The sequence below is a fragment of the Spinacia oleracea genome, chromosome 5 (genome assembly GCF_020520425.1).
Source record: "Spinacia oleracea cultivar Varoflay chromosome 5, BTI_SOV_V1, whole genome shotgun sequence".
NCBI classification, from domain to species: domain Eukaryota; kingdom Viridiplantae; phylum Streptophyta; class Magnoliopsida; order Caryophyllales; family Amaranthaceae; genus Spinacia; species Spinacia oleracea.
In genome coordinates, this window is record NC_079491.1 from 119,474,327 (window position 1) to 119,546,415 (window position 72,089).

Consider the following 72,089-nt stretch of genomic DNA (forward strand, 5'->3'; position numbering starts at 1 on the left):
CTGGTTTATTCTCATTGGTGGCAGGCAGTTCTTCCTCATGCTTTCCCTTGCTTCTGGCTTCGGCCAAATCTTTCTTCCATGCTGACGGGTTGAGGGTTGTGAGGTAACAGTCTCTTGCTTGCTTTTGGTCTCCATGTATAGTCCCTATCGCCCCATCATCACATACAAACTTCAAGAGGATAAGATGGGTGACGACTACTGCTTTAATCTTGTTCAGGGTGGGTCGTCCCAAGATGACATTGTATGCTGTCAAGTCCTTGACAATTAAGAAGTTCACTTCCATCTTCCGTCCATCTTTTCTATCCCCAATCCGAACCGGCAAGGTGATGACGCCTACGGGGTGTATAATGCTTCCTCCAAAACCAATGATGGGATAGTGTATGCTCTCTATGGTTTTCGGGTCGTGTGCTAGGCGGCTAAGGCATTCCATGCTCATTATGTCAGACGAGCTCCCAGTGTCTATCAGGATGCGCTTCACCCTCATATTGGAGATTTTGAACTCGACCACAAGAGGATCATCATGCGGAGTGGCTACTCGTCCACCATCCGACTAACATATCTTGATCCGTGGGAATGGGTCCACAGGTGACTTCCTTGACAGCATTACTGAAGGATATAATGCCCTTGGTCCAAATATGCATTTAATGGTAAGTCTAATAAATGCGGTTCAGTATTAATTATACAAGTTAATAATTCAGTGAGATCAAGTGAACTGTATGCCTAGCTAGAGGCCGCTCAAGTTCAAGTGGATTAAAGGATATTAATCCAAAGCTTACTCTTGACTGAACCCGTAGGGTCACACAAATAGTACGTAAACGGATCAAGTATTTAATGGCATTAAATACTCTATCTAATGGATATTCGAAATCGACGGATCTTGGTTTCAATGGGAGCTGAGATCGTCAAAGGCAAATAGTGAATACTCCGGAAACGATGATATTGCCGGAAACGGAAATATGGATTGTATCGGAAATATAAATATTATCCAAGTCGTAGATGTTGTCGGAAACGGAAACATGGTACGTATCGGAAAATATTATAGGAAATGGAAATATTGCCGGAATCGAAAATATTGCCGGAAACGGAAATATTGTCAGAATCGGAAATATTATCGGAATCGGAAAATAATTCTGGAAACGGAAATATTAAATATTTGTTCGAGACGGAAATTAATTCCGGAATCGGAAATGTTAAATATTGTTCGTATCGGAAATGAATTCCGGAATCGGGAAATTAATCGGAAGCGCGTCGTACGAATTAGCATCGGACGAGCTTGCTAGACGAAGGCCCAGCACGAAGCCAGGCCCGCGTCCAGCAAGGTAATAGCGCGCCACACACGCCCAGCCCAAGGCTGCGCCAGGCCCACGGCAAGGCAGGCCCAGCGCGCGCCAAAGGTGCAAGCAGCCTCGTGGGCTTCGTGGCCGAGTGGGCTGCGTCGCTCGGGCTTCGCGCGCGCGCTCATGGTGCCCCTCGTGGGACGCTGTGCGTGCGTGTGTGTTTGTGTTCACATACGAAACCTAAAGCGTATAGGATTCGTTTGATGATTAAATTCCTAATCCTAAAAGATAAATTAATAAAATAAGAGTTCTGCTAGGATTCTAATTTAATTAATTCGTATCCTAGTAGGATTCGATTGCTTATTCCATGCCCTATAAATATGAGATCAAGGATCATAATTTATAACGAGTTTGAAGTATTCAAAGGTAAGAATTTGAGCAAAAATTCAGTCATACACTTGCCCATAATAGCCGAATATTTTAGTACCTTAAGGGCGATTCTAGTTGGTCAATCTTAAGGCGGATCCTGACGTGTTGTGGACTTTCTACGGAGGGACGACACTTGGAGTCCTAAAGACTTGTTCTTGTTCGGTTCGGGCGCAGCAAGGGAGGGCACGCTACAAAAAGTATGCATCCTAATTATGCTAATTTTTATGTGGCAATTAATTTGGAATCCTGGCGTTTATGGTTTTTCCGCATGATTTATATTCGTTTATATGCATCATAACCTAACAGTGGTATCACGAGCCTCTAATTAATTCCATAATAATTGCTTAACATGGTTAAATTTTACAAATTTGCAAAGAATTAAAAGGGGTGATTAATTTTCGTAACTGTTAATTAATTGCAAATTGCGTTTATTTAATTATATGTACGCAGTTTTTTCGGTAGTTTCTTCGTTACTCAACGAAATCGAGTGATTTTTGTGTCAATTCCGCATGTAAAAGGCATTCTAAAATTTTGACAAAATTACTATTTTTCGGCCGAACCCAGAATTCCCAAATTCGAAGCCTAACTATGACTTTTCGGAGGTTTTAGTTTTTCGAACGCAAAAGTTTGTAATTTTAAGATGTTAAATTAAATATTTGCGATTCTTGTTGTTAAATCTTGTATTTTTTATTGACCTACTGTATATGTTTAAAAAATTTGAATGCCTAACCTTGTTAATTATACAACCTAATTTGTAATTGTAATTAATTTGTTGAAATTCGAATAATTTTGAATTTGATTTGATTTTCTTAATTATTTGACGATTTAATTAGGTATCCATGAGTAAAAACCACCATAAAAATTGTTAATTTATGATAAATTTTGAATTTTTATGACCTAGATTTGAATCCATGATAATCGGAAATTAATTGATTAATAAATTTTTGATTTTTCGCCCTAAAATTATGAAATTAATATGATTTATTAATTTGTCATTAATTTTGAATTAAAAGTTTTAATTTTTATGAAATTCGCTCATGATTTTTGCACGCACAAAGCAAAGGACGCTACGTGTTTCCCTTAAGGGGTGTTGTATAGTACGGGCGCGCGACGACGAGCTCCCTCGTCGCCCGTGCGGTACGAATGCAGCGAGCAACAAGCAATGGCGCGCGCGCGAAGCAAGGTGTTGGGCGTGTGTGATGCGATGGGCGATGGGGCGATGGGCATTGGCGTGAGCCAGGCGAGCAGTCGCGTGTAGGCAGCGAGCGTGCTCCGCCACAGCGCGCGCTGCCTCGCCCAGCGAAGCAACCAGACGCGTCGAGTGAGGCAGGCTGAGCGCAGCGTGGCCTGGGCTGGCTGCGATGCGTGTGGCCTGCTCGTGTGATGTCGTGCGTTCATTCGATGGGGCGCGCATGCCTCATGACTCGATGGGGCTTGGGCGCAAGCCCAAGTGCCTCGTCTTGTTACGATTGATGCGCTTTGATTTTAATTTTGAATTTTCAGTTATGAAACAATTTTAATTAATTTTAAAATTCGTAATTTAAATTGTTTTCTCGGAATTTAATTTTGAATAATCTAATTATTATAAATTTTAATTTATACTAATTATTTTATTAAAATTAAAACCTTGAATTAAATTAAATTCATTTAATTCAACTGAAAGTAAATTAAAGGGATTCAATTATAAATTTATATGAGCTTTAAATTTTAATTAAATTTGTATGTTTCCGGTTAGACTAGGAAATACATTTTTATGTTTAAAATTGGTAAAGCATGTAGATTTATTGGTTTAAGTGGGAGCTTTTTAGTCATAAACTCTTGATTAGGTCTACATCCCTTTAAGGTTAAAACAACTTGATTAGAATTAATAAGGATTGAATAATTGGTAGATTATTGGAAGCCTTGATTAATTGCTGCAAATATTTATGTGATGCATAACATGTTCTACTAACCAGCTATGTGGGCCATTCATGATAATGAATGGGTGAATGGTATATATTGTATATGTACTGTTTTGCAGGTTATTGAAAAGTGACTAGTATAGCCCAAATAGGATAGAAATATGGTCTGCGTACCATTAATTTGAATGTAATATTGGTCTAAAGTACCAAATTTTATTGCTTTTAAATATGGTCTGCGTACCATCAAATAGTTGTAATTAGTTTAATTATAGCTTATCCTATTTGAAGAAAATGGCGCCTCCCATGGAGAATTCAAGACGAAGTTTCCAATCCATTTTCAAGACGGACTTTGAAGTTGAAGCTTCAAGATGAAGTCGGGCCATATTAGATCACATTTATATCTTATGCATGTTTTAAGTTGTTTATTGCTTTAAATATATCTTAATTATGAATGAGATTATGGCTTGATTATGTTGCATGATTAAGGATTTTAGTTCACTTAAAATCTAACCAACATAGTAAGACCCTTAAGTTCCAAACTTAAAAATTGAGTTAAAAGGTGCCATGCCAAAATAACACTTACTTAGTTAACCTTTACATCAATCATAGTAATAGTTTTCCGCCATAGAGAGGTGTTACTTATTGATTCTAAAGGGGTAAGGTACACAAATAATTGTGAGTACATGTTAGTTTTGGTGAAACTCAACGATATAAGTAAGGAGTCCTTTTATGTCGTGGCAAATGCGATAGGTTTACCTAATAAGTTCTTAGACGTACCTATCAACCAAAAGTAGTTTCTAGACTATTAGCAAAGGCTTTGCTTACCTTAAATATTTTAGAATTGAGTCTAAATACATAATGTGCTTAATTCTTCAATGATTTAAGGATCTTGGAATCATTTTATTCACACCTGCCGGAAAAATAAATTCGAATAAAATGCTAATAACTTGTTTAAATTGCATGATTGCTTTAATTTTCAAGTTATTACTCATGATAAATGTTTAGACTTTGCATGCTTCGATGTATGTTTTAATTATTGTCTATAATTAAATATCTTGCACTGCAGTAAATCCTTTTTGAAAGGTAACAGTAAATTTCCTCGATTGGTAATGAATCCAAGAACGATTCACGGAAATGAGAGAAAATGAGCAATTTAAATGTACGTTTCTTATAGCGACTTTTATGGTTGTTTTCGAGTATCAAAGTCGAATGGAAAACCAATTGGTGCTTGTGAATTCAAAATACAATGTAGTTTTGAGATCATAAAGCATTGAGTTTAAACGCTCAGCTTTACCAATGGTTAACAACCTAATATCTTTGTCCATTTAATTCTCGAATGAGTCTAGTCCCTAGACATTCGAATAGATCGATACTTAGAGAACTTTAGAAGCTTCTGGTAAGATCATCTAGTTGAAGCAAAATATTCAACATAAATAAAATGGTAAGAACTTTGTTGGAATGACATTGGACATGCCTAACAAAGTATAAAAGTCAACACTAGAGAATTCATTTCTTAAGACTATAAGAAAGGGTACAAGAAATAGGAAAACAAGGAACAAATGAAAGGAATTTAAGATTTTGTTTCTACCTATAAGTTTATGTTTAAAGAGAAGTGACCTAGCAATCAAACTTCCTTGTTATCATATACCGCTTGAGGTTCTTACTTCGGTAATAACTCAAACAATTGAAGTTAGGATACACTAATGGCCTACAAGTGGGAAATGAAGTACGGAAATGCTACATTAGTTGTAGGGTCATCTAGTTTGTTTTAAGTCCTTCCAAAGGCTGGAACTTAATGGCTATTTTGTTCCATAATCAGCATACCTAAATTTCTGTTTTCAAACACAGGAAGACTCACATTCAAGAAAGACAAAAACAATGTTTGTTTGTTATTTGAAATGGTCATTTACGGGTTGAGTCAATATGCTTGATTAAAAACAAACAACTCTTTAACAATAAAAACTTTACTAGGTTCAAATCAACCCCTTGATTTGAGTTCCACTAATCTTTGGCATTGTTGCTTAGACCATATCAACAAGTTAATATTCATAAGCTCTATTTTGATGGACTTTTGAAAGTTGATTGATTTCTAGATCAATTTAAGACAAGCTAGTCTAACTTGTTGAAAGTAACAAAAGATATGAATTATTGTTAGAACGCCTAGACAATAGAGTTCAAAGCTAAAGAAATATTTTATGACTTTATTATATCATCTGGATTTGAGTGAATATTGGTTTATTTACTCAATGTGATATAAGTTTGAATCTGTTTGGCTAGTTCAAAGATTCAGAAGTATAAAATCCACTTGGCAAGAAATCATAAAGATCTAGGATAGATCATGTTAAAGATTACTTGAGAGCAAAAATGATCATCAATAATTGTGTGTTGTAATTTCACGATCTAGCTCCATAAGATATGGCATATCTAAGTTGGAATGATCGAAGTCAATTAGTAATTGATTCGACCAATGATGAATCATGAAGACTTTTCCTATAATTTCTAAAACAAAATGATCAACTACCACCAAACTAAACCAAATTCGTCAAAGCTATTGAAAAGTAATTTCACAATATCTTTTCATAATATATCTAAAGAGTTCCTAAACTCAGTGGGAGCTTAGTGTTTGTTATTCAACAAACTAAGACCCAAGTATAGATATATGTTTCATTGTGATTTATTCAAATGAGACACGAGGGTATTGTTTCTACCACGAATTTTTGAGAACAGAATGTTTGTTTTCTCGAAATAATGTCCTTTTGGAGATTCGTTTCCAAAATGACAAGTGGGAGAAAATAGACCTCGAAAGTCTTCGAGGCGAACAACAAACATAAACGGACATTCCGGATGCTTTTCGAAGTTCTTCAGAAAATCCGAACACTTATTCCTTAAGGACTTTAGAAGTGGTTTTAAAGAATAGACATCTCTTAGAAGACTTTACAAGTGCTTCAAGGAGAACAGAATATTCAAAGAACTTTCAAGCGTCTGTTGATATTCTATTGTTTGATGTTCTATACCCAAGTAAGGTACTAAAACTATTAGATAGTGAAGAAACATGGAGTTCAGATCACGTAAGCTATGAGATTCTTCTATTAGATAGTGAAGAAACCTACAACTTGCAGTCAAGCTATTATCATGTAGATTAATGAGTTTGTGACTTGTAAGAAAGCTATGACGAAACCTAGATTCCCTAAAATGGTTAATGGCCATATATAGACTCAAATGTTTTAGACGGTTAAAGGCCATAAAGCATAACCAATGTTTGGATGACAAAATTGACATTTTCTTGATTTACAAGAATAGTTTCACACCTATTGGTTGCAAGTTTGTTTTAAAGGATAAAAACCATCAAACATGGAATTGTGTTCACACGCAAAGCTAGATTAGTTGCTAAAGGTTACAAGAAAATTCACGGTGTGGATTGTGTTGAAACCTCATGCATAATCGTAATGCTCAAGTCTATAAATCAAGCAATGATTACATATTGGTACATATGGCAATTGGATGACAAAACATCTTCCTCAATCAAATGTTGGAAGAAACTATGTACATGGTATGTCATAGGATTTGTGGATCCAAATAAATGCTTGAAAAGAAAGCTAGCTTATGAAATCTAAGTACAGATTTAAGCAAGCAATTGGGAATTAGAACTATATTTTAGTGAAGCTAATAAGTATTTTAGTTTCATAAAATGTACATGACTCTTATAGATATATAAGAAGTTTAGTGGGAGTATGTAAAACTTAATTTGTCCTATGTGTATCACACACATATCTCTCTATTATGAAATAACATTCAAATGCTAATGACTTAGATTTGAAATTCTTCATCAATGATGGATCATGGCGAAACTTAGTACATACTGGGTATTAAGATCTATTTACAAAGATCTTACAATATTGTTTTAGATTAAGTAATGGCATTTACTAAATCAAACACGAAAGACTCCATTGGAGATATTCGACCCATATGAGTAAATCTAAGTAAAGAATGTTTGAACTATGTATAAGCATTTACTAAGTTAAACATCAAAGGATACAAGTGAGATTCTTAAACCTATATTATATGTCAAAGAATTTAGCTAGATTCAGTATCTACTGAAATTGAATGAGCTAAAGTTACATGAATAGAATTCAATTGAGAATAATTCTACAAAAGAATTTATCATGTATGATATAATATGAGGATCACCAAAAATGTATCGTATGGCTTTAGGCATAACGAACATATACCAATCTCTATTGATCTAAGTGAAGATCAACTAGATTGAGATCAAGAAAAACTTATGGTACTTGAAAAGGTACATAAGAGTAGTTCTTGATTCAAGGAAATAAAGATATGCTAAATATTGATGCTACACGCATAAACACTGGCAAAGGATCAAGCAAGATTCCTTTGGAGTTAACCATTGACAAGGACGAGCTAAAGAGCATCGCGTTTTGAAATGGCAACATGGATCGGAGACCATGAGTTGTTGCGTGGGAAATTAAAATATTAATTTCTATGTTGTGAGATACAGATGGAAAGTCTTCCACATATCTGTGAACTTCTTGGATAAGTAAATCCAAACAAAGCATCACTAGCAACCTAAACAGTCGAAGTAAAAGTACTTATTGCCTAAGAAGCAATAAAACAAGGTTGTTTAAATTTCTTCACTGAACTCGAGTAGATCACCTATCTGCTGGCTTGATGGTTCTTCATTGCAAAATGCATAGAACCACTCTTGAAGCAAGAAAGACGTCTGCTGACTTGATGGGTCTTCATTGAGAAATGCGTAGAACCACTATTGTAGCAAAAAAGGCTAGATCACAAAATAAACATACTCAAAAGATCTTATCATCTATCTCAAAGAACATGCGATGAAAAGGATATCAAGATTGGCAAAGCATGATAACTAAACCTATGCAACAAGTGAGAAACAACACTCACATTGTGGCACTGGAAATCAAGCATAGTTTTGAATTCCACTAATTGTTTTAAAGATGGGTTCAAGACCCATGGTTGTAAAACATTGGGGTTGAACATTTATCATATATGAAATGTATTTTTCATATTCCATTTAATATTGGTTTAGTATTAAATGATGAGTCCCTTCAATTTGACAATATATTCAAGATAGACTGTCAAGACCAGTCCTGTGACTAAGAAATGTCTATCAAGTGAACTTGAATGTCAAAAGTTGAAAATGGTCCCTGGTCGGAGTTTTCTATAAAGATGGACGCATAGAAAACGTTAGGCGACTAGAATGCAAGATGACTAGTAGTTCTGTTTCTTGAACTATGTGGACATGGCAATGTCGTAATCATTTGCATAGATACTTACTTTGGGAAGACTAGTATCGGACAGACCTATGAAACTTTACTGTAAGAGATGAAAATCTGTCATAAGTAAATTTCATTAAAATTATTAGACACTAATCCTCAATACCTGAGTGATTTGAGATTACTTGTTTGAGAACTGCTTACTTTGACGTTGTCAACCGTCGCACCGTAAAAGGAGGCTATAAAGGCAACTCTCAGGTAATCACCTATCAAACAAAGTCTAATCTCAAGATCACAACATTGGGATTGTCCTCCCATAAATCGGGATGAGATGCTGAAAGTTGTACAAGGCCACTCGGAGAGCTAGAAACTGTAAAATGCATAGTCGTGCTCAGATGAATCATAGGCTATGATTATCTGTTTATTTGATCAGTTGAACTCTGAAACCGAGAAACACCTCTGGACATAATAAGGATAACAACTCTTACCTTATGTTCAAGAGCAAGCATCGAGCGACAAAGGAATTAGGAAATGCACACTTGTCCCTAAGGACAAGTGGGAGACTGAAGGAAATAATGCCCTTGGTCCAAATATGCATTTAATGGTAATTCTAATAAATGCGATTCAGTATTAATTATACAAGTTAATAATTCAGTGAGACGAACTGTATGCCTAGCTAGAGGCCGCTTCAGTTCAAGTGGATTAAATGATATTAATCCACAGCTTACTCTTGACTGAACCCGTAGGGTCACACAAATAGTACGTAAACGGATCAAGTATTTAATGGCATTAAATACTCTATCTAATGGATATTCGGAATCGACGGATCTTGGTTTCAGTGGGAGCTGAGATCGTCAAAGGCAAATAGTGAATACTCCGGAAACGATGATATTGCCGGAAACGGAAATATGGATCGTATCGGAAATATAAATATTATCCAAGTCGTAGATGTTGCCGGAAACGGAAACATGGTATGTATCGGAAAATATTATAGAAAATGGAAATATTGCTGGAATCGGAAATATTGCCGGAAACGGAAATATTGTCAGAATCGGAAATATTATCGGAATCGGAAAATAATTCCGGAAACGGAAATATGAAATATTTGTTCGAGACGGAAATTAATTCCGGAATCGGAAATGTTAAATATTGTTCGTATCGGAAATGAATTTCGGAATCGGGAAATTAATCGGAAGCGCGTCGTACGAATTAGCATCGGACGAGCTTGCTAGACGGAGGCCCAACATGAAGCCAGGCCCGCGTCCAGCAAGGTAATAGCGCGCCACACACGCCCAGCCCAAGGCTGCGCCAGGCCCACCGCAGGGCAGGCCCATCACGCGCCAAAGGGGCAGGCAGCCTCGTGGAATTCATGGCCTAGTGGGCTGCGTCGCTCAGGCTTCGCGCGCGCGCGCAAGGCGCCCCTCGTGGGCTGTTGTGCGTGCGTGTGTGTTTGTGTTCACATACGAAACCTAAAGCGTATAGAATTCGTTTGATGATTAAATTCCTAATCCTAAAAGATAAATTAATAAAATAAGAGTTCTGCTAGGATTCTAATTTAATTAATTCGTATCCTAGTAGGATTCGATTGCTTATTCCATGGCCTATAAATATGAGATCAAGGCTCATAATTTATAACAAGTTTGAAGTATTCAAAGGTAAGAATTTGAGCAAAAATTCAGTCATACACTTGCCCATAATAGCCGAATATTTTAGTACCTTAAGGGCGATTCTAGTTGGTCAATCTTAAGGCGGATCTGGACGTGTTGTGGACTTTCTACTGAGGGACGACACTTGGAGTCCTAAAGACTTGTTCTTGTTCGGTTCGGGCGCAGCAAGGGAGGGCATGCTACAAAGAGTATGCATCCTAATTATGCTAATTGTTATGTGGCAATTAATTTGGAATCCTGGCGTTTATGGTTTTTCCGCATGATTTATATTCGTTTATATGCATCATAACGTAACAATTACCTGCCCTAGGCAGCGAGCATATTCTTTCTGCCCCCTCATGGTGGGTCCTCCAGCAGCTGGTCCCCCAGATATGACGGCTACAAATCCCCCTTTGTTGTGGTTTCCCTCTGTAGGTGAGACGGGTGACTTGTTCTTTTTGTACTGGTTCTTTCCAGAGACGTAAGCATTTCTCTGTAAGTAGTTCTTGAGGTGTCCTTTGGAGGCTAAGACGTCTAGAGCTCTCTTCAAGCTTCTACAGTTCTTGGTGTCATGCTATACTTCATGGAACTGGCAATACACCTTAGGGTCTCGACTCTCAGCAGGAGACTTCATGGGAAAAGGTCGTTCAAGGTCAAACCTGGTTCCGACGTCTTTCAGTATCATGAGGAGATCTGTGTTGTACTCGAAATATTCTCTTTCTTGTGGACGTTCTCTCTTGTGTCCGGGAGAATTGGTATCATGCTCTTTCGAAAGAACCTAAGTACTATTTACTCGTGGGGCTTTTCGGTCTATTTTGTCTTTCTTCCCTGAGGAATCTGTTGCTTCTCCAGTCCTTCCATCTTTTGACGCGCTACATATTTCTGTTGCATGGATAAATGCTTCAGCCTCGTCCAAAACTTCGGCCATAGTCCGCACACTTTTCTTGACTAGGTCAAACTTGAAGGATCCTTTCTTCAATCCCCTGATAAAATTACCGAAGGAGACGACATCGGGTAAGTCTGGGATCTGTCCGGCCTCTAGGTTGAAATGTTTCACATAACTTCTTAGTGATTCATCTTTCCGTTGTTGAATTCGTCCCAAGTGCATACTTGTTTTCCTTTCTTCCTTGTGTGGCATAAACCTGGTGGAGAACAGGGTTTGCAGCTCGTTGAAAGAGGCAATTGACCCTGGGGGCAGTCGCTCAAACCATTTGGACGCTACCCCTTTAAGAGTGGAAGGGAAGTATTTGCACCAAGTGGCTTCATTGGTTCCTTGAACATACATGTGGTGACGGTGTGCAACTAGGTGCGTATCTGGATCGGTGATACCTTCATAGGCTTCAATGGTAGGAGTTTTTACCTTGGGCTCTTTCGGGGCGTTCATGATATCCTCAGAGAAAGGAGTACTCATATGCCTTAGCGTCAGATTATTAAACCATTGTTGGATGTGGTAAGTTGGTTCACGGCGGCTGGAGAGCAGGCGGGGACGCAGGCTTACCCTGTTAGGTGTCATCTGGGTCTGTCCTCGAGCAGAGGGGTAAAATGGCGGATCTTCCATTACGGGGGTGGACCCAGTGTCTGATAGTTCACATTCAGCTTCATAGTATTCTTGACGCCTCGAGGAGGGTCGTAAGATGGCCGGTGGGTTTCCCCTAGATGGTGGTCGCATGGCTTGGTCCCTCCGAGGCGGAAAGGCTTGAAGGCCGCGGTCAATCTCCGAGCGCTCAGGCACAGGACTGATTCCACGGCTGGCCTGTGGACGGGAGCTTTCTCCGGCTCTCCATACATTGGATCTAAGTGGAATTCTGTTTATCCGATTGACGCCTGGACTGAGGGGCCTCTGCTGGGCCGTCCTTTCAGTACTGTAGATTAGCACGTTTTTTCGAATTTCATCCTGCAATGTGGTACTCATCTGCTGTCGAAAGGTTTGATTCATTTGCTGTTGGAATCCTGCTAAGATCTCGCGCAGCGATCCCACTGAAACTGGCAAGTCCAAATTCTCATCCAGCACGGCATCTCGGACACTGGGGCTTAGGTGGCCACCCGGCGGAGATGCTTCTAGGATTGGTTCTTCCTCTACGACCACCTCAGCTTCCTGCACCCGACGTGGTGTGTTTCCTGCATTTGCGATTCGATTAGCTTCTTCTATATGACGCTGACTCCTTTCGCGAGGCCGTCTCTCTTCTTCCTCACCAGTATACTCTCTGTCAGAGTGCGGTTCGGCCATATGGCGCCAAATTTGTGGGATCTTTTACGGTGATGACGTGTCACGCGTTCCTCGGAGGTATCAAGTATGAGCTGGCACGAACCTCTGGCAACCTGCAAAACAAGAATATTCCCGTAGAAATATTCCCTCCGATGCTTAAGTAAGTATAAGCTAGAGAGAGAAGTAATTTGTAGAGAGAAGGCAAAGCAAAGATAGTTTTAGGTTGGTGGGAATGAATTGATTGCCCTTCTACCTAGGGATCTGCACTATTTATAGTGCTAGGGTTTCTTGGGAATTGGTCCCTCATAGCTGCACGATTGGATGTTTTGCAAGATCGGGACACGTGTCCGCTGTATTGGAGACTTGATTTAGACCTGGTGGTCCTCTTAAGCGTTTGGGCTTTTTAGAGTATAGCGGGTCAGGATCTTCCTGAGCAAATGGGTCTCATGACCTACTGATGGATCTTGGACCTGGATGTGTATGTGAGTTTATGACACGATTCGTGGTATGCCTTCGGTTGGGCCTTTGGGCCTTTTTTCTGGGTTTTAATAGTACAGCCAGGTGGCGCTTTCTAGGCCACATCACAAGGTATTTGATAAACATGCTCTAAGGTAAGCACGACGCGCCCGTGATATTTATTGGTGTTAGAGTTCAACTGGTCAAATAAACAGATGATCATAGCCCGTGATCCATCTGAGCACGGCCATGCATTTTACAGTTTCTAGCTATGTGAGTGGTCTTTGTACAACTTTTGGCACCTCATCCCAATTTGTGGGAGGACAATCTCAATCTTGCGATCTCGAGGTTAGAATTTGTTTGATAGGTGATTACCTGAGCGTTGATGTTATAGCCTCCTTTTATGGTGCGGCGGTTGACAACGTCAAAGTAAGCAGTTCTCGAACAAGTAATCTCAAATCATTCATGTATTGAGGATTAGTGTCTAATAACTTTATGAAATTTACTTATGACAAACTTTTTACATCTCTTACAGTAAAATTTTCATACGTGTGTCTGATACTAATATTTTAAAGTAAGTACCTATGCAAATTATTATGACATTGCCATGTCCATATAGTTTAAGAAACAGAACTACTAGTCATCTTGCATTCTAGTCGTCTACTGTTTTTTATGCGTTCATGGTCCACCTTTATAGAAAACTTCTGGCCATGGTCCATTTTCAACTTTTGACATTCAAGTTCTCTTAATATACGTTTCTTAGTCACAAGACTGGTCCTGACAGTGTATCATGAATATATTGTCAAATTGAAAGGACTCATTATTTTATAAACCACAAAATTAAATGGAAAAATGAACTTTATTAATTTCTATGAATGGTTAACCATAAATGTTTTACAAAGTATTTAAGCTCCAAAAACTTAAAAACATTTCAAAGGACATCAAGGTCATTCTCAAATATGCTTGATTCCCATAGCTATAGTATGCGAGTTGTTTTTCGCTTGCGACATGGGTTTTGTTAATGGATCTGCGATGTTATCATCATTTCCAATCTTGTTTATCTCGACTTCTTTTCTTTAACGAATTCTGGTAGAAGGTGAAATCTACGAAGTATATGCTTGACTTTCTGGTGGTGTCTATGCTCTTTGGCCTGGGCAATAGCTCTATTATTATCACAATAGAGAGCTATTGGTCCTTTAATGGAGGGAACTACACCAAGTTCACCAATGAACTTCCTTAGCCAAATTTCTTCTTTTACTGCTTCATATGCAGCAATGTACTCCCATTCAGTTGTAGAATCCGAAATAGTGTTTTTCTTAGTATCTTTCCAGCTTACTACTCCTCCATTGAGGCAGAAGACAAACCCAGACTGTGATATGAAATCATCTTTGTTGGTTTGGAAGCTTACGTTCGTATAGCCTTTTACAATCAATTCATCATCTCCACCATAGACGAGGAAATCTTCCTTATGCCTTTGCCGGTACTTAAGGATGTTTTTGGCAGCAAACCAATGTGCCTTTACTGGGTCTGACCGGTATCTACTCGTAGCACTGGGTGCATGCGAAACATCCGAGCGTGTACATATTATAGCATACATTATTGAACCAATCAATGATGTATATGGTATCTCACTCATTCTTCTTCGCTTATCAAGTGTCTTCGGACAATGAGTCTTGCTAAGAGTCATTCAATGAGACATGGGAAGATGATCTCTCTTGGAGTCATCCATCTTGAACCTATCAATCACCTTATTGATATAAGTGCTTTGACTTAGTCCAATTATCTTCTTAGATACTCCCTCCGTCCCATAATTATCTTCCTGTTTGACCAAAAACAAGGATTTTAAGAAAAGGGGAATATAGTACATGAAAAAGTGGAATAAAGTACAAATGATGATTGAGTTGTATGGAAAAGTAGAATAAAGTACATGTGAAAGAGAATATAGTACATGGGAAAAGTGGAATATAGTACATGGGTGGGGTTTTCAATTCAATTTTAATTAATATAGTACATGAGAAAGTGGGGACCTTAGTAGCCAAAATTAGAAACAGGAAGATAATTTTGGGACGCTCGTTTAGGAAAGCAGGAAGATAATTTTGGGACGGAGGAAGTATATCTCTATAGATCTTGATGCCTAGTATGTATTGTGCTTCTCCTAGATCCTTCATCGAAAAACACTTCCCAAGCCAAATCTTGACAGGGTTCAACATAGGAATGTCATTTCCGATAAGTTAATATATCATCGACATATAATACTAGGAAAGAAATCTTGCTCCTGTAGACACCTACATTTGACTCCTAGCTCAAAGCGAAAAGTTCGATGATGAAACCATAAACCACTTATCAACGCTCTCATGACTAAGCAACAAGCGTCCTACAGCTGACTGAAACGGTCATTGAAATGATATTTCCATTTATAGGTTACTACCGTAAATAGTAACTCCCATTCCATGTAGCTACTAATATAGAACCCGAATAAGCTAGATATTGACTGAAAGATATAATTGCATTCCAATTAGTCTTTTAGAAGAGTTAAAACCGTAAGAAAAGAGATATAATTCGGAATAAATCGGAAGAATCTAGACCGCACGCTATGTCTATAATCTACCAGCGCTAGATATTTCTAGCGTTGGCAGGCTAGTGCCAGTTATTTCTTGCTTTGCATCTCAACGCTAGTGTTTTCTCACGCTATAAGTTGTGTTTCACCCAATTACAACTATCCGATAAATTTCCAGTATATTCCAGATTTGATGTGGACTGCCATAGATCTGGCGCCAGCTTGCCAGCGCCATTAAGTTCCTGTGCTAGCCAGACAGGCGCTAGAATATACAAAGGAAGGTGGTCTATACGACAAAAGTGTGAGGAATTGAAGCAAAAGCTTATGGAGGAAGTTGTATAAGGATCTTAAGAAGGTGTATTGGTGGCCAAGAATGAAGAATGAAGTTGCTGAATTCGTTTCACGATGTTTGACTTGCCAGAAAGTCAAAATAGAACATAGAAGGCTTGAAGGAAAAGTTCAGCCACTAGAGATTCCAAGTTGAAAATGGGATTGTATTTATATGGATTTCGTCACGTGTTTTCCGCGATCGAAATCATGAAATGATACCAGGTAGAGATTTCTCTGTTCACCGTACAAAACTACAAATCATACGGTGTAATTCCTCTGTACACCGTACAAAACTACAAACAATCAAACCGACGGAAAAAGCCAAAAATCATACCTCCACCTCTTTTCTCTCTCCTCCATCTTTAAGATCATACCCCCACCTCCTTTCTCTCTTCTCCATATATAATGTCTCACAGCTCCTTAAACTCCAATTCTTAAAAATGGAGACGTCATCAATTCCAGATTCACAACAAAATATGCACAAAACCGATCTTAGCTTCATCAATGACATGCATCTCTTTTCTCAATCTAATGAATTTTCTCTTTCCTCTTCCTTTATATATTTCTCCGCATTTTCTAGTTTTCTTGGTCAAATGTTGTCATTTTTTCTGCATTTTCAGTCTAATGTAGTTATTTTAGTTGAGCTATGGTATTATTGTTAATGTTGGGTTGATGTTAAATGCGTAAATTTTTTGTTCTTGTTTGTTGTGTTTATCAATAGGAAAGGGAGAGGAGGGTGGAAATAATGTGCTCATTTCGTGTAAATGAGGAAAAATAAAAATGACCTAAAAAATTCAAAATGAGCAAAAATAAATTGTTCATTTGGTCTAATTGAGTAAATGAGCAATGTTTTGGAAACGATTTTTTCATGAAATGCCCCCGAGATTTCACGAAACGCACCTAATACACCTGTGTGTTTCGAAAAACATAATATACCCCTATTTAAACTTACTGTTCATAAAATGCATTTGGACTTAACGTCTGTTAGTCCTCCGTTAGCATGAGTTTACGTTTTTGCCCGTAAGTGTTCTCTCTCCTCCGACCCACCCAACCCTCATCGTTGAACCAACACCACTCCTTAACTCTGTCACCACCTTCGCCCCCACTACAGTCGCCAACCTCCGACCAGGGTTCGACTTCCTCGGTTGCACCGTCAATCGCATCGGTGACCCGGTCAACTTTCCATCTCCTCCACTTCTGTTAGCCGCTAACTAGCCTTGATTAATATATTCATTTTAATTTTCCTTTATTTTCTTTCCCCACTCCCATTATATTCTCTTTCCTTTGATAATATTTCTGGGAAATAGCTTGTCATGGAGCTTCCATGGTGGTCTTAGATATTATACCCCTGCCACCATCCATATATATACCAACCTGAAAGCATTGCAAGTTACATCTCCCTTCTCTCTCAAATCCAAATCACGAACCCATTGAAAATCCAGATTCATAAGAGAGAAAATGGTGACCAGATTAGACGAGACAAAATTGAAGAGATTAGAGTCGCAAGTTGAGCACGGTGGAGGAGGTGCATAGCAGTACCTTTGTGTGATCCGGAAGCTCAAATTCGACGCATTGATAAGGTGTTGAAGCATGGATTATTGATCTTAAATGATTCCAGTAAGAAATCTAGTATTGGGGATGAAGGAGTTTTCTTATAAAAAAAATTTGTTGGATTTTGGTATTGAATAACTTCACCGCTTCAATTCCAGAAATTGGCGGTTGTGAAAAAAAATTGATTGAGAATTAATTCCTTCCCTTCCTAAAAAATTAAATTTCTCCCATTTATCTATATATTTGCTGAATTTTGTCAAATTTAGAGTAAATTATGGTGCTGGATTTTTATTGATGGATATGCTCACAAGGTGTTCAATTATATGTCTGAAAGAGTTCTTCACTCATTTTGTTTCTTCTAACGTACCTTTGATTGAGAGTATTGTTTTTAGTGATTAATTGGACTTGTTGTTCAGTTTTTATGGGTTTATTTTTGTTGTTCAATCTTAGTGGTATAGTTGGTGAATCAAAGTAATTGATTTTTCAAATTTGATTGTTTGCACATTGATTCTTATGTTGGTGATTGTAGAACAATGGAGTGCATCGGAGAAGATGGGTCAAGAAAAGAGAAGGAAGGGAGGAGAGAAAAGAAAAAAAAATGGCACTTAGGGTATTTGGTGCAAATAAGTTTTAAAATAGGTGTATATTGTACAATAAGTTTATCAATAGGTGTATTTAGTGAATTATAAACATGACTTAAAGGAGGACTAACGGAATGTCAAAATCAGGGGTATTTTATAAACAGTAAGTTTAAATAGGGGTATATTATGATTTTTGAAACACGCAGGTGTATTTGGTGCGTTTCGTGAAACCTCTGGGGAATTTAAAAAAATATCGTTTTGGGAAAGATGGGAGACCCAGGTCACCTGCTTCTCTCATCGTTCCCTTCCAAATTTCAACGAGTAATTTATCTCTCCTCCATTACTCCATTTTTTACCATTGTTAAGAAGATAATCAAGAACACAAAAGATTTACAAATCGTCTCATATTCAAAGAAATCAAAATTTAATAATTACAGTAATTAAATGAGAAGGTTGTCAAACTAAGGCAAGAAAAGTATAGTACTTCAACTTTTTCTTTTTGTTTTTAAAGAAATAGTTCAATTTCGAGAAAGCTAAGATAAGAGAGAGAAAATATGGGGAAAGGAAAATAAATTGGAGAAATGAGAAAGAAATTTAATAAATTGGATCACGTGGAAAGTCCTAGAACAATTGGGACTACTTATTTGGTGGATAATGTAGAAAATTCTTCACGTGTACACTTTTGCGATGAATGAAACAATTGTATTACAAAAAAAAATTTGTGTGTCCCCGATCTACGGTATTTTGATGTACATCTAAATATAAAAGTGAATCCAAATAAAGTTACCTTACTCAAGGATAAATGTGACCCTAGCCATTGAAAAAATGTGACTCTAACAATAAACAATGAAGTGCCCTAATCAAGAGTGATATTTTTGTTGCAAGTTATAACTATGACCAATATAACACCAACAATGAAAACATACACCAATACACAAGTGTAATATAGGTAGTAGGCTACGTGGAGTTTGACCCCATGCCATGTACAATATTATACAGTGCTCTACCATTTGAGCTAATAGCTTTAAAAATAAGGTAACTTATAACTACAATAAAGAAAACTTATAACATCAATAAGGGTAATTAAAAGAACAGAACAGATGCGGATAACCTTCCTCTTTTAGGCCGCCACACAATATATTATCGTAGATCGGTCTTTCTGAAAAGTTTGTGATTGTATTAGTAGTTAGATCCGTTAGATCTTATCATATTAAAGGTACGGGATTTTTTCTCATTCTTTCCATTAATTTTAAGGTGTCTTCTCATTTGATAAGTATATTATATATACTTGTCATCTTATCTTTCAGTCATAATATATATCTAAATAATTACAATTGTAATAATTTTATAATATTGACTAATTGTACATCTAACTAATCTTAAATCGTGGAACACGGATCATGGATCTTTAAAAATGATCATAACTTATGTTACATTAAGGTTGATTGATGTTATGAGTGACATATGTTAATCTTACTCGTGCATCCGATGATTGAAGATCGTGGATCATGGATCTTTTGGAATAATCATAACTTATGTATAATGTTATGTTATATTGATTGATATATGTTAATTTCAGATAGAATGATTGTACACCGTGGATCGTGGATCTTTATAATTGATCATAACTTGTATTATATTGAGGTTCACTAAATGTTCTACCGGTATAGGCTAATATTACATTGATTATTCGGATTTTTCATGAAATATCCCTCAATTTTCACGAAATTCAACAAATGCCCCTCGACTTTCAGAAATTCACCAAATGCCCCTCACCTTTAATATACTACTCAAACTACCCTTATACTTAACGGACGTTAAGTCGTCGTTAGCTTCCGTTTACTATTTTACCCTTATTTTTCTTCTGCGCCCTTACCCCTCACCCAGCCACTTCCTTCTTCCTTACAGTTCCAAACCCACCTTCCAATGTTGATGATGATGAAGAAGACAAAGAGGAGAGAGAAAAAGAGGCAACGACAATTGGGTCAAGATGGTTATGTTAAATCCTTCCTTACAAGGATGCCTACACCGAAAAACTTCGGGCTCGGCGCACTGCCGCCTTCGCTGGGGTCGGGGCGTTGATCAATTGTCAAAACCGAGGGATCAACATCGCCCCCTGTGAACTCCGAGGTTAATAGGGTGGATAATGAATTGGGTTTTCGATCTGATGTTGGTAGTAATTAATCAGCAGAATTTGGTGGGGGAGTCTAAATATGAAGTGGATCAAATTCAAGGGTATGTTAATTAGATGCTTATGAAGGAAATTCAAGTGGGTATGAGGGTGATGATGGCAGCAATTGGTACAATGCTGCTTCATTTGGGGAAATGGCTTCGATGGCGGCGGTGAGAGGGGCGGAGGGCTTTGCTAGTTTGGGTGGGAGGAGGAGAAAGGATCAGCCACTAGATTCAAACTATCATCATCATCATCTTCATCATCATCATCATCATCATCATCATCTATTATTTCCACTCTTTCTCTCTCCATAATTACAACTCAGAAATGTTTGCAACATATCTCTCGGATATTTGCTTATTTCCAAATATAAACTCTCCATTTCTTTGCTCCTATTTCTGTACTATTACTATTACTACTGATTATACTACCACTAAGTCCTCTGCTAATACTCTTGCTTATTTTCACTGTTTCACCCACTCTTTTTGAGCTACTGCTTGAACATGGCTCAGATAACCTTCCATTCACCAATATCCCAAATTATTTTTGCTCATTCAACTTTTTGTTACTAAATTTTTCATCTTTGTCAACATTTTCTGGGTTGAGGAATACCCAGAATTTTGGAAGGAAATGAATGAGAAACTAATACTCCGTAGTCCGTACAAAGAAAAGAAGAAAACTTTTATTTGAAAATAGAAAAAAAATATGAGAAATGAAATACAGAAAACAGACGGTTTTGGAATTTAGCTTCAACACGTGGAGAACTCAACCCAGAAAACAACAACATGAAATGGTTTTATGGGATTTTGTATGAATGAAACTATCATTTTTTTTGACGGTTTTGGAATTTAGCTTCAACACGTGGAGAACTCAACCCAGAAAACAACAACATGAAATGGTTTTATGGGATTTTGTATGAATGAAACTATCATTTTTTTTTTGTTTTTTCATCTTTTTATGGAGATTTTGGTTATTTAATCTCAAAGGATTAAAGTTAAAATTAATATTAAGAGAAGCATCCCTTTTTCACTCCTTTTCTCTGTCTTGAATGATTGGGTATTTGATGAAATGAGTTACAATATAGGGGCATTGGGTAAATTAGAAAGTAGGTTAACGGAGAAATAACGGCGTGTCATTAGTAAGGGTAGTTTGGGTATTATATTAAAGGTGAGGGGCATTTGGTGAATTTCTGAAAGTCGAGTGGCATTTGATGAATTTCGTGAAAATTGAGGGGTATTTCATGAAAAATCCGTTGATTATTTGTATGTTGTGGATCATAATTCATAACTTAGGGCTAGTGTTTAGTGTTTAGGGTTATGGTTTAGGGTTAGGGTTTAGGGATTAGGGTTTAGGGTTCTAATGTTTGTTTTATACCATAGATCGATGATAATAACTTACGTATGATTGAGATTATTCTTAGCATATAGGTTAATATTACTCCCGATGATTATATGCCGTGAGATAAGAGAAGTAGAATGAATTTAGCTTTCACTATTTGAAGTTGATTGATTTTATGTTATAACGATATAGGTTAATCTCGAATTGAATGATTATGAATCACGTATCATATAATTCAACAATTTTTTAAAAAAAATATCATACGATTTTTTATTTAACTTTGTGTTCATCGTATTTATCTATAGAAATTTTAAACTATTAACAGTGAAAGTTGATGTGAATTTCATTATGAGAACTAAAAATATAAATTTAATTCATTTAATTCAAAAAAAAACAATTAAAAAATATACAGAGTGTTGATGTGAAATGTTCATTATAAGAATTAAAAATAAAAAAAATACCGTGAATCAATTTTGAAGCTACTTAATGATGTGAATGTTTAGGTTTTGTTGATGCAAAATTACCAATTAACATTTTTTATAAATTAATTAATTTTAGTGAAACTCAGTCACGTGTGACTTATTTAAAAATTCACAGTCCTCTAATAAAAAAAATAAAAAGTATCGTCTAAGTACTCTTAGTTGACAGATACATAATTACATAGTACTCTGTTGTCTGTATAATAGAAGAATTTTATTTGTATTATCCAGTACTCCGTAATCCGTAAAATAAAAGAATCTATTTTGTATTATTTTTTCTTTGATTAGTTGTTTTCACTTTTTTTTTTTTTTTTTTTAAATCAACATATATTTTCCTTCTCTATATATTATTTTCTTCCAATGCATTCTCTGTATCTATCCTTATATCTTCTCGCATTAATTTATAGACTTTACAATTTTCACCTCCAATAGAACCCGAATGAAAATAGGAAACGAAATTGAAATCATTCATAGGGGTCGAGAATCAAATATGGTTGCGGACATATTTGCAAAGCAAAGACTTCATAGGTGTGATGAATTTATTGCTTGGCTTTAAGTTGTGCTTGCTAGCTATGCTCTTTTTATCATGTATTATGGATTTCTATTAGGAGTAACTATCTACTGAAAATAGTTCTACTCATCCTAGACTTGTTTTCCCATCAAATCATTAATAAAAGTAACCCAAATGACCTGTTTAACATAAAATTTTCAATACACTTTGTTATTATGTATTTTAATGCACGAAATAGCTAAAAGACGTACGTAGTTACGATATTTTTTCTAATATTCTTGTAAATGTTAAGCAATGTGGTATTGATGTTTCAATTTTTTTTTTTACTTTTACAACTGACATTGCTAATATTTGAATCAAAATTATTTTATTCATTTGGAAAAGATTTTTTGGAGAAACTAATTTTAGAATTGTGCCCCGTATGCTCTTTAATAAAATGTCAACATTGGGAAAAGTGAGGTGGAGTATATGAATGTTTATAGCTTCCAAAATTAACTAGTTTGCAGTTTAAAAAAATACATCCGATGGAGCTAGGATTAACGTGTTGTTTCATAGGAGATTGTTAAAAAAAAAATAACAATACAACTATGAATTAGTAGAATGGAGAATGATTGCAATACATTTGTCTAGTGGTCCACATTCCTCTTAATGAAGATTAAAAACCAAAATGCCCACAAAAAATTGAAAAAAATGCCAGAAAATTAAAATTTCAACTCATCTTCTTCCCTCATTCGAGCTTCCAAGATCTATTATATGGCATCACCAGAGAAAAATGGCGAGTCCGTTTTTTCTCCCAAGAGTCCGGTCTGGATTCTAGAACAACACTCACGTCGTTTCGTGTGGACACCGGTACATCTGGGTGTAGGGTCGAGTCCGAGCATCTCATGTTGGCGATACCCTCGACATTGGAATTTTAGGTTGATATTGATGATCATTTGCATGTCTATATACAGAATATAACAACAACATAAAGTCATGTAGATATAAATAGATTGTGAGATTATTTTTAACTGATTTGAAGAAATTGTGAGATTAGTTTGGGAAAATAACATTTGAGTCAAACGGTTTAAAGCTAGAGATTTGATCAGTATTTAAAATATTTATATCTAGTATTTAAAAAGGAAAACCATAGATTATTTGAAGCCATGTGACATCTCATTATTAGAAGCCATGTGGCATCACTCCTTTCATCCATCATTTTGTTTTGTTTTTTTTTCAAATTTTCTTTATTGTTTCTATGTTTTACAACTTTTAATGTCTCTTCCACTCCATTTTCCTTTTTCAACATCAAGTTATTAATAGTGTATTATACTCATTACTCTCTTCCACTTCACCCATTAACATCCAATATTTATTCAACATTATACTTTGTTTTTTTTTATTTTTCCAACCTTAAAATCACGCATCTTTTTAATTCATCCGTTACCAAAAATCACAAGTACTCACTAATTAAAAATTCAAAAGACATCTGAGCAACCACTATACAACCGCCCGTTCTTTGAACGGGCTCAAAAGCTAGTTTACCTTTTAAATGGTTTCAGGCAACGAACTAGTTTTCTATACCCGAAAAAAATCTTTTGTAATTTGTTTCTTGTAAAAAATTTTCTCCGTTTTATGTATAAACAAAAAGTATAAAAATAAATGCTAATTAACACTAGTGATATAGTACCCCTTTTATTTTTTACTCCCTCCATTCCTTTTTGTTGTTCCCATTTCCTTTTTTGGCGTTTCTTTTTGTTGTTCCCATTCTGAATCTTTACTATTTTTGGCTATAGTTTTTTTACCAATTTACCCTAAGATTCCCCACTATTTACCAAAAAACCCTAAGATTCTACCCTTTTTCCACCCTCTTTTTCCCCACCAACCTTATTTAATTATTTAATCATTCCCCATAACCCAAACCCACTCCCCGTCCCTTTCACTCTCTCACCTCTTTCGGATGTCTCTCTCTCTCTTCATTTTCTTACTCTCTCTTCATTCTCTCTTCATTTTCTTAATCTCTCAGTCTCTCTCTTCATCCGTTTCTCTCCTCTCACGCTTTTCACTCTCTCTCCTCCAAAACAACTCGCCATTCTTCAGATCTAAAAACGAGATCGCCGCCACCACCGCAACCAAACCTCCGCCGCATGTATTATGGCTTTAGATGGTGAAATTCGACCCTAAAAACTCTAGATCTAGAGTTTTCATGGTCGAATTTGACCTCTAAATCCTCAAAATCGTGAGTGATACTAAGGATCAAGTGAGTATTAATTTATTTTTGTGCGTGTTTTTGTCGAATTTTTGGGTGATTTTTGTCGAAAATTTGGGTTGATTTTGGTCGTTATTTTGGCTGATTTTTTGGGTTAAATTTGGTCAAATTTGATGGTTGATTTTGGGTATAATTTTCCCGAATTTCAAGTTTTAATTTTCTGTTTTTTAGTCGAATTTCTGGGTTACTTTTTATTGAATTTTTGGGTTGATTTTGGTCGGGTTTTTTGGTTGATTTATGTCGAAATTTTTTTGGTTGCCTTTGGTCGAATTTTGTTGATTTTTTGGGTTGATTGTGGTCGGATTTTTGTCGAATTTTTTTGGTTGATTTTGGTCGAATTTTGTGGGTTGATTGTGGTCGGATTTTTGGGTTGATTTTGGTCGAATTTTTGGGTTGGTTGTTGTCGAATTTCTGGGTTAATTTTGGTTGAATTGCTTATCGAATGTCTGGGTTGATTAATTCGAATTTTTGGGTTGATTTGGGCGAAAATTTGGGTTGATTTTCTTGAATTTTTGGGTTGTTTTGGTCAAATTTCTGGGTTTAATTTTGGGTTGAATTAATCTGGAATTTCTGGGTTGAATTTTGGGATGAATTTTGGGTGTAATTTTCATCTGGGTTTATTTATGTTGAACTTCTGGGTTCATTGTACCGAAATTTTGGGTTTACTTATGTCAAATTTTCTTGATTGTTTGTTTTGTTTGTTGATTTCGAATCTGGTTTTTTTGTTCGAATTTAATTTGGTTTTTTTGTTCAAATTTAATCTTGGTTTTTTTGTTCGAAATCTTGATTGTTGATTTGGTCCAATTATTGATTGTTTGTTGAATGTTTTGGTTTGATTTTTCTTGATTTTTTGTGTTTGAATTAAACTGGTTTTTTTTGTTATTAATAATAAAATATCTCATATTTATCTTATTTTTTTTAATATTTTCTCTCTCCTTTCTTTATTTTAAATATATAATCTCTTACACATAATCATTATTCTTACACCCAATCATTACTCATATCCCAATACAAATAAAGATTCAGTTTTCTTAAAAACCCCCCAACATTCCTTATGGGAACAACATAAAGGAATGGAGGGAGTAGTAAATAATTTAATTAGTTTATACATTTTAAAAGCATAATTATATTCAAAATAATTTCGGAGGAAAACTCTTTTCAAATGAATTTGGGGAAGTATTATTTCAAAATTATTATGTTTTCTCATTATATAGTATGTGATTTTGTACGATATAACAATAAGTGACGTATTTTATATTATCTTAGGGTTTGGTGTGTGTGGGGTCTATAACTTACCCTTCTGTCTGATTTATTTGACTTGATCATGTGAAACATACATTTGAAAGAAGCGTCGTAAAAATTTATTGGCTTGATCATGTGAAACATGAATTTGAAATATGCTTCGTAATAATTTATGCAGTTTATAATGTCTGATGAAATATGTACACAAGATTCACAAAAGTACTTAAGGGATAATGTTGAAGATATAGAGTTAGCCATGACTGTTATTGTAGGTTTTATTGTAGTAGTAGTTGGGACATAGTATGGTCAAAAGTAAATGATAAAGGAGATAACATGGAATGAATGCAACCGTGCTCAAAGAAGAGTTATGTGGATGTACACTTTAAGGAACGATAAAATATGTCGAGAGCAATTGCGTCTAGACATACGTCATTTTGATCAGAAGTTGTGTCATGTTTGGCAAACTAGGGTAGTGACCACAAAGAATGTTACGGTGAAAGAAACATACTCTTGGGCATGATTTGAAGATTAGAACGCAAGCCTTCTTTGCTCGTTCTGCTGAGGCGGTGAGTCGCCAATTTCACGTAGTGTTATTGTATTCATATATACATATCTTATAATAGTAATTCTTGAAGTTAAAATTGTTGATTGAGAGTTTAATATATTCTATGGTGTTGTTGGAGCTCTCGATCAGTGGCGGGTCTTCAACATTTTTCTTCCGGGGGCCAGTGAAGTTTAAACAGTAAACTAGTTAGTGGCATGGGCGATGGCGACGGCCCTGAGTGTTGCATATAGTTCGATTTTTTTTTTTTCATTTCAAATGCACTTATAAATTTCTTTATATATTTATTTTGACAATAAAATGAATTTCATTACATAAATAACAAGTGTATAACTAAAATGAACACAAAATTTTGTAATATCATAAGAACTTTATTTCCAAATAGATTATAGGTATATTGTTATTAAAAATTGCCATAAATTGAAAAAAAGTAAAAAATAAATAAACAGAGTCACAATATCATGCTTAAGAAAAATAAGTACTAATAACCTTAAGTAACAGTACGCCTAAAAAAAATTAAAATATAAAAGATAAAGAAAAGAAAATAGCTTGGAATTGGGACCGCTTGAAATTTCAGAATTGCCAGCATTAAACAAGTCACAATCGGGAGTAGAATGTAGTAAAAGTTGGACTTTATATTTAAAGTTGTTGGGGAGCTTTGGGCTTTTTATTAACTTAGCCTTTTAGGCTTAAGGGGGGCCATGCCCCAAATGCCCCCCTGAAAAATCCGCCCCTGCTCTCGATGGGACACACATTAAATGACGGTCCATGTCAAGGATCACCCTCTTTATCGAGAGAGGAAAAGAGATCCTAACACCAATGTTTTAGCCACTTGTGATCTAATTAACCCTTCGTTTCACATGTGTACTAACTGGTTGGGAAGGATCCGAGTCAGGTTCGCGTGTCCTTCGAGATGCTCTTCGGATGCTTAATGGTCTAAAAGAAAGTAGATGTAAGATTTTATTTTATTTTTTTATTTTAAGTAATAACTAATAGGTAACGTAAGTTCAAATCACTAGTTAAAAACTTTTATGATTGCATATAAATATTTTCTTGTGGATTTAGGCTTTTCTAATACTCGTTAGAATTTGTGGCGAGGGAACACTCCTACAAATTACAGATAGCTTTTAAACTTACGACACTCATCAGCTCGAAATACCGTTGAAAAGCATTTTGGTCGTTGAAGAAGCGTTGGTGTATACTTAGAGATGCTAGTCTCTTCCCAAAAAAATTCAAATTAGAATCATTAATGCTTGTTTCATTCTCTATAATTTTTTAAAGGAGGAAAACATGGAAAAAGCAAGTCTTACGCAAGAGGTAGAACAAGACCTATTAATTATGGAAGCAATAGACATAGACGATGATTATATTTCAACCACTCACTCAACTGATGAATGGAATGAGTTTAGTGATGCCCTTGCTAAGAATATGTTTGATGAATATCTAGCGCGAAGGGCTCAACTTATTTGAATTGGAAATATGTTTTATGTAATGATGAAATATTTTCATTGGTTGCACTCGATCTTATTTAGTGCTACTGTAGTTACTTGTTATGTTGGTAAATGGTACTCCAATGGTGTTTGGTGGTTGTTGGTTGCACTCACTAACTTCATAACGGCTTATTATACTGCCACTGACTTGTACTATTAACTGCTTGTTCTACTGACTTGTACTTCTGCTTGTTCTAAAGTATTAGAAAACAAGGGAAAGAGCCGGCTTTACCACCCTCTCAGAAAAGGGGATACGTCTCATGGAACTCTCAAATGAACGTCATTCTCACTTCAACACTCTTAACAGAACTCAACAACAAAAGTTATCATTCAGAATTCATGAAAGTATACACAAATTCGAAGCTAAATAAAGCCGAGTGCTGGTAGTGTGGCTGAGATTTATTAGCCTCATAGTTTGTTCAATTGCCAACAATTTACAAAATGAGAAGCTGATGCTATAAAATCAAATGTACAGCCTTGTAATAGGCCAAATACAGAATAACCAAAAAGAAGTGTAAAGTTGATCACATCTTTTTTTACTCGTAAAGTTTGCACTCCTCATCAGCAGGGTTGTCCTTGCAGAAATCTTCCAATGGATCTCCGCTTGCAACTGATCCCTCCAATCCCGGCCACTTGTTTGCTACCAAGTCTGCCAAGTCCACCACCCGTTGGCTACACAAAACCATCAAAAATTAAAATCAATTCCATACACAAATAAGATAGACTTGTAATAATGAAAAATAAAAAGTTTTGTCAGAAAATCTCACCTGTAACCCCACTCATTGTCGTACCAAGCAACGACCTTAACCATATCACCACCCATTACCATAGTGAGTGATGAATCGATTGTAGATGAGAAATCAGAACACCTGAAATCAACTGACACGAGGGGGATGTCGCACACATCCAACACACCCTTCAATGGACCTGCTGCTGCTTTCCTGAAGGCATTGTTTACGTCCTCAGCTGTGACACCTACCTTCTCAATGTTGACAACAAGATCAACAACAGACACGTTAGGTGTTGGGACACGAAGGGCAATTCCATTGAGCTTTCCCTTAAGTTGGGGTAAGACTAGAGATACAGCCTTGGCTGCACCAGTACTGGTTGGGACTATGTTCAATGCCGCAGCCCTGGCTCTTCTCAAGTCCCTGTGAGAAGCATCCAACAGCCTCTGTACCAACCAACAAAAACAGATTTAGGATCAAACCGTTGTATTTGAAAAGAACATTTGATATTGTTATGAGTTGTGAGTTATCACCTGGTCACCAGTGTAGGAGTGAGTGGTGGTCATTGTCCCCTTCACAATTCCTGCAACCAAATCCCAACGTACAAAATTCATATTCTAGTGATCGCTAAATGCAAAAAAGGGAAGATCAGCAATTATGTGACAGAAACAGGTGGTGTATGTGTCATTTGCTTTGATTTTGTCAACTATAGTACAGAATCTAGATTGATGCATCGAGATAGTTAAATTGCATACCTAATTCTTCATCCAAGACCTTCACAAATGGAGCCAGACAGTTGGTGGTGCAAGAAGCATTGCTGCAGATTACCAAGAATTTCCAATTAAATTCACATTTTAGAATGTCTAGGACAAGAACAAAGATCAGTTTACAGAAAAGGTAGTCAATGATTCATACAAGGTTTTGGGGTATAGTTAAAAGAAGAAGAAAAAACTATAGGGTGACAAACCTTATGATGTTTGCAACATCGTGACCATAGTCTTTCTCGTTTACCCCAACAACATAGGTCGGGATATCAGAACCCTTTGCCGGAGCAGTGATGATTACTTTCTTGGCACCAGCTTGAATGTGTTTTCCAGCTCCAGGGCCATCAACAAAGACTCCTGTTCCCTATGTATCACCCAATACGACCATCATATTAGGATTTGATTATATGTAATGAACCACAACGCTTCATATTCAGGTAATCAGGTGAAACCGACAATTTCACATAGTAAAATTATACAAAGTAATACTGGTTATAAAACCATTTATCTGACAGTACATTAACATATTTTCAATGACTATACGAACATTAATTATTGGAATTTAATTACAGTACATAGTTTCACAAAATTAGAATGATGTGAAACAGAATATTACCTCAATAACAATATCAATGCCTAGTTCAGCCCAAGGAAGTTTAAGAGGGTCCCTGTTAGAGACAACCTTGATAGGCTTGCCATCGATGGAAAAGGTCTCGTTGTCAATAATTTTCACATCGGCTTTGAAGGTTCCTAGTATGGAGTCATACTTGAGCAAGTGTGTTGCCTGATATAATAAACAAATACACATATTTGTATCCAATATTTATAGTATAGTCAAATAAAAACCAATTATAACCCTAGGTTGTCTGAATTATATATGAAAACTTAGGGTCTGTTCGAATTGGAGGAAAACAAACTTACACTCTTGACACCTCCACTGTCGTTGACAACAACAACATCAAGGGGTGAGTCTTTGCGGCCGTGCCAGCATCTAAGGAAATTCCTACCAATGCGTCCAAATCCATTGATTGCCACCTTAAGTTTGGCCACTGTTTCACCCCTAACAGGTGCTGCTCCTGTAGGCTACATTTTCAAAACAGACACATATTGATCAGGAAATAATTAATAAGATTAAACAAAATCCATTTGCATACTACATAGTACATATATACCTTGGTGGTTAGCTGTGCAGCTATGACATCATGAAATGAAGCCTCCCTTGTGAATGTCACGCTGTTGCTGGATCGTAATCCAGAAAAGTCAGCTACGTCGAGTCTCTGCATTTAGCATAACAATGAATCTGATCACGTATCACCCACACAACCAAATAAGAGAAAATAAAGAAAATGAACGAAACAATAAATAGGAGACCTTAAAGGAGCATTGAGTAGGAAAGGAGTACTGCTGAGAAGCCTTAGACGCGAGCCTTGTACTTGCAGGGATTCTAGAAGGAGCTAGAGCTGCATGAGAAGCCATTGTTGGTTCTTTTCAACTGTATCCTGCAACTAGAGAAGAGGTTACCTTATACTTTCGGGCTAATATATAAAGCATAGTCATGTGTGTACTAAAAAAGTTGAATATTATGGCTCCAAATGCACTGAAGAAATGAGTGGTAGGGAACTTGGGATGGTATATCAAGAAAAAATGAAGAGATAAGATGATATATGGTGCCTCAGCTTCACAATCTGAGCCAATTATGGGTTTTGCATCTGTTCCACTCCCACAGTATCTAGATATACCCACAGCCCATAAATCACTTTCTTGGCACCTGCTCGGACCCGGTTTGGACTGCTGTAAAAGATCCGTCTCAATAATCCAACTCGGATACAAACCGGCCAGCTTAAATCCCCGCCATTTTATTAAAGATAAAACAATAGGCGTGGCTGAACTACGTGAATTAAGACCCGAGACTAGACTGGTCAGAGTGCTTGAATTGATGCAGACATGCTTTAAAGTAATAGAACTCAATTTGGTTAACAAAGTATATGTAAACCAACTAACAGATTAAAAAAAGGGGGAAAACTTAAGAGAGAGAAGTAATGTATCTGTTTTGGGCTCTGTTTGACTGACCTTCAGAAACCACAAGTTAAGAGGAGCCAAAATATTACCAGTGTACGTGGCCGAGATGCAAAAGACTAACAATACTGTCGTTAAGCCTCGACTTAATCACATACTTGACCAGCAGAAAGCAATAGATTTCAGTCAACCGTCAGATATTACAAAGAAGCTCAAGTTCGGCAACCTAATATCATACAACAGGAAACAACAGCATCTTTATCTAATATGCTCCTATATTCTTTCATAGAATAATCGCCTCTCCGAAGAATAACGGTTCTAGATCGCCTGTAAATGCATTATAAGAAGCATTACAATAAGCATTACGTATAGAATAATGAAGAAATATGTCTAGTATGAAATTTGTTCCTTAGAAGAGCTTCTGATATGATGTGGTTTTGTGGTAAACTTGTGCTAGTAGTCATGTTCTCAGGCTAGCTTACAGTACAGTTCTTCTGTACGAGCAAATCACAGAGCTGGAATCCTAACAGATTATAAACATCCAAAATACACAAATAATGCTACTTCTGTAATAGAATACTTGGGCACTTATATCCCATATTAGCTGAATGGAAAATCCTGACAATACATTTATAACCAAGCCTGGAACATGCTTCAACATCAAATTTGGCAAGTACACTAATCTTCTGAAAATGTATCTTTGCTGATATGGGAGAGCACGTGAATGATTTGATATCTCATATGGCAGCTTCAAGATCATCAGAGGTCACGGCTGCTCCATTTGGGGTATCTTCAGACCGCAGCTGAGATGACACATCATCAATAGCGGAGTTCAACTGATCAATCTTCTCAGTCAGGATTTTCCTTGTTCTCTGCAAATCAGCAATAAACACGATATGGTTCAGCCATGACCAGAGATATTAGTGACAGAATTGAAAGTTTCAAATTCACTCATTGAGAACAGAAGAATGACAATCCACAGTCCAAAAATAACTTTCACAATAAATATTGGGACGTTCTTTCATGCCATTCTCCTTCGATAGCATTTTATGCTTTTCAACAAGTTCAACAGCTAGCTAGTTTTACCATACAAGTTGATATATACAACTAACTTAAAAACTTTCAGCTTTTAACTAGAAATTTCTCAATTACCAACTAGCTTCACACCTTCATTTACCTTTTCGCCTAATTTCAACAAACAAAACCTAAAAATGTACTTCTCCACTATGAAGCACGGGGACGGCTGGGACGGGTACGCCCCGGATACGTCCCCAAAACGAATCCTGGATCTGGGTACGTGGGCTGAAAATGGGTACGGGTGGGTACGGGGTGGGTACGCGGGTGGGTACGTATTTTGACAAAACCCAAGTACCCATCAGCCATTAATACCCAAATTCGAATTTTAGGGTTTTTTTCCAAATCCCTAATTTCTCTCTCACCTGTTTGAGTCTTCGACTCTTCTTCGAATCTTCGAGTCTTTCCCTCGCCGCCGGTGTTCTTCCTTCCCACCGGCTAGGCGGCGCCGGCCACTGCTTCCTGCTGGAGTGCTGGTGCAGTGGTGCGAACTGCGAAGCTGCGAGTCTTCTTCTTGCAGCTGCTTCGAACACTTGAGCACTCGAACACTGCGAATTCGAACAGCGACGACGACGAGGGACCATCCACCGCCGCCGTCTCTCCTTGTCTCCCTCGGCCCCGGTGACTTGATGAGACACTTCTCTTTTTCTTTTCTTTTTTCCTTTTTGTTTCTCTGTTTTGTGTTTGAATAATTGAATGAGAATGAATGACTGATTTTTGTTTTTGTTTCTCTATTTGTTTTGTTTCTATATTTGTTTTGTTTATTTTTTTGATTTTTTTTATTATTATTAATTTTTTTTTTGGACGTTTTTATTTTTATAATTAATAACTATTTATGTATGGATGTTTAATTTAGCTTTTTTTTTTTTTTTTTTTTTTTTTTTGCCAAATCCATGCCGTACCCGTTTTTGACATTTTTGATTTTGCCGTTTTCCGTCCCCGTATCCGTCCCCGTACCCGTATCCGTGCAACTTAGCTTCTCCATATCCTAAAAAACTATGAAACTTTCAATTTTTGGCTTTCCTAAAACACGTTTAAAGTTCCACAAAAAATACACAAAACAAGATAATACATGAGGGGAAAGCATGTTGAACATTTTATGACTGATTCTGAAACACATATACAAAACCTGCTACAGCACTACAGTACAACTTAGGGCTCCAAAATAATTACTACACTACAGCACTACAGCAGCATTTAGAATTTTATTTAGAATAGGAACAAACACTATTCTGAAACACATACAAACCTGCTAATGATTGGAAACACTACCCAAAAGTACATAAATTGGAATATGATCATCAATGGCATGGCACAGAAAGGTATGACAGCAATAGTTTAATGAAAATCAGAACATGACCAACAAAAGTCCAACACAATAGGTACTGCCACTCACAAGGTCTACTGAAATCTAGCAGCTAACCCCTTAGACACTAACCGTACACAAAATTAGCAAGAGACTTCTTTCAAGAGACCCATACAGAAAAATACCATTTCGTAACAGGGATAAGAAATGTAGTAGAAAAAGAAAGGGAAAAAAGAGCCACGTGAAGAAAGGATTAGTTTGAAACTTGAGAGTTTGAGACACTTGCTAATTTATGAAAATGATTCCTCGTTTCGTAATAGAAAGTCAAGTTGACAACAGATATTTGGCGACTTGGCGTGAGGATAAGTGCAGCAGGGGCTTGCAAGTTGGGTGCAGAAGAGACAAAATATGTGAGGAAAAGTAACAGTATGAAGAAAAAAAAGGTCAAGGTCTTGATGTCAGAATCCCAATACAAAAATTGGGGTTAGATTTTCTGAACATACCTCTTTGGCATCATTATGATACCAAATTCCTCACTCCTAATTGAATTAAATACCAGCCTAAAAGCTACGAAAGAGGGGGTATTTTCTGGCAATCAGAGCACAGCATACCTCAAGATTTGGACCGCAAACCTCAGGCTGAATTTGAAACTTCAATGTAGAGCCACAGCATGAGAAATTAGCTCACTTATGATGGTTAACTTTGAGCTTATGTGACAATCTCTATCCTTCATGCTACCTGGAAGTTCTACTTTAAATGGTCGGTTTAAGGTCTTTAAGCCCTTTGAATTAGTTCACAATAGAACTCAAGTATGAAGAGTCAAAACTTCCTATTAGAAGAACAGTATAGAAGCCAAGGGTCCTGAAAACATTAGGGTTTTCTGTCGTACCCTTTTGAGCTAGCCTTTATTCCATTATAAGTGACAAGGTTAAACAACTGCTAATGAAAGATGGGCCTAAGTTAGAAAGAGATTAGTAGTATCAATCACTTGATACCTGGAAGCTGCTTCTAAATCCAGAGAACTTAGACCTAACAATAAATCCCTCATGATTCAAATTCTTAAAAATAAAAAAGAATATCTCAGAACCCATTAAAAAAGTTGGCGGAGTTTTAGTGATTTAGTTTCAGACCAGAAATAATAAGGCAAAAATGTGAAGTTTTATTTAGGCAGATCACCTCATACAACTAGCACTCTTTCATGACTTTGTGGATACAAAATAGGGTTGCTGATCTTCTGGTTTTTCGGTTTCCATCATCAATGATCGTAAAAGTCATAACCAAAGATCCATGCATTCAGTTAAATATTCATGGTTGTAGTTTCTGCCTTCCTAAACATGTGGCCTGGTAGGAGTAACTTAGCATTTTAGCAACTACAGAGATTAATTTACTAGAGCAGCTTTTAATTTTGAGGACAAGTTTCAAACGAAATTGAAACTGCGTAGTACAGTGACTGGAGTGCCTACGCCCACCAGAGGACAAAATCTCAAAGACCCAACTCATGCATACTGCAAATCTACGACCTCTTCCCACTCAACCAACACCCCCATGAAAAGTAGGAGACAAAATTTTAAAATAAAAATAAAAAGAGTACTCCACTAAATTTAGTGCTATCATTTTCTAATGAAGGAAAAGGAAATACTTCAATTTTACAGAACAAAGAAACCTGGTAGACAAATACTAAGCACAGAACATAAAGCATACTCCTAAATGTCTAACCAGCTTCAGGCCATTCTTAAACTTTCTCCAACGAAAGGACAAATGCTAAGTTGTGTCATGCTTGAGGGAAGTCGGAAATACAAAGATGCAAATAACTACATTTGGCAACACAGAAACCAGAATGTATTCAGCCACTGGCAATAAAGCATTTACTTATGTGAAAAAAAATTACCTCCAAAGCTTTCTCCTCGTCATAGATAAATTTGGGCAGTTTCCGCATCAAATCCTTTTTGTCAGCTCCGGCAAGAGCCTTGCTTATCTGTCGACAAAAAAAAGGAGTAAAAGCATGAGCATAACTTTTCTTTTATAATACACCGACTGTCAAAGAAAGCCACACCCCCCCCCCCCCCCCTCCTCAACAAATACACAATGAGAATATTGGGCATATACCTGAGAAGCAAATGCATTTATGTCAAATTTAAATACTTACTGAAAAGAGCACAATAGCTTTAAGGACTTACTAAATACTGATATGAGAATTTGATAGGGAAACTAGCAGACTTAATCCTTTTAGCCCAGAAATACATCCAAGGATTATAGGTGTAAGTTATTTGGACTCAAATTTTAAGAAATTAATATCGTCAAATGAGATACACCTTGTAGTTCAAGTTTCAAAATTAGAATTTTAACCCTTGAAAATCTAGTCTAAATCCAATCCAAAGTTTTAAATGCCCAATTTGAGAAGTCTTCTGTTTTACTCCAGTATTTAGCTTGCTTTTTGGTACTGTAAAAATCCTTAAACCATGATCTTGAAATAGTAATTTGATTGTGTTTGGACAGCTACAACCACAAGCTCCTTGTGTTTGAATTAATGCTTTAATTGAAATCAAGTTACCTAAAAAGAATAAGTGACTTAAGATGATATGGACATAGTTAAAAAATAATTCAGATTGAACTGTGTTCTTCAGAAGTTTGGATAAGAGTTGCAAGCAAAATTCCATGTGTAGAGCATTTTTAGATAGGGTTTGGGTTTGAAAAGCTTATTTAAGTCCATTCACTTCACACCCCTACTCAAGTCTTTCCTTTAATAAGTAACAAAGGATTATATTATTACATTTATTACAAAGACACCAAAGGGGTGACATCCAAGTACAGAGGAAGGGGTAAGGGGTGTGACAAAGTCCTACATGAGAACACAATATTTGACAAGAAGCATCACTCTACTGCCACCCCCATAACCACCCCCTATAGCCACCCTATGCCTGCAACAATGGAAAAACTCCATCCTCAGCACAATAATATTGACTTATGTTTATTGCTCATTTGAATGCATTAATTATGTAGTTGTAATAGTAACTGAATTAAGGCTATAAATAGTCATGGATGTAATCGGCAGAACACAAGCCTTTTTATGAGAAATATATCAAACACTTTGAGTGTTCTTTAGGTTGAGTATAACCTCCCTTCCCCTTGGTGGTGTTACTGTATCCAAGGTTCCCTCATCTACTACTTCCTAGTGGTGTTTCTGTATCTAGGAATTAGAGAGCTGTATCGCCGGAGTAGTCGATCGGCGTGGTGATTAGGCTAATTCTACCCGACCCCTACCCAGTACGGTGTCAAATTGGTACCAGAGCCAAGGTTTAGCTTACCTTTCGACCACCCTCCATTGTTGCCGTTTTGCCGAGATTCACTTCAATCAAACACCCATACACCATACATTGTTGCCGTTTTGCCGAGATTCACTTCAATCAAACACCCATACACCACCACCACCCTTCTTTCACCGTAATTTGCCTAAACAAATAACCCAAAAAAAAAAAAAGTTAACAATTAACTTACCTCCACCGTGAACACCGACCAACCTCCACCGCCTCACCGATCGCCACCATCACCAGTCCGAAGTTCAGTCCGAAGTCAAGATTACTTTCAAGGTCCGCCATATCTCTCCCGTGAGCTGCTCACTAAATTCGGGTACTCCGTTCTTGCTTTCTCTCTCATGGTTTATTGAGTTTGCTCTGTTCTTGCTCTCTGTTTAAACCCCACTTATGACTCCTTGTTTCCAATTTCTGTCTTTTAGTCTAAAAGGAGTGTGAACTATTGGGTAATTTATTTAAAAAGAATTAAAAGAAAAAAAAAGGGAAATAGAAAAAGGATAAAGATTTGACTTGAGGGCATGTTGTACTTACACGTTTCTTGGAGTAACCCACTTGTTAACATTGAGAATTAATTAGTTGTGTATTAGAAGTTGTCATATTTTTGTACATCTTTTTGTTCTTTTGGTTACGTATGCCACATTTAGTCATATCTAGTATTTGTTTTATGTAACAAATTTAAAAAAAAAAAAAAAAAGTTTTATTGTTTGATTTATAAAATGCCGCCGAGAACACGTCGTGGTGGAAATCATCAACCACGTCCTGTTTATGATACAATAATAGCAGATATGCAACGAGAAATTCAAAGACTCCAACAACGTCTTACCCGTTATGAAGCTGCCGCTGGTCCATCCCGTCAGTCAGATGACGAACAAACAATCAGACGGTGAAGATGAAGAAGTCAATCCATTTCACCAACCCGATGGTGAATCATCAAGTGGAGAAACATCCAATACCAGGCGAACCCGTCACCCCCAACACCGAGAAAAAGATTTGGGAATAAAAGTTGATATTCCTGATTTTGAAGGAGGTGTTCATCCCGACGAGTTTATTGAATGGCTCCATACCGTTGAACGTGTCTTTGATTTCAAGGATATTCCAGATGATCGCAAGGTCAAGATAGTTGCAATCAAGTTCAAGAAGCATGCCTCCATTTGGTGGGAGAATCTCAAGAGACAACGAGAACGAGAAGGTCTTAGTAAAATTCGCACATGGGACAAAATGAAGCGTGAACTCAAGCGCAAATTTTTGCCAAGTCATTATCGCCAAGATATATTCCTTAAGTTCCATCACCTGGAACAAGGAAGCAAATCTGTGGCAGAGTATATTGCTGAATTTGAAGATTTGTCAATGAAGTGTGACAATGCCGAGCCTGAAGAGCAGACCATTGCAAGATTCTTGACGGGCGTGGACCCGAAGATCTCTAAAGTTGTACAACTCCAACAATATTGGTCGTTCAACGATGTCACCAAGCTAGCCTTAAAAGTTGAAAGCCAACAAGCAAAAGAGAAGACCGGATTCAAAACTGTCACGAAAGAGACACCTTATCGTGGTAACCCTTCAACAAGGTTTCCACCAAAAGCTAACTCCAGCATCACAATGAAAAAGGTCGAGAATCCAGCTGCAACCAGCAAGCCTTTCAGGCAAGTAAGTAATCCTACTTCGAGGAGATGTTTTAAGTGTCAAGGATTTGGACACATTGCTTCAGAATGTCCAAATTCTAGAATAATCTCTTTTGTCGAAGAAGAATTATTTGAAGACGACCAAGCTGAGGAAAGCTAAGAAGATGAAGCTGATCAAGAGGTCCTACATGCAGACGAAGGTGAATCACTCGTTATTCGACGTATCCTCAATGCAGCTCCTGTTGAAGAAGATGAATGGTTGCGCCACAACATCTTCCACACTCGGTGTACATCTCATGGGAAGATATGCAATGTCATCATCGATAGTGGCAGTTGTGAAAATGTTGTTGCCGCGACAATGGTCGAGAAATTGAAGTTGCCTACAAAGGATCACCCTTATCCTTACAAGCTCACATGGTTGAAGAAGGGGAATGATGTCAAGGTCACTAAACGATGCCTAATCGATTTCTCCATTGGTAAGAAATATCAAGATAAGGTATGGTGTGATGTCATTCCTATGGATGCTTGTCATTTACTTTTGGGTCGTCCATGGCAATATGATCGTCATGCAATTCATGATGGCTTTAAAAACACTTATTCCTTTGAAAAAGATGGTGTTAAAATTGTTTTAGCTCCATTTAAAAGGGAAATGTTAGCAAAGCCAAGCCAAGAGAAGAGTCTCACAGTGTCTGAATCAATGTTTACTATGGCGTTTGAAGAATCCAGAGTTGCTTGTGTCCTTGTCATGCTCGAAGAAAATAAAGAAGATCAAGGGATTCCAGATGAGATCAAGCCTCTACTTCGTGAATTCAATGACATTGTGCCTGAAGAAATCCCAGCTGGTCTACCTCCAATGCGTGACATTCAACATTGTATTGATTTTGTTCCTGGCGCAGTGATCCCAAACAAAGCCGCATATCGAATGAGTCCAAAAGAGCATGAAGAACTTCAGAGACAAGTCACCGAGCTTATGCAAAAAGGTTTGGTACGTGAAAGTGTGAGTCCTTGCGCAGTTCCAGCACTCCTTGTGCCAAAGAAAGACGGATCATGGCGTATGTGCATCAACAGTCGTGCTGTCAATCGGATCACAATCAAATACAGATTTCCTATTCCTCGCCTTGATGACCTACTAGATCAATTGCATAATGCTTTTTTATTTTCCAAAATTGATCTACGAAGTGGGTACCATCAGATTCGAATGCGACCTGAAGATGAGTGGAAGACTGCCTTCAAGACCAGAGATGGATTATACGAGTGGATGGTCATGCCATTTGGTCTTTCAAATGCACCGAGCACTTTTATGCGATTGATGAATCAGGTATTCCGCCCTTTCATTGGAAAATTCGTGGTCGTTTATTTTGATGACATCCTTGTGTATAGTCGAAATTCTGAAGAACACTTGGAGCATTTGCGACAAAATTTTCAAGTTCTTCGTGAACAGAAGTTGTATGCCAATCTGAAGAAATGTCACTTCTTGACTGACAAAGTGGTATTTCTTAGGTACGTTGTATCAAGCAATGGGATTGAGATGGATCCTAGCAAAATTGAGGCAATTATTAGCTGGCCAATTCCTTAATCAATACATGATGTTCGCAGTTTACATGGCCTAGCATCTTTCTATCGCCGCTTCATCAAAAATTTCAGCACTATTGCCGCCCCACTCACAGAAGTATTGAAGAAAGAGAAGTTTGAGTGGACCCGAGCTTCCCAACAAAGCTTTGAAGAACTCAAGGAAATGATAACAAGAGCACCAACTCTAGCCTTGCCGGATTTTGATAAGCTTTTTGAAGTAGATTGTGACGCTTCAGGAGTTGGTATAGGTGCAGTTCTCAATCAAGAGGGTCGACCAATTGCCTTCTTTAGTGAGAAACTCAATGAATCAAGGCGTAAGTACTCAACGTACGAGAAGGAATTTTATGCAATTGTACGAGCCTTAGATCACTGGAGCCACTATTTGCTAGTTAAGGAATTCGTGCTATATTCTGATCATGAGTCACTCAAGTATCTTCACAGCCAACAAAAGCTCCAGCGTCGTCATGCAAAATGGAGTGAGTTTTTATCTCCTTTTCACTTTGTCCTTAAGCACAAGTCTGGAACTCAAAATAAAGTTGCTGATGCTTTAAGTAGACGACATGCTTTGCTCTCCACTCTTCAAGTCAAAGTCATTGGTTTTGAAGTTCTCAAGGATTTGTATGAAGATGATGAAGACCTTGGAGAATTCTGGAAGAAATGTGTTGAAGGCCTTCATCGTCAAGATGGTTACTTATTTAAGGGAAATCAGTTGTGCGTACCAAGATGTTCCTTGCGTGATATGATACTATATGAGTGTCATGCCGGTGGTCTTGCTGGACATTTTGGTAGAGATAAGACATTGAGCATTGTTGCAGAGAACTTCTATTGGCCACACATGGTTCGTGATGTTGATCGATATGTCAAAAGATGTCGAGCATGTCATATTGCAAAAGCTCGTGGTCAAAACACAGGTCTTTACACTCCATTGCCTGTTCCTGATGCTCCTTGGGAAGATGTGAGTATGGATTTTGTTGTTGGGTTACCTCGTACCCAGCGCAACAAAGATTCCATCATGGTTGTTGTTGATCGATTCTCAAAGATGGCACACTTTCTTCCATGCAACAAAACTAATGATGCCACACAAGTTGCTGATCTTTACTTTCGAGAAATTGTGCGTCTACATGGAATTCCAAAGACAATCACTTCTGATCGAGATGTCAAATTCATGAGTCACTTTTGGCGTACTCTATGGCGCAAATTAGGTACACGGTTGCAATTTAGCTCTGCGGCGCATCCTCAAACTGATGGTCAAACCGAAGTTGTCAACAGGACTCTTGGAAACATGTTGAGAAGTCTTGTGGATAAAAACCTTCGCCAATGGGATTTGATGATAGCTCAAGCAGAATTTGCCTATAATTGTTCTCCGAGTCAAACTACTGGTGAAAGCCCGTTCAAGATCGTTTATGGTAAAAATCCGACCACACCGGTTGATCTTGCTCCACTACCTTCTCCTAACAACTTTAGTGGTGATGCTGATGAACGAGCTAGAGAAATCAAGAAGCTTCATGAGAAAGTCCGAGCTCAGATCACACGAAAAAATCAACGTTACCAAGAGCAAGCGAATAAATTTCGCAAACCGGCCACTTTTAAAGAAGGAGATTTGGTTTGGATTCACTTATGGAAAGAAAGGTTCCCACGAGGGACACATGGTAAGCTGAAGCCAAGGGCCGATGGACCTTTCAAAGTTCTAGAGAGGATTGGAGAAAATGCATACAAGATTGAGCTTCCAGGGGAATACAATGTTTCTGCTACTTTCAATGTTGCTGATTTGTCCCCATATTATGAGGATCAGGAAGAGCAAAGACTCGAGGTCGAGTCTTCTCCAACAGGGGGAGTTTGACAAAGTCCTACATGAGAACACAATATTTGACAAGAAGCATCACTCTACTGCCACCCCCTATAACCACCCCCTATAGCCACCCTATGCCTGCAACGATGGAAAAACTCCATCCTCAGCACAATAATATTGACTTATGTTTATTGCTCATTTGAATGCATTAATTATGTAGTTGTAATAGTAACTGAATTAAGGCTATAAATAGTCATGGATGTAATCGGCAGAACACAAGCCTTTTTATGAGAAATATATCAAACACTTTGAGTGTTCTTTAGGTTGAGTATAACCTCCCTTCCCCTTGGTGGTGTTACTGTATCCAAGGTTCCCTCATCTACTACTTCCTAGTGGTGTTTCTGTATCTAGGAATTAGAGAGCTGTATCGCCGGAGTAGCCGATCGGCGTGGTGATTAGGCTAATTCTACCCGACCCCTACCAAGTACGGTGTCAGGGTGTCTAAGTAGTTTATGAGTTTTTCTACAAAATTAAGAAGATTCAAACAGTGCTCACAATCTAAAACGTGACTCCTGGTCTCCAGCAATACAATAGCCTTAAACAATTTAATTTAAAACCTTGCTCGAGGGATAGCAATACCCTCCTAACCCCATTGGTGTCTTTCTTTCCAAGTCCACCACCAAATTGCCAATGGAACCATTTTCTACACTTCAGCAAACCAACCTTTTTACATCCTTCTTTTCAAGGCAACAGACACATATTGGAGAACAAGGTTGAACCCAGATTAAAGAAAAGTGCCAAAGAAATGAACCCATAGACAGGAGTAAAAGATAATAGATACTTCCTCAAGGCACAAACTGCAATGACTTGAAATCAAAATATTCCTTCAATCAAGAACACGCTCCAGTTCGGAACTTTTCTTTAACAACGGTCCAAGTAAAAAAAATGCATCTTTGGGAAGAGCTTTCGCAAATATCAACATGGAAACTCAACTGCAAATTTCTTTCAAGCAAGTTCAGAAGATCTTCAAAGGAGAAGAAAAAAAATGGCCACACTTACCATGCTGCCAAATCATCTCATTGCACCCCCCCCCCCCCCTCCCCAAACACACAAAAAAAAGATCCAGGACTCAATTATTACCAAACTCAAGAATTTCAAAAGGATTATTATGTTCGCTTAATTGCGCCCAAAAATTGCTTCCCTCGAGGAGAGAAGCCAACTTATACAAAGGAGACTACCAAATCCAAATTTAATATCTAACCTAACCCAAAAGAGTGTGGCTGTAACATCCTGTACTCTAAAACAATGGTGTGAACCTTGACCAGCCAAAGTGCCAGTTTATACGATCTTTTAGCCTCCGAATGTCTTCTGCCAACTTAGGCTTTAAGTCCCAGAACAACCCAAACATATCTAGCCACTAAGTACCCCTATTTCTTAGTTCTAAGGTTGAAGAATCTATTAGATACTGTATGGATTTTGTATCAAAGCGGATTTGATTCCTGTGATTATCTTTTTTTTTCGGTCACATTTCATTCAAGTTTTGGAATTGACAAAAAAGTGCAGGTTTTCAAGCCAGGTGACTATTGCATGCAACATCAAGAAGTACTTTTCTTTTCCAGAGCAATAGAACAAGCTGCAAATCAACAAACTTGGCACAACAGTCTCACCATGATTCAGAAATTCACAAGTCCAACAAACAGAGGGTGCAGCAAGGAGAAAAAAAACCTTTGTGGCTATAACCACATATCAAGTAAAGCATACCTGGGGCGCATACACACAGCCAAGGGTCCCAACAACAAGTCCTCCCAAAATGAAGCCTCCCACGAAAATGCCTGCACTGCTGGGCCTCCCACCATCACTGTCACAAAACAAAAAATTTACAACATATGAAAGATGAATGTTAATTTGTTCAAAGGAGGATGTTTCAGTTTATACACTTCAAATCCCGGATTAAAGTTCATGAAACAAAGTGGTCAATAAGAACTCATTAGATTTAATTCTTATCACATCCCGTCAAAAAAAAAAGATCTGGAAATAACTCTCAACCCCTAAGAAGTTATCACTTTGCCTTCTCACCCCATTATTCCTCTTTGCTTCTAAGTTCTCATTCAGTCTATAAGCACCTAACCGTTGTGAGAAGGTGATTAGGATAGGTTGCACTGTAATTCTAGAAGAAATATCAGATAATGGTGCAAGGAAGCATGTAAGAGCATAAAAGTCAAACATCAGAAACAGCATGGTGTCTTTCCCGCATTTAAAATGTACTGGGACTGCTTCAGTGTAAAATATGTTTAGTGCAGCTCAGAAAGTGACACGCATAAAATCAGTCAAAAAAGGTGGCCTGTAATTGTGAAAAGCACATACGAAGCAACATTAATACCTATAAGCAGCTTGAACAACAAGAGGTTTTTGTGAAGCCTTTCTGGTGCGAAGTGGAGAAAAGCTCAAGTTGGTAGGACATGAGACTGGAAGATCTGACTGCTTGAAAGAAAAGCCTAAAACACCCATTCAACATAATCAGGGATAACAAAGGAAAAGAATTCACCATATATAAAAGATAAATAAAATTCTGGAAGTCAAATATATTTCAAAGTCTTAACTCTCTTAAGACGAGCTCGTGGAACACACGCATTTGAATCACATTTTCAGGCACTAATATATGGGGACTCCAATCAAATGATTTATAATAACAAGATTTTGAAATACATTTACCCTTCCTTTTTCTCATAACGTTTACAAAATTTTAGTTAACCACTGGCCTCAAACAAATAGTGTTAGCATTAGGCTTCACTTCACTTGCTTTCGAGGAGGTGAAGATAACATAACCTCAAGGGATACAGAAACAACAGCAGGAAATATTCTGATCACCAATGCCAACAGGTTAAGTGATTTAGCAATCGTCACTTATTGCTAGCTTCATCAAGCTACAACAAGATGAGACAATTCTATCTCACATTTGTCATTCACTTATGCCTGCCTAAGAATGTGTGAAAATAAATCAAAGGAGTGCAAAAGTTTACAATCCAACTAAAATTCGTGAAGAATAACTAGAAGAGACAATCAATGGGGTCCAAACTTCTAAAACATGATTACCTAAACCATATATAGGGAGAGAATCATGTGTATACTGAATACTACCAAGACCCCTCAAGCAACCTCAACGGCTTACTGAGATGATCCCAACAAAGAACAATCACCCAGTTTCTAAAGCACGGCCTGGGAAGATCTGTCTAGATGTACACAACTTTAAATCCTAAGAAACCATACTGTATAAAACAATCGATCCATTCAAGAAACATCTAAATAGACTTTCAATTTACTGTCTACCCTGTACAATTAACACCTAAACCTATTGCTGTACCATCTTCATTTCAGCTCCGCCATCACAACCGATTCCTTTCTGTTTCCAGATAATTTCTCTCCCTAGATTGAGTTGGATATTTGTTGGTAGAATGGCCCCTTCGTGTAGACTCATTTAACTACATCAACTAAGAATCCGACCCAATTTAACCCATTAAAGCCATCCAACTGATTCATCCATTTGTCACCATTTTAACCCATTAACCCTTCATCAAACTGAATTCAGAAGAAACATTTAACAATACCTCATTCATACCCATTGTGAAATTCAACAACAATATGCTTAAAATGAAAGATACCCACATCAAAACACATGTAAAATAATCAAAATACAAGTAAAATGATCAAAACAATAAACACCCATAAACCCCAGTAATCAGAAATTGAAAGCCAATACATTGAATGACCACAGGGTATATTGATTTAACTTTGTAACATAAACGGAAAAAAATAGCTGAAAAGATGAAAAGATCATGCTTAAATGAAAGGTAAGTTTGTTGGGGAAAAGATAAGATGAAATTACTAGATGAAAGCTGCGAAGGGGAGTTACGAGCAAGGACCAGAGTACTAGATAGAGAAGACATCTTCAATGGCGCTTCGTAGAACAATGACGGAAAGAGGAGAGAGAAAAAAAATCGATGATGCCGAAGCTCCTTTTGCCAACTGATTTATGTAACAGCGCGTCTACTGTGACACCAGTCCCACCATCAACTTGATGGTGTGACGAGTGCGAAATCAATAGCGTACCTCCCCTAAAACTATATAAAAAAAAAGTAACAGATCTAAATTATATAAATAACATACCTAAATTAAAAAAATACTTCCTCTAAAATTATATATTAAAAAAAAAGTAACATGTCTAAACTATAGAACTAACTTACCTAAACTAAAAATGTAGCTCCCCTAAAACTATTCCGTAGAAAAAAAAAGTAACATTATAAACTATAGAAGTAACATACCTAAACTAAAAAAGTACCTCATCTAAAATTGTAAAAAAAAAGTAACATGTCTAAACTATGGAAGTAACATACCTAAAATAAGAAGGTATCTCCCCTAAAACTACTCCGTATAAAAAAAAGTAACATGTATAAACTATAGAAGTAACATACCTAAACTAAAAAAAGTACTTCCTCTAAAATTATATATATAAAAAAGTAACATGTCTAAACTATAGAAGTAACATACCTAAACTAAGTAGGTATCTCCCCTAATATTATAAAAGTAACAAACCTAAACTAAAAAAAGTACCTCCACTAAAATTATAAAGATAAGTAACATGTCTAAACTATAGAAGTAACATACCTAAATTCACAAGTGTGAACTGGTCTCACCATCAGTTGATGGTGAGGACAGTCTCATATAAGAATTTGGATTTATGTAATGTTGGTGTCAAATTGGCAATATTTTTTTTTTTCCCCAAAATGAGTCACTACATTAACATAATAGTGCTTCTAAAATATAAAATGTGTAGTTTGTGCTGATTAGGGGTGGCAATGGATCGGGGTGGATCGGGTGGAGTTTCATCCGCCTCCATCCGTCAAGTTTTCATCCATCGTCCAACCCATCTATCACCCAATTTGTCCCCATTCATATCCAACTCATCTATCATTCGTGGATGAATCGGGTGGATTGGGTGATTAACGGGTACAATTAAAAGCATCTTCAACTTTATATATAATACTCTCTCCGTCCCTTAATACTCGCATCGCTTTCCTTTTCGAGTTGTCCCTTTATAACGAATGTAAAACCTTCATAATCCAACATGGAAGTTGAAATGATGTTTTTGGTAATTGCAGGAACAAAATAACAATTATTTAATCTATATTCTACATAATATACTCAAAGAGAGGAAATCAATGTGGTATTGACAAGTGTCACTCATTGATTGACCTCTCTTTTAATATAAACAATTAAATTTAATAACAAAATTAAAGCAACAAAATTTTTAAATACCAATAATATCACGTAATTTGTGATTAACTTCCCAAAAATAGGGTTGAGATTTACAAATACTTCAAAAAATATATAATTTGTAAATTGATTGTTTAATTATTTTGTTAACTTTAAGATTTCGTTATATACATGGAGAATATCTTATAAACTACATTTTCTATAGTTTGGTAACAAATCTAAAAATATAAGATTATCTTTTTTAAAAAACTTTAATCGATTATAAAAATTTAAGTGCATGCAGTCTAATATATAATTTGTACTTACATAATTAGAAAAAAGAGTGTATACAAATCTTAATATAGTACTCTATACTATTTTAACAACTAAATTCGATAATTATAACCGCAATTGATTGTACTATTTTATACGCAATATATCTATATCTATATAATACGGAGTATACTAAAAGAGAGTAAATCAATGCGGTGATGACAAATGTCACTCATGGATTCGCCTCTCTTTTAATTAAAATAGTATATTAAAAAATTTCTATATAACATAGTTAAAAAAAAAAATATTAGAATCTTAATTAAGGAGCAAAGGAGTATACGCATATCGTTTTCCTAACTTATTTTTATTTTGTAGCAATTATATATACAGAGTACTACCCATAAATAATATATTTTTTTCAATATTATAACTAATAAAATCAATTTTGAAACTTCGTAATAAACTTAAGTCAACATATTTAAAATTTATTTGAAAGGAAAATTGGATTATTTAACGAATATAGGGATGTCAGATTGTTAGTGGGGCGGGTTTTTTGGGAGATCTCCTTGTGCATCCGCCCCAAGTGGGCGGTGATGGACGAAAGTTTATTGGGTACGTAATGGGGTCAAAAAATGTATTTGTCGCGGGTGAAGGGGCGATGATGGATTTCAGATTGTACCGTCTGAGCCGCTAATCTTTCATCTAACTTTATAATATTTTGTTTATTTACTCAGTAACTCTAATCAGATAGAAGGATTTTCAGAGGCTGTATAATAGCGTTTTAAAATCTAAAACTCCCTTACCAAAAAAAAAAGTCGAGTCTAGGGGTTGGTGTGGATACACGGGGATGGGGTGATGAAGAGGTGATAAATTTCATTTTGTACCTCTCGGGACGGGGGGTTGGGAGGGGTGGGTATCTTTCTTATCGTGGATGGATGGGATGAAGATGAGAATTGTAGGTGGGTGCTGGTGTGCAGGTCTTGCCCCGCCTCAAAGTCATCTCTAGCTCAATAAAGTGATTGGTCTAGATAGATGTTAAGTGATCGGGTAACCAGGTTGACGAGTGATTGTGCGAGTATTAAGTGAGTATTAATAACGAAGAGAAAGCGGGTGAGATAACTTTATGCTTGACACAAGTGGTGAATGAGAATGAAGATAATTTTATCTATGTACCTTTATTTGTTTTAATTATTTTAATAAGCAAGACACCAAATGAGCAATAACAAATTTATCCATTACTAATTATTTTTTAGTTGAAAAATATCTATAAACTTTATATTGATCATAATTTCTACCAGATTTTATAATAATTTATATTTAGATTATAAATCGTGCATCGCACGGGTACTATACTAGTTCTAACACTAAACCAGATGGTAAAGTTAGACTATAATCTCCTACTGTGAGGGATGCAACCTTTGCACAATTTCCAACGCGTAGGTCTACTTCTCCCTTAGCCAAGCTCCTACTTCTTCTTAGTCCCCGCACATTCGAAATAATGTGCGAACCACTCCACCAGGGCAAGTCGATCCAATCGAAGTTAGCTCTCGCAAGACATTCACCCGAGAGGCAAGCCGAAGAACACCTCCCAGAGAAGCCCGCCTAAGGACGTCCCTTAGAGGATACTCATCTCCCCCCATAAGTAGACGTCACTCGCCTCCCAGCCGGGTCAGAGGTCATTCTCGTCTCCCTCGGGCAAGAGCTTCATCCCCCATTCGGCAACCAAGGGCTCATTCATCTCCCCATCGGTCAAGGAGCCATTCACCCTCAAGAACTATAAGGAGCCCACCATGCCGAGAGAGAACGTACTCGCCTCCCCAAGAGGGCAGAGACAGACACCCCTCGCCAAGGGGAAGATAGGGCTCTCCTCATCTCAAAGATGATAGGCGCAACCACGCCTCATCACTACAGGAGGCCCTCACTCCCTTCTCCCAAGATATAATGAACACTCCCCGCCGAGGAAAAGTGAAGGTACCTACTATCCAGCCTTTTGATGGAACTACTAATCCTGAAGAGCACATGGCTGCCTACGCAACACAAATGAACGTTTAAACCGGATGTGGAGCTACTTGGTGCAGGTATTTCCCCACCACCTTGAAGGGGCTCGACCTTATCTGGTTCAACAAGCATGTGCCAAAGAGGAGTATCAAGAGCTATAGTGAACTCGAGAAAGTGTTCATCAGCCAATTTGCCGCTGTCCTAAGACTCCAAAAGACCAGTGTCAACTTGATGGCAATCAAACAAGGGGAAACCGAGACCCTTTGCAATTACATCAAGACATTCATGAAGAGGTCCTAAAAGTACATAATCTCAAGGATGAAACCAAGTTTGCAGCCCTCTTGGAGGGGCTACAACCAGATGACTTCAAATTTTAATTGATCAAGTGTGGGGTGTCCAACCTCGAAGAAGCCACGGAGAAAGCTCATATGCACATTCAAGCCACGGATGTCTGTGAAATCAACTGGGGAGGTAAGCATGGCGCATGGAAAAAATAGAAGCCCAACTGGTTAGAAACCTCAAAGCCGGACAAAAAGAAGATAGAGAATGACATCCATCAACAGAGTCATCCCACGCCCAAGAAATCAGCTACGTCTGAAGACCATGGCGAGGATCCGAGGTACAACCGCAACAGGCGGGAAATTTACCTCGATTTCAAAGGAAAAGACATCCTTCCTAAGCCACCCGCAATTCGTACACCCGAGGCAAAGCGAGATAAGTCACTTTGGTGTGAGTTTCACCACGAGTGCGGGCACACCACAAAGTGTTAGGTTATGATACATATAATTGAATATAAATCATGCGGAAAAAATCATAAAAGCCAGGATTCCAAATTAATTGCCACATAACAATTAACATAATTTAGGATGCATACTCTTTGTAGCGTACCCTCCCTTGCTGCACCCGAACCGAACAAGAACAAGTCTAGGACTCCAAGTGTCGTACCTCCGTAGATAGTCCACAGCACGCTCGGATCCGCCTTATGTTTAATTAACTAGAATTGCCCCAAAGGTACAATGAAATTTTCGGTTTTTATGACAAATAAAAGTCTGAGTTTTAAGCCTAAAACTTGAATGAATACTTGAATTACTCGTCATAAATTGTGAACCATGATCACTTATTTATAGGCATGGAAATCGGATATTAGAATCCTACTAGGAAACAAATTAACTAATCTGAATTTCACTCAAATTCAATTAATTAACTATCTAGTAGATTTAGGAAATCAATCTAAACGAATCCTAATCGATCAAGGTTTCGTACACAAGCACAGACTCACACACACGCACAGCAGCCCACGAGGGGCGCCATGCGCGCGCGCTGAGGCCTGGCCCAGCAGCTGCTCGCAGCCCATGAGGCGCGCCAACTCGCTGGCCTTGCTCGCGGTTGGCTGGGCTTTGCTTGCTTGGTCGCGCGGGCTTCGCTAGGCGTTGGGCCTAGCTTCGTGCTAGGCCTTGCGTCTAGCAAGCTTGTCCGATGTTTATTTCGTAGGTTACGCTTCCGATTAATTTTCCGATTCCAGAATTTATTTCGACACGAACAATATTTAATATTTCCTATTCCGGAATAAATTTCCGTTTCGAACAAATATTAATATTTCCGTTTCCGGAATTATTTTCCGATTCCGATAATATTTCCCGATTCCGACAATATTTCCGTTTCCGGCAATATTTCAGATTCCGGCAATATTTCCATTCCCGATAATATTTTCCGATATGTACCGTGTTTCCGTTTCCGGTAATTAATATTTATATTTCCGATACGATCCATATTTCCGTTTCCGGCATTATCATCGTTTCCGGAGTATTCATTATTTGCCTTTGACGATCTCAGCTCCCACTGGAACCAAGATCCGTCGATTCCGAATATCCATAGATGGAGTATTTAATGCCATTATATACTTGATCCGTTTACCTACTATTTGTGTGACCCTACGGGTTCAGTCAAGAGTAAGTTGTGGATTAATATCATTAATCCACTTGAACTGAAGCATCCTCTAGCTAGGCATACAGTTCACTTGATCTCACTAAATTATTAACTTGTATAATTAACAATGAACCGCATTTATTAGACTTACCATTAAATGCATACTTGGACCAAGGGCATTATTTCCTTCAGTCTCCCACTTGTCCTTAGGGACAAGTGTGCATTTCCTAATTCCTTTGTCACTCGATGCTTGCTCTTGAACATAAGGTAAGAGTTGTCATCCTAATTATGTCTAGAGGTGTTTCTCGGTTTCAGAGTTCAACTGATCAAACAAACAGATAATCATAGCCTATGATTCATCTGAGCACGGCTATGCATTTTACAGTTTCTAGCTCTCCGAGTGGCCTTGTACAACTTTCAGCATCTCATCCCGATTTATGGGAGGACAATCCCATTCTTGCGATCTTGAGATTAGACTTCGTTTTATAGGTGATTATCCGAGTGTTGCCTTTATAGCCTCCTTTTACGGTGCGACGGTTGACAACGTCAAAGTAAGCTGTTCTCAAACAAGTAATCTTAAATCACTCAAGTATTGAGGTTAGTGTCCAATAATTTTAATGAAATTTACTTATGACAGATTTTCATCTCTTACAGTAAAGTTTCATAGGTCTGTCCGATACTAGTCTTCCCAAAGTAAGTATCTATGCAAATGATTATGACATTGCCATGTCCACATAGTTCAAGAAACAAAACTACTAGTCATCTTGCATTCTAGTCGTCTAACATTTTCTATGCGTCCATCTTTATAGAAAACTCCGACCAAGGACCATTTTCAACTTTTGACATTCAAGTTCACTTGATAGACATGTCTTAGTCACAAGACTGGTCCTGACAGTCTATCTTGAATATATCGTCAAATTGAAGGGACTCATCATTTAATAAACCACAAATTAAATGGAAAAATGAATTCTATTCATTAATGTGAAAGGTTAACCAATAACGTTTTACAAAGTATTAAACTCTAAAACTTTAAAACATTAAATAAGGACATCAAAGCCATTCTCCAATATGTTTGATTCCCATAGCTGCAGTGTGCGAGTTGTGCTTCGCCTGTGGCAGAGGTTTAGTCAATGGATCTGAGATGTTGTCATCAGTTCCAATCTTGCTTATATCGACTTCTTTACTTTCAATGAATTCTCGTAGAAGGTGAAATATACGAAGTACATGCTTGAATCTCTGGTGGTGTCTAGGCTCCTTTGCCTGTGCAATAGCTCCATTATTATCACAATACAGAGCTATTGGTCCTTTACACCAAGTTCACCTATGAACTTCCTTAGCCAAATAACTTCCTTTGCTGCTTAATGTGCAGCAATGTACTCCACTTCAGTTGTAGAATCCGCAATGGTGCTTTGCTTAGCACTTTTCCAGCTTACTGCACCTCTGTTGAGGCAGAAGATAAACCAGATCGTGATCTGAAATCATCCTTATCGGTTTGGAAACTTGCGTCCGTATAACCTTTAACAATTAATTCATCATCTCCACCATATACCAGGAAATCATCTTTGTGCCTTTTCAGGTACTTCAGAATATTCTTGGCAGCAGTCCAATGTGCCTCTCCTGGGTCTGACTAGTATCTGCTCGTAGCACTGAGTGCGTACGCAACATCCGGGCGTGTACATATCATAGAATACATTATTGAACCAATCAATTATGCATATGGAATCTCACTCATTCGTCTACTCTCATTTAGTGTTTTTGGGCACTGAGTCTTGCTTAGAGTCATTCCATGAGACATGGGTAGGTAGCCTCGCTTGGAGTCTGCCATATTGAACCTTTCAAGCACCTTATTGATATAAGTGCTTTGACTGAGTCCAATCATCTTCTTAGATCTATCTCTGTAAATCTTGATGCCCAGTATGTACTGTGCTTCTCCTAGATCTTTCATCGAAAAACATTTCCCAAGCCAAATCTTGACAGAGTTCAACATAGGAATGTCATTTTGGATAAGTAATATGTCGTCGACATATAATACAAGAAAAGCAATTTTTCTCCCATTGACCTTCTTGTATACACAAGATTCTTCTGCGTTCTTGATGAAACCAAAGTCATTGACTGCTTCATCAAAACGTATATTCCAACTCCTTGATGCTTGCTTCAATCCGTAGATTGATTTCTTAAGCTTGCATAACTTTTTATCATTCTTTGGATCCTTAAAACCCTCAGGCTGTGTCATAAACACAGTTTTTTGTTAAAACGCCATTTAAGAAAGCGGTTTTGACATCCATCTGCCATATTTTGTAATCGTAATATGCAGTGATTGCTAACATTATCCGAATAGACTTTAGCATTGCAACTGGTGAAAAGGTTTCATCGTAATCCACACCGTGGACTTGCCTGTAACCTTTTGCAACCAATCTAGCTTTGAAAACTTCAAGTTTCCCATCCGTGTCCTTTTTCAGTTTGAAAACCCATTTGCTTCCTATGGCTTGGTAGCCATCTGGCAAATCGACCAAATCTCAAACTTGGTTTTCAGACATGGAGTCTAATTCAGATTGCGTGGCTTCTTGCCATTGCTTGGAGCTAGGGCTCGTCATAGCTTGTTTGTAAGTCGCAGGTTCATCACTTTCAAGTAATAGAACTTCATAGCTCTCGTTCGTCAAAATACCTAAGTACCGTTTCGGTTGAGATCTATATCTCTGCGATCTACGCGGGGTTACATTTCTAGATGGTCCTTGATTCTCACCAGATTCTTCTAAAGATCTCTGAGTTTCATCCTGAATGTCATCTTGAGCATTCTCTAGAGTTTGTTGTTCGACTCGAATTTCTTCGAGGTCTACTTTTCTCCCACTTGTCATTTTGGAAATGTGATCTCTTTCCAAAGAGATACCAGCTCGAGCAACAAACACCTTGTTCTCAGATGTATTGTAGAAGTAATACCCCTTTGTTTCCTTTGGGTAGCCCACAAGGATACATTTGTCAGATTTTGGATGAAGTTTGTCTGAAATTAATCGTTTGACGTATACTTCACATCCCTAAATCTTAAGAAAGGACACTTTTGGAGGCTTTCCAAACCATAACTCATATGGAGTCTTTTCAACAACTTTAGACGGAGCTCTATTTATAGTGAGTGCAGCTCTATTTAGTGCATGTCCCCAAAATTCTATTGGAAGTTCGGCCTGACCCATCATTGATCTAACCATGTCTAGCAAGGTTCTATTCCTCCGTTCCGATACACCATTGAATTGAGGTGTTCCAGGAGGAGTCAATTCTGATAGAATTCTACATTCTTGCAGATGGTCATCAAATTCATAGCTCATATATTCACCGCCTCTATCAGACCGCAGTGCCTTAATCTTCTTTCCTAATTGATTCTCTACTTCACTCTGAAATTCCTTGAATTTGTCAAAGGATTCAGACTTATGCTTCATTTGGTAGACATAACCATATCTACTGAAGTCATCAGTGAAAGTGATAAAGTAGCTGAAACCACCTCTAGCATTTGTACTCATTGGTCCACATACATCTGTATGGATTAAACCCAATAGTTCATTTGCTTTTTCTCCAACTTTAGAGAAAGGTTGCTTTGTCATTTTATCAAGTAAACATGATTCGCACTTACCATAATCCTCTAAGTCAAATGGTTCTAGAATTCCTTCCTTTTGAAGTCTTTCTATGCGTTTCAAGTTAATATGGCCTAATCGACAATGCCACAGATAGGTGAGATCTAAATCATTCTTTTTGGCCTTTTTGGTATTTATGTTATAAACTTGTTTGTCGTGATCTAATAAATAAAGTTCATTGACTAATCTAGCAGATCCATAAAACATCTCTTTAAAATAAAACGAACAACTATTGTCTTTTATTAAAAAGGAAAATCCCTTAGCATCTAAGCAAGAAACAGAAATGATGTTTTTAGTAAGACTTGGAACATGGAAACAATCTTCCAGTTCCAAAACTAGCCCAGAGGGCAACGACAAATAATAAGTTCCTACAGCTAATGCAGCAATCCGTGCTCCATTTCCCACTCGTAGGTCGACTTCACCCTTGCTTAACATTCTACTTCTTCTTAGTCCCTGCGAATTGGAACATAAGTGTGAGCCACAACCTGTATCTAATACCCAAGAAGTTGAATTAGCAAGTATACAGTCTATAACGAAAATACCTGAAGATGGAACGACTGTTCCGTTCTTCTGATCTTCCTTAAGCTTCAAGAAATCTCTCTTCCAATGCCCCTTCTTCTTGCAGTAGAAGCATTCAGATTCAGAAGTGGGTTGGCTCACCTTCTTCTTTTCAGACTTGGTGCCTCTAGATTTCTTAGTCGGGCTGGCCTTGTTGCCACCTTTCTTAGCATTCCTCTTCTTGCCAGATTTCTTGAACTTGCCCCCACGCACCATAAGCATATCTTGCTTATCACTTTTGAGCGTCTTTTCAGCGGTCTTCAGCATACCATGAAGCTTAGTGAGCGTTTTGTCCAGACTATTCATACTGTAGTTCAACTTGAACTGATCATACCCGTTATGAAGAGAATGAAGGATGGTGTCTACAGCCATTTCCTGAGAGAATTGCTGATCCATCCGACTCATATTCTCAATGAGTCCAATCATATTGAGAACATGTGGACTTACGGGCTCGCCTTTCTTAAGCTTGGGCTCAAGAATTCGCCTATGAGTCTCGAATCTTTCGACTCGAGCCAGATCTTGGAACATGTTCTTTAACTCACTGATGATCGTGAAAGCATCTGAGTTGATGAACGTTTTCTGTAGATCTGCACTCATGGTTGCAAGAATTAGACATTTCACATCCTTGTTGGCATCAATCCAAAGATTGAGGGCTGCCTGAGTGACCCCGTCGCCCGCGGCTTCGGGCATCGCCTCTTCCAGGACATACTCCTTTTCTTCCTGCATAAGAACTATTTGCAAGTTCCTTTGCCAGTCAAGGAAGTTTTTCCCGTTCAACTTCTCCTTTTCGAGAATTGATCGGATGTTGAATGAATTGTTGTTTGCCATAGTAAAACTACAATTGAAAAAGAATAAACAAATAAATAACCATTCACAATTTCTCTTAATAAACTTTAAATTCTAGGAAACATTCATAATTTATCATTTATTAAGCATTTTATTCAAGTTATGTGTTCCGACAGGTGTGAATAAAATGATTCCAAGATCCTTAAATCATTGAAGAATTAAGCGCATTATGTATTTAGACTCAATTCTAAAATATTTTAGGTAAGCAAAGCCTTTGCTAATAGTCTAGAAACTATTCTTGGTTGATAGGTACGTCTAAGAACTTATTAGGTAAACCTATCTCATTTGCCACGACATAAAAGGACTCCTTACTTATATCGTTGAGTTTCACCAAAACTAACATGTACTTACAATTATTTGTGTACCTTACCCCTTTAGGAACAATAAGTAACACCTCGCTATGGCGGAAAACTATTACTAAGCTAGATTGATGTAAAGGTTTATCCAAGTAAGTGTTATTTTGTCATGGCACCTTTTAACTCAATTTTAAAGTTTGGAACTTAAGGCTCTTACTATGTTGGTTAGATTTTAAGTGAACTAAAATCCTTAATCATGCAACATAATCAAGCCACAATCTCATGCATAATTAAGACATATTTAAAGCAATAAATAACTTAAAGCATGCATAAGATATAAATGTGATCTAGTATGGCCCGACTTCATCTTGAAGCTTTAACTTCAAAGTCCGTCTTGAAAATGGATTGGAAACTCCGTCTTGAATTTCACCATGGGAGGCGCCATTTTCTTCAAATAGGATAAGCTATAATTAAACTAATTACAACTATTTGATGGTACGCAGACCATATTTAAATTAAAAACTTTAGTGCATTAGACCAATTTTATATTCAAATTAATGGTACGCAGACCATATTTACTATCCTATTTGGGTCATACTAGTCACTTTCAATAACCTGCAAAACAGTACATATACAATATATACCATTCACCCATTCATTATCATGAATGACCCACATAGCTGGTTAGTAGAACATATTATGCATCACATAAACATTTGCAGCAATTAATCAAGGCTTCCAATAATCTACCAATTATTCAATCCTTATTAATTCTAATCAAGTTGTTTTAACCTTAAAGGAATGTAGACCTAATCAAGAGTTTATGACTAAAGGCTCCCACTTAAACCAATAAATTTACATGCTTTACTAATTTCAAACATAAAATTGTATTTCCTACTCTAACTAGAAACATACAAATTTAATTAAAATTTAAAGCTCATATAAATTAATAATTGAATCCTTTAATTTATTTTCAGTTAAATTAAATAAATAAATTTAAATTTATTCAAGGTTTTAATTTTAGTAAAATAATTAGTAGTAGGCAAATTTGTCAAAAACTACCTTATAAAATTAATTATTTGTAAAAAACTACCTTATAAAAAAAATGTTACAATTAACTACCTTATAAAAAATTTATGTTGTAAGATACTATCTTTCCCGAATTACGAACGTTTGATCGGAATTCCGGGATTGACTTTACCATATATATGTCACGTGCCATTTAATTATGTCTTTCCCGTTAGATGTCGCGTAATATGCACCTAGTAAAGTCAACGTCGTAATTTTGAATTAATGCTCATAATCTGGCCAAAGGTAGTATCTTACAACAAAACATTTTTATAAGGTAGTTTATTACAACATTTTTTTTATAAGGTAGTTTCTCGCAAAAATCATATTTTATAAGGTAGTTTTTGACAAATTTGCCTTAGTATAAATTAGAATTTATAATAATTAGATTATTCAAAATTAAATTTCGAGAAAAAAATTTAAATTACGAATTTTAAAAATTAATTAAAATCGTTTCCGAACTGAAAATTTAAAATTAAATTCAAAGCGCATCAATCGTAACAAGACGAGGCACTTGGGCTTGCGCCCAAGCCCCATCGAATCACAAGGCAGCAACGCCCCAACAATTGATCGTACAACAAAGCACGGGCAGGCCACACGCATCGCTGCCAGCCCAGGCCATGCTGCGCGCAGCCCGCCTTACTCGACAGTGGCGCAGCATCCATCGCTGCCCACACGCGTCTGCTCGCTCGGCTGTGCCTTGCCCCCATCGCCCATCGCCCATCACGTAGCACACACGGCCAGGCATCACTGCCTCGCACGCGCGCCATTGCTTGTTGCTCGCTGCATTCGTACCGCATGGGCGACGAGCTCCTTTGCTCGTCGTCGCATGCCCGCACTATACAACACCCCTTAATGGTGACACGTAGCGTCCTTTGCTTTGTGCGTGCAACATTCATGAGCGAATTATATAAAAATTAAAACTTTATAATTTAAATTTATTATTCAATTAATTTCCGATTATCATGGATTCAAATCTAGGTCATAAAAATTTAAAATTTATCAAAAATTAACAATTTTTATGGTGGTTTTTAATCATGGATACCTAATTAAATCGTCAATTAATTATGAAAATCAAATCAAATTCTAAATTATTCGAATTTCAACAAATTAATTACAATTACAAATTAGGTTGTATAATTAACAAGCTTAGACACTTAAATTTGTTAAACATATACTATAGGTCAATCAAAAATTCAAGATTTAACAACAAGAAGCGCAAATATTTAATTTAACATCTTAAAAATTACAAATTTTCCGTCCGAAAAACTAAAACCTCCGAAAAGTCATAGTTAGGCTTCGAATTTGGGAATTCTGGGTTCGGCCGAAAAATAGTACTTTTGTCAAAATTTTAGAATGCCTTTTACATACAGAATTGACACAAAAATCACTCGATTTCGTTGAGTAACGAAGAAACTGTCGAAAAACTGTGAACATATAATCAAATAATCGCAAATTTGCAATTAATTACAATTAAGAAATTAATCACCCCTTTTAATTCTTTGCAAATTTATAAAATTTAACCATGTTAAGAAATTATTATGGAATTAATTAGAGGCTCGTGATACCACTATTAGGTTATGATACATATAATTGAATATAAATCATGCGGAAAAAACCATAAAAGCCAGGATTCCAAATTAATTGCCACATAACAATTAGCATAATTTAGGATGCATACTCTTTGTAGCGTGCCCTCCCTTGCTGCGCCCGAACCGAACAAGAACAAGTCTAGGACTCCAAGTGTCGTACCTCCGTAGATAGTCCACAGCACGCTCGGATCCGCCTTAGGTTTAATTAACTAGAATTGCCCCAAAGGTACCATGAAATTTTCGGTTTTTATGACAAATAAAAGTCTGAGTTTTAAGCCTAAAACTTGAATGAATACTTGAATTACTCGTAATAAATTGTGAATCATGATCACCTATTTATAGGGTATGGAAATCGGATATTAGAATCCTACTAGGAAACAAATTAACTAATCTGAATTTAACTCAAATTCAATTAATTAGTTATCTAGTAGATTTAGGAAATCAATCTAAACGAATCCTAATAAATACATACATGGACCGCATTTATTAATACTGAACCGCATTTATTAGGCTTGGCATTTAATGCATACTTGGACCAAGGGCATTATTTCCTTCAGTCTCCCACTTGTCCTTAGGGACAAGTGTGCATTGCCTAATTCCTTTGTCGCTTGATGCTTGCTCATGAACATAAGGTAAGTGTTGTCATCCTTATTATGTCCAGAGATATTTCTCGGTTTCAGAGTTCAACTGATCAAATAAATAAATAATCATTAGCCTATGATTCATCTGAGCACGACCATGCATTTTACAGTTTCTAGCTCTCCGAGTGGCCTTGTAAACTTTCAGCATCTCATCCCGATTTATGGGAGGACAATCCCAATATTGCGATCTTGAGATTAGACTTCGTTTGATAGGTGATTACCCGAGCGTTGCCGTTATAGCCTCCTTTTACGGTGCGATGGTTGACAACATCAAAGTAACCAGTTCTCAAACAAGTAATCTCAAATCACTCAGGTATTGAGGATCAATGTCTAATAATTTTAATGAAATTTATTTATGACAGGTTTTCATCTTTTACAGTAAAGTTTCATAGGTCTGTCCGATACTAGTCTTCTCAAAGCAAGTATCTATGCAAATGATTGTGACATTGCCATGTCCACATAGTTCAAGAAACAGAACTACTAGTCATCTTGCATTCTAGTCACCTTTTCTCTAACGTTTTCTATGCGTCCACCTTTATAGAAAACTTCCGACCAGGGACCATTTTTCAAATTTTGACATTCAAGTTCACTTGCTGGGCATTTCTTAGTCACAGGACTGGTCCTGACAGTCTATCTTTGAATATATCGTCAAATTGAAAGGAGTCATCATTTAATACTAAACCAAGATTAAATGGAATATGAAAATACATTTCATATATGATAAATGTTCAACCCCAATGTTTTACAACCATGGGCCTCTAACCCATCTTTAAAACAGTTAATGGAATTCAAAACTATGTTTGACTTCTAGTGCCACAATGTGTGTGTTGTATTTCACTTGTTGCATAGGTTTAGTTATCATGCTTTGCCAATCTTAATATCCCTTTTCATCGAATGTTCTTCGAGATAGGATGATAAGATCTTTTGAGTTTGTTTATTATGTGATCTAGTCTTTCTTACTTCAATAGTGGTTCTACGCATTTTGCAATGAATAACCATAAAGTCAACAGACATGTGATCTACTCAAGTTCAGTGAAGAACTCTTTAACATAAACAGCTCTGTTTTATTGCTTCTTAGGCAATAAGTACTTTTACTTCAACTGTATAGGTTGCTAGTGATGCTTTGTTTGGTTTTACTTATCCAAGCAGTTCATAGATATGTGGAAGACTTTCCATTTGTATCTCAGAACATAGAAATTAGTATTTAATTTCCCACGCAACAACTCATGGTCTCCGATCCATGTTGCCATTTCAAACCACGATGCGTATAGCTCGTTCTTGCCAATGGTTAACACCAAAGGAATCTTGCTTGATCCTTTGCTAGTGTTTATGCGTGTAGCATCAATATTTAGCATATCTTCATTTCCTTGAATCAAGAACTATTCCTATGTACCTTTTCAAGTACCATAAGTTTTTCTTGATCTCAATCTCGTTGATCTTTACTTAGATCAATAGAGATTGGTATATGTTCGTCATGCCTAAAGTCATACGATACGTTTTTGGCGATCCTCATATTATATTATACATGATAAATTCTTTTGCAGAATAATTCCCAATTGAATTCTATTCATGTAACTTTAGCTCATCTAGTTTCAGTAGATACTAAATCCAGCTAAATTCTTTGACATATAATATAGGTTAAGAATCTCACTTAGATCCTTTGATGTTTAACTTAGTAAATGCTTATACATAGTTCAAACATTCTTTACTTTGATTTATTCACATGGGTCGAATATCTCCTAAGGAGTCTTTCGTGTTTGATTTAGTAAATGCCATTACTTAATCCAAAACAATATTCTAAGATCTTTGTAAATAGATCTTAATACCCAGTATGTACTAAGTTTCGCCTTGGTCCATCATTGATGAATAATTTCAAATCTAAGTCATTAGCATTTGAATGTCATTTCACAATAAAAGATATGTGTGTGATATACATAGGACCAATTAAGTTTTTACGTACTCCCACTAAACTTCTTATATATCCATAAGTATCATGTACATTTTATGAAACTAAAATACTTGTTAGCTTCACTAAAATACAGTTCCAATTCCCATTTGCTTGCTTAAATCCATCCTTAGATTTCATAAGCTAGCATTCATTTCAAGCATTATTTGGATCCACAAATCCTATGACATACCATGTACATAGTTTCTTCCAACATTTGATTGAGGAATTAGTTTTGTCATCCAATTGCCATATGTACCAATATGCAATACTGTTTGATTTATAGACATGAGCATTACGATTATGCATGAGGTTTCAACAAAATCCACACCATGAATTTGCTTGTAACCTTTAGCAACTAATCTATCTTTGTGTGTGAACACAATTCCATGTTTGATGGTTTTTATCCTTAAAACCAATTTGCAACCAATAGTAGTAAACCATTCTTGCAAATCAACAAAATTTCAATTTTGTCATCAAAACATTGATTCTGCTTTATGGCTTTTAACCATCTAAAACATTTGAGTCTATATATGGCCTCTAACCATTTTAGGGAATTTGGGTTTCGTCATAGCTTTCTTACAGGTCACAAACTCATTAATCTACATGATAATAGTTTGACTGCAAGTTGTAGGTTTCTTCACTATCTAATAGAAGAATCTCATAGCTTCAGTGTCCCGAACTCCATCTTTCTTCACTATCTAATAGAAGAATCTCATAGTTTCAGTGACTTGAACTCTATGCCTACTTGGGTATAGAACATCAAACAATAGAATATCAATAGCCACTTGAAAGTCCTTTGAATATTCTGTTCTCCTTGAAGCACTTGTAAAGTCTTCTAAGAGATGTCTATTCTTTAAAGCCACTTCTAAAGTCCTTAAAGAATAAGTGTTCTGATTTTCTGAAGAACTTCGAAAAGCCTCCGGAATGTCCGTTTATGTTTGTTGTTCGCCTCGAAGACTTTCGAGGTCTATTTTCTCCCACTTGTAACTTTAGAAACGAATCTCCAAAAGGACATTATTTCGAGCAAACAAACATTATGTTCTCAAAAATTCGTGGTAGAAACAATACCCTTTTGTCTCATTTGAATAAATCACAATGAAACATATCTATACTTGGGCCTTAGTTTGTCGAATAACAAACACTAAGCTCCCACTGAGTTTAGGAACTCTTTAGATATATATTATTAAAAGATATTATGAAATTACTTTTCAATAGCTTTGACGAATCTTGTTTAGTTTGGTGGTAGTTGAGCATTTTGTTTTTAGAAATTATAGGAAAAGTATTTATGATTCATCATTGATCGAATCAAGTATAATTTACTTCGATCATTCCAACGTAGATATGCCATATCTTATTGAGCTAGATCGTGAAATTACAACACACAATCATTGATGATCATTTTTGGTCTTAAAGTAATCATCGTCATGATTTAACCTAGATCTTTATGATTTCTTGCCAAGTGGATTTTATACTTCTGAATCTTTGAACTAGCCAAACAGATTCAAACTTATATCACTTTGAGTAAATAAATCCATATTCACTCAAAACCATGTGAAATAATAAAGTCATAAAATCTTTCTTTAGCTTTGAACTCTATCGTCTAGGCGTTCTAACAATAGTTCATATCTTTTGTTACTTTCAACAAGTAAGACTACCTTGTCTTGAATTGATCTAGAAATCAACCAACTTTCAAAAGTCCATCAAAATAGAGCTTTTGAATGTTAACTTGTTGACATGGTCTAAGCAACAATGCTAAAGGTTTGTGGAACTCAAATCAAGAGATTGATTTGAACCTAGTAAAGTTCTTATTGTTAAAGATTTGTTTGTTTTAATCAAGCATATTGACTCAACCCGTAAATTACCATTTTATTCAAATAAACAAACAAACATTGTTTTTATTTTTCTTGAATGTGAGTCTTTATGTGTTTGAAGCAGAAATTTAGGTATGCTCATTATGGAACAAAATAGCCATTAAGTTCCAGCCTTGAAAGGACTTAAAACAAACTAGATGACCCTACAACTAATGTAGCATTGCCATGCTTCATTTCCCACTTGTAGGCCATTAATGTAGCCTAGCTTCCATTGTTTGAGTTATTACCGAAGTAAGAACCTCAAGCGGTATATGATACCAAGGAAGTTTGCTTGCTAGGTTACATTTTCTTTAAACATAAACTTATAGGTAGAAACGGAATTGTAAATTCCTCTCATTTGTTCCTTGTTTACCTTTTCTTGTACCCGTTCTTATAGCCTTAAGAATTGACTTCTCTAGTGTTGACTTTTATATTTTGTTAGACATATCCAATGTCACTCCGACAAAGTTCTTACCATTTTATTTATGTTGAATATTCTGTTTCAACTAGATGATCTTACCAGAAGCTTCTAAAGTTCTCTAAGCATCGATCTATTCGAATGTCTAGGGACTAGACTCATTCGAGAGTTAAATGGACAAAGATATTGGGTTGTTAACCATTGGTAAAGCTGAGCGTTTAAACTCCATGCTTTATGATCTCAAAACTACATTGTATTTTGAATCTACAAGCACCAATTGGTTTGCCATTCGACTTTGTTACTCGAAAACAACCATAAAAGTCGCTATATGAAACGTACATTTTAAATTGCTCATATTCTCTCATTTTCGTGAATCGTTCTTGGATTCACTACCAATCGAGGAAATTTACTGTTACCTTTCTAAAAGGATTTACTGCAGTACAAGATATTTAATTATAAACATTAATTAAAACATACATTGAAGCATGCAAAGTCTAAACATTTATCATGAGTAATAAGTTGAAAATTAAAGCAATCATGCAATTTAAACAAGTCATTGGCATTTTATTCGAATTTATTGTTCCGGCAGGTGTGAATAAAATGAATCCAAGATCCTTAAATCATTGAAGAATTAAGCACATTATGTATTTTGACTCAATTCTAAAATATTTTAGGTAAGCAAATCCTTTGCTAATAGTCTAGAAACTACTCTTGGTTGATAGGTACGTCTAAGAACTTATTAGGTAAACCTATCCCATTTGCCACGACATAAAAGGACTCCTTATTTATATCGTTGAGTTTTACCAAAACTAACTTGTACTCACAATTATTTGTGTGCCTTACCCCTTTAGAATCAACAAGTAACACCTCACTATGGCGAAAAACTATTACTTAGATTGATGTAAAGGTTATCCAAGTAAGTGTTTTTTTGGCATGGCACCTTTTAACTTAATTTTTAAAGTTTAGAACTTAAGGCTCTTACTATGTTGGTTAGATTTTAAGTGAACTAAAATCCTTAATCATGAAACATAATCAAGCCATAATCTCATACATAATTAAGACATATTTAAAGCAATAAATCCTAACCCTTTAAAAAGCAAGAGTTGCCATGAATTTCCTTAAGAATAGTGAAATTACTGCTCTACCCTTACATTCCTTCTTGAAAAATATTCTTGTTCTCTGAAGAATAGAAAGATTACCGCATTGCCCTTTCACACTATCTGGATCCTCTAACACATAACTGTCCATCCTCTCATTGTGTTTGCTCCAGCCCCCCTCTCCTCTTACGACTACCACCGTGCTCTCAGCTCTCCTCACAATCTCAAATGGTCCCACTCCTCCCAATTGATTGATTTTTTTTAAGTTTGTAGAAGCACATACATTAGATTTAAAGATAAAGTCTCTCTCACCTCGATTTCTCAGACCCCCCAATTCTTCGTCGTCTTTTTCTATTGCTGCTGTTTATGATAATTTCGTCCTCATGGCGCTGCCTCGCTCAAGGTATTTAATTTTTATGGTTCTAGATATGCTTTTTTTGATTGAGTTAGTTGTTTTTGCGATCTGAGATTTTTTTGATTTTCGATTTTATATACTAGGCATTGATTTTTTGGATCTGGGTTTTTTGTTATTTCGTGTTTTGTTTGATTGTGTTTTTTGATGGGTCAAGTCTTGAGCATTTTTGTGTTTTAAATGGTGGAAGTTTATGCTTTTGATGTTAATATCATAGTGTTTGTGTTTTTGGTGGTATAGACGAATTTAGATTTTTGTTTTATGGATTGATCACTGAAAACAAGCTCCATTCCAAGAAAAATTGGTTAATTTTCTTTTATATTTTCAAGTAATTATTGAATTGGTTCTTACATGTTCGTGAATAAATTTTTGTTGTTGTGATTTTTTATTGTATTTGTATTTGGTAAATCTGGCTTTGACATTGTTAGTGGGTTGGTAATTAGTTGAGCTAACACTCATTCATTATATAGAATTGATTGCCTTAGGGAAATTAAGCAGGTCAAGGATTCAATTGAGTGCTTTATCCTCGGGTGTTGTAAGCTTAGTAATCGTATTATGCTGATGTATTTGATTATCCGTCCTTATATGGACACTGCATGTTTGATGGGATGGTTAAGCAGTTGTTTTAGCTAATATATAACTAATTGATGGTGCTGATATTTTGTTTAGAAAATTTACCTATCTTAGGCACTCATTTATAACCAGCAAAACATGTAACTCCAACGGATTTTAGGGTACCGGGAACGTCCCGTTTAGGAATAATAACTACTTCATACGGAGTATAAGATAGAGACTAATCAAGTATGTATCAATCATAAGGCTTTTGAGGGTAAAGTATCTGCTAATGTGGGTGTGCTATAATAATTGTAGAGTTTCTATAACTAGAGAGTTGGTTAGAGTAGTGATATCATGTACGTATTAAGTTGGTATGACCTTGTAGATAATCAATTAAAGATACCCAACTCTAATTTTCTATTCCTTGGATGACTATTCTTTTAGCTTATGTCTGCAAGTCTTCTCTATTGTCATTGGCAGCCTAATAAGTTTTTGAAAGTCGTAATACAAATTACTACACACCCCCGGGATCAAATACATGTCATTTCTAAAACTTCAGATTACGTGAGTGCAACTTGCTATGATTTTTAATACTATAATAAATGGCAGTAGTTGTGGATATTACTATGAACTCTATTGGTTTCTATTACGCCTTTGTAAATAGTCAATACAAACGGCTACTAGTAAACAATTGATTGCTAAACAAGACCCCTGTATAAATATGATCTAAGCCAGCAAATAAAATTACCTAGTGAGAAACCCCAATTATCTTAAACTTCCCTGGCTTAATGACATGACTCAATCTTGGCTGCTCCTTATGTCTTTCCTTTAGCATTTAGAAAGTGTCAATCTACACCGAAGTATTATTTTCTGTTATAGCTCTGAACAACTTTATTGTTCAAGCAGAGTTCCTTACCTCCATGTTCTATACATCATGATTCTCGACACCAAATATTAAGCTTATTGTAGAATGAAGAAGGTGAATTCAAATGTAGTTAACCGTAAAACAAAGCTTATCGGTACCAAACAAATAACCTATATTCCTTTCCATAACCCTCTTGAAAGCCAATTAAGTACCTATACCCATACTTCCATAGCGCCAATTTAATCCATTTTTGGTTCTAGCAACTTCAACATTTTTGAACTACCCTAAGCTTATAGCTCTGCTTGTTTTGCCTGCACCACTTTTTAATGATTCCCACTCCTCCCTTTTTCTCTTAGTGTTATGGTTGTGGTCTCTTAGCCTTACATGGTACACTAATTTCGGAGGCAAAGGAAAGACTTTTCCTTGATAAGGGATGGCAGGTATAATAATAATAATAGTTCTCCTTGTAATTTAGTTTCTTTATTTTCGAAGTTAGTTTTTGGTAATGGGATATTTTTTTTGAATTTATCCCTCTGGAAGCATCTAACTGATGAGATATGAGTAGATAAATGTTATTTTTTGAAATAATTTATGTTGGGGACATCAGTGAGGAATTAATACTTATTAATAAAAACTCTCGATCTGTGGTTGGTCAATGATTAATTGGCTTACGTGATTTAAGCTTGCAACTTGCTACTCTACTTTTTATTATTATTTGTCAGTATTTCATCTCTTTTGTCTTTGAGAGAGGGAGAAAGTGTGGGAAATAAGAATCATCTTGACAAAGTTGCGAGGGAGGGAGTGTGATTGGAAGGGGGGGGGGGGGGGAGGGAGTTATATGAGGTTATTATGATAAATTATGTATGGTTAGAATCCCACAAAAAATTACAAATCAATGTTAAAATTTATAACACTAGAAACCATCAAGTTCGATTAATGAACAACAAAAGGAAAGGAATTAACACAAACCAGTATCAGCGAAGAGCAAAGTGGGATGATTATCAGGAACAACAAGGCCCATTTTTAAAAACTTGTGGCTTTTTCCTTCAAAAAACTTGAATTGTCTCGAACTCTAATGGCCTTTCAAATTATGGTCTGATGAATTTATTTGATAAGTAGGAGTGCCGACATTTTTCCTTTATATATTGATTGAGTGATCTGCCGTATCTGTTCTTTTACAGTTTTAAGAGTTTTCAAATGACCGATAAATTCCAAGAAAGTGATCAGTTGTGGTCCTAAACTCCTAACTTAGTCTTTACATGTATTATGGTGTGTAGTTTTGGGAAGAGTATGATATCAAGTTATTTAATTATGCCAATTTTCTTATTTTTTAATTAGGAGATTCATTGGAGCTCATATGGTTTCGTTGATTACTGTAATTAAGCTGGATTACAGGCAACTACAGTTGTAGCTCTGTATTCTTCTGTTTTATGTAGATAAATGATCAAATTCTGCTAACTATTTTACCGTGTCAATTTTTTTGGTGATGGTCCATTATGGGTTGTGTTTTAAAGTTTGTTTCCAGGTTAGGATGTGGGATGGGGGATGGACTAAATATTGACCTAGAACTATGTTATGTGATATATGATGATCTGGAAACAAATGAAGTGGCGGAGCAAGGTTAGGAAGAAAGAGAAAGGCATGAATTTGAATAAGGCCATGTTAGTTATCACCTTCTTAGGCCAAACAAGAGTAGCGATTATTTCTCGGTTGAATTATTAGTTAATGAGGCATTTTGGGAGTTGGATTTTACTTAGTTTATTGTTCTTGTTGAAAAAAGGGGTGTTCTTCGAATATGGGATTTCATTTAAAGATTTGTCTTCACGATTACAACATCTAGAAGGAGGTGAAGTGAAGTGCACCTCATAGAAAATGGATGAATTTAAGGTAGGAATTTCGACTACCCTTCTTTAGTTTCTGGTTTTGGTATGCTCCAACTTTTTGTTTCTGCAACTCCGTACACTTTAATTTTTGAAGTGTTTTTCCCCTTTTCTTAATGTATTACTAACATCTAAATATACCCCTTTTAACTGCCTGAAAGTCATTATTAATATTTGAATCTCTTTTATCAGTTTTACTCCCTCTCCTTTCTACATGATATTAAATATGAGATCTTTTTATTTTGAATTATATTACTGCACAATACTCGATTTAACAATGCAAGACAAAGTTCAGATTCAGGTAAATTGTGCTAATTAATTATAATGACTAAGCACAATGTTTTTATAATAACAAATTGAATTAACTATTGTTATTTTTCACTTTTCTTTTAAGGTTAGCATTTTGGGATTTACAATCATACTCTTACGACTTATATTATTACATTGGATGTTAAGGTACATGGAAATTCGGTTGTAGGAGAAATATTGTACAAGAATTCATCTACTGAACTCATCATAGACTTTATAAGAAGACCTTTTAAAATTCCTCATTGAATTATATCAAGGACCATCGTTATATACAATACGGGACATTCTTAAGACTTGTGTTGTTCCCATTTCATTATTCTGGATGTAGGTAATTTAAGAGAAGAAAAGTAGAGTTGATCCAAGTATGAGTTGGGGTATTTTTTAGGGTGGTAACCTATCCTGAATATATTTCTGGGATTCCCATGTAATCAGTCATATATTTACTGGATCGTGCAGGAACTCCTGAAACAGGAATGTGCGGTTATTGCGGTCTAACGATAGGGTGGTGAATTTCTGGGAGAGAGAAAAGAGCCCTGCACACAGTGGAGTGCTCACTGGTCCTAAGTTGGCCTAGCTGCTCAAGCTCTACTTGTGTTTAGTGGTTCAGCTGATAAGACCATATATGTGTTACGTTGGGATGACAGGATCCACACATGTTTGTCTGCCTGTCTATTTGTCTGACTTTCTTAAAAGGCCATAGTCGGCCGTTTAAGTGCTTGGCCGTGGAGAATGACAACGAAGTTAGAGGTGAACGGTATATTATTGACAATGCAACATGGAAGAGTCTTTGAAGGTACGGAATGTGGAAGATCAAGAGGCAATGTAGATGTCCAGCAACCGCAGGTGAATGGAGGTCAATTATGTATCAGAAACATACCATTTGTATAGTTTGGTTTCTTTTTTTAGAAGGTTGCTTGACAATTTGTATTTATGAGGGAGGGGTGTAGAGAAAGAAATTGTGATTATGGAATTATCATTTTGTTGGGTATATGTTAAATTGATCAAAATGTATTTTGTGGTCTTTTAAAATGCTTTTGAAATCTTCTGCAGATTTGGTGGAAAACTATTTGTTGCTACTCTTTATTTACAATTTTGATATTTTATTATGTAAATTATGTTTTCATCTTCCAATAAAGCTATAACCAAAAGACAATTTGGAAGGTGTATTGCTGTAACATTTTTAAGGGAACATTGTGAGTTTCCACTATAAGTATTCTACATAGCTTCTTCGGTTAAGATCGCTAACAGTAGTTGCTTTGTAAAAGGTTTATCGGATTTTAGTAGTTAGTAGATACTATTAGGTACTGGAAGTTTCCCTTTTCTATAGAACCTTCAACGAAAATTAACATGAAAATTAGGTCACACAGCTAACTCAATATTCACCAAGTTACGTACGATTTCAAATATGAAAACTAGATCGGTCAATCAACGACAACATGAAAGCTTTCTTAAGGTGTTTTGACCCGCCCGTTTCTCTTCTATCTGATTTTATCATAATCGAGTTTCCCTTATTTTCTAGGAAGTCCCTAATTTAGACATTAGCTTTTTGTTGCAAGTTCCGTATGACCGGGGCATGCACAGGGCCGTCTTAAACATTTCGGAGGCCCGGTTCTAATCTAGTTCTAATCTTAAAAATGGGGCCCTTATGATATACAAACAAATGTATCGGTATATTATTCGAAATATTTTACGAGTATATTACGAATATTTCGAAGTAATTTGCAAGTATTACGAATATTTCGAAGTAATTTATGAGTATTATGAATATTTTGAAGTACCTTACGAGCATTAAGATTTAACCGAAGCATAAAAAACTCACACAACTTTACTTAAATTTTAAATAAACCCCAATATAACTTCAAGTCATTGCTTGCAATATTCTGTTGAATACGGAGTATTAGACTTGCAGACTTGCAGACTTGCACACTTGCAGTACTCTTTCTCCTTTTTACCACAAAGGAGATTTCATTAATTAGGCATAATGCATTAGGGATAAACCATTGAACTCAATACTTCCCTACAAATAAGGCTAGAAAGTAAATTATTTTCTTGGCAATTATAGACATCCAACAAACTTGCTATATGCTCAAAAATTCCACTTTCCGCATACATCTTTGAAGACTAAAGAGTAAAGAAGGAAGGACACTCCTAATTTCTAGCTTAAAAAAAAGTAGTTATTGAATAAAAATAAACAAATTACATAAATAAATTCAGCCTAAAAACGAAAAATTAAGAACAAAAATTATGATTTCATCTATCCAATATTATTACCT

At 36.6% G+C, this 72,089-nt stretch overlaps 2 protein-coding genes and 1 long non-coding RNA gene across 3 annotated transcripts; 1 reads left to right on the forward strand and 2 right to left on the reverse strand.

Moving 5' to 3' along the window:
* Nucleotides 1-16,675: 16,675 nt before the first annotated feature.
* On the forward strand, nt 16,676-18,391 carry LOC130460824 (uncharacterized). The gene is made up of 2 exons (XR_008920932.1): nt 16,676-17,640; nt 18,141-18,391. It is a non-coding gene; the product is annotated as an uncharacterized lncRNA (long non-coding RNA).
* Nucleotides 18,392-28,541: 10,150 nt separating this feature from the next.
* LOC110790548 (glyceraldehyde-3-phosphate dehydrogenase B, chloroplastic-like) lies at nt 28,542-31,247 on the reverse strand. Its single transcript, NM_001426410.1, has 9 exons — nt 31,099-31,247; nt 30,900-31,004; nt 30,649-30,810; nt 30,344-30,511; nt 29,931-30,091; nt 29,719-29,780; nt 29,497-29,546; nt 29,003-29,409; nt 28,542-28,907 (listed from the first exon to the last, which is right to left on the reverse strand). Exons 1-9 carry the CDS (start codon nt 31,201-31,203, stop codon nt 28,772-28,774), a joined length of 1,356 nt encoding a protein of 451 aa, NP_001413339.1. The 5' UTR covers nt 31,204-31,247; the 3' UTR covers nt 28,542-28,771.
* Nucleotides 31,248-32,112: 865 nt separating this feature from the next.
* LOC110790549 (uncharacterized) lies at nt 32,113-46,452 on the reverse strand. The gene is made up of 5 exons (XM_021995326.2): nt 46,298-46,452; nt 44,795-44,909; nt 44,176-44,272; nt 36,012-36,098; nt 32,113-32,615 (listed from the first exon to the last, which is right to left on the reverse strand). Exons 1-5 carry the CDS (start codon nt 46,356-46,358, stop codon nt 32,481-32,483), a joined length of 495 nt encoding a protein of 164 aa, XP_021851018.1. The 5' UTR covers nt 46,359-46,452; the 3' UTR covers nt 32,113-32,480.
* Between the last annotated feature and the right edge of the window lie 25,637 nt (nt 46,453-72,089).

Bases quoted from the DNA above. Each gene is read 5' to 3' on its own strand.
- LOC110790548 (NM_001426410.1), bottom strand. From the start codon at position 31,203: ATGGCTTCTCATGCAGCTCTAGCTCCTTCTAGAATCCCTGCAAGTACA. The intron at 31,005-31,098 runs GTCTCCTATTTA...TGCTAAATGCAG, and splicing joins CTACTCAATGCTCCTTTAAG to AGACTCGACGTAGCTGACTT. The intron at 30,811-30,899 runs GTATATATGTAC...TTGAAAATGTAG, and splicing joins CTGCACAGCTAACCACCAAG to CCTACAGGAGCAGCACCTGT.
- LOC110790549 (XM_021995326.2), bottom strand. From the start codon at position 46,358: ATGTCTTCTCTATCTAGTACTCTGGTCCTTGCTCGTAACTCCCCTTCG. The intron at 44,910-46,297 runs GTAATTTCATCT...TGGGTGTTTTAG, and splicing joins CCCTTCGCAGCTTTCATCTA to GCTTTTCTTTCAAGCAGTCA. The intron at 32,616-36,011 runs GTAATTTTTTTT...GCTGATTTGCAG, and splicing joins ACGAGGAGAAAGCTTTGGAG to AGAACAAGGAAAATCCTGAC.